Genomic DNA, 72,089 nt, shown 5'->3' with positions numbered 1-72,089 from the left:
TCAAACTAAAAACAAAGATAACTCTGATTAATTTCATAGATTATTTTGGCTAAAAAATGAAAATAAACGGATAAAAAATGCATAAAAAATAGGCGCAAAAATGCTCCAAAAAATAAACTGAATGCACCAAAATGATCAACGCGAAATAAACTTCTCGGAAACATACATGTTTTGATCAAATTTTGAAATAAAAATCGATCGGTTAAAAGGCTCGGGCTGATTGAAATACGACAAAAAAAGTATTCGAAAAAATAAAACAAGCACGTCAGGTTAAACTTCGTGAAACGTAGATTAAGAAAACTAACTTCTGAAAGTTCAATTTTGAAAATTTTCGCCCGTTAATTCAATGTACAATTGAGAAACGATTCGACCGGTCGGTCTGTAGATTCGCGCAAATATTCTGAGCGATATTTTAAGTGTTATGCGAAACAAAATACATGCTGTGATGAGTAGAAAATGCAGACGTCCTGTGAATGCACTAAAATGTTGACTGAATAACCGTTAATAGATAATCATATGCAAATGAATCCTTCCTGGACCATTTGCTTATGATTCTCTATCACACTTAAATTCTACAAAGATTCAGATGACAATAATACTCTTGATTGTCACCCTATGAACCTCTGAAAACATGATGCAATGGAAAGAACAATGCATTGATATTGAGAAATCAAATCTTTTGACTTATTAATCAACAGATGATTGAATGACTGTTATCAAGACCAGATAAAATGCCAGAACTCCTGACTTTTCATCTAAGCCCTGATGAAATGTTTTTTGACGAATGTAATGAATGATAAAAATGAAATAATTATGCTATCTGATGCAGGTGAAAAACTCAGGGTAAAATTTAGGGTATGACATCTGGGTGAAGATATTATTGTAAATTTAGCAAGAGTAGAATTTTCTCTTGAGTAAATCATTCTTCCTTAGGAAGTGATTATTTTGGTTGGAGGCTAAACCACTTTAAAAGCTCTTTGTTTGTCTTGGGGGGGGGGGGAGGGGTTAGAATAAGTCTTAGTTTGGTTCGTAAGCTCCACCATTGAAGAAAAGCCCTATTTTATGTTTGTGATGAATAACTAGTGAAAAATCTTCATAGTGATTATTGAACTCAACTCGATCAAAAGCTCCATTGGTTCAAGATCAGTCTGGTATAAATGATCACTCGGTTTCTGAGTTCATTATGTGTAAAAGCTCAATAGGTTTGAGATCATCCCGATAAAAATCTTGGTTCGGTTCTTGGTCAACCCATGTAAAACCTCGGTTCGCTTTAGAGGATAGCCAAAATAAGACTCCATATTGGTTTGATCCAACCTATGAAAAATATATGTTTGACTTATAACTAATCGCTTGAAGCTCTATTCATTGTTTAGTTTGAATATTATCTGCTTCACTCCTCAATTTGTTGTTTGGTTGGAAGTCAGCCTAAAACTTCATTTCCTTGTATAATGGGGCTCATGGGCTTAACCTTATAAAAGCTCTCAAGTAACAATGTATACTCTCATGATTAATTCTGGGGAAGAGGAGTATGTCACTTCTTTAAGATTGAACCTCTTTAAATTTCTGGTGTTATTCTCTTTTCCCTCATCTCTTTTGTTTTCAATTCATTTACTTTTACTTCGAATTTCCGTTGTTTATTCAAACTTTTTTATAAAATATTTTCAAACTCTGATTTTGAAAATCATTTTACTTTAAATCAACAATTTTTAAACCTCCACAATTCACCCCTTCTTGTTTATGGAGTCACATATTCAATAAAATCTCCATAAAAGGGAAGGTGGGCTCTAGTGAGTTTTATTGCATCAAAATTAAGATTATTCCACATCGAGGATTAAGGAGGCGAGTTGTTCCTTATGGGTGATGAATAATCACTTGCCTCATCTGCTTCATTGATCCGGATCACCTTACCTTTTAGAGCAAGGGAGGGAGCCATATCTTGCTTCTGGAATTTAGAGGTGCGAGGCTCCAAGAATGCCTCGCCTTCATTGTGCCTCTTGGTCCCTTTGGTATTCAAGTCGTTTGTGTGACTCTGAGGATTGCTTGTTCTTGGGTGCTTAGGTTTTTTCTTAGTCAGATGCTATTTCCTTTCGGCCAAAGAGATCTTCAACATTTTATCTGCAAAAAAGAGGAATGGTGAATATGAGCAATCTGACAAGCAAACCTCCTAAATAAAGGTCACCACAACATCAAACTTACTCAAACATTTTTTCGTATCCTTATCTTCCCCTAGGTGATCATGGTATGAGAACTCGTGAACTTAAATTCATCTAATAGTTATACCACATTCATCTAATCAACCATGAGGTAGTCAAATTCATACCTAATGATCTCCATCTGATTGTTTGTCCATACTATAGGGAAGAGAGAGGAACTATCCATCCTAGTAGTAACCATAGAGGATCCATCTCACCCTCTCAACCTCACAAACTTGTCCTTCTAATTCTTGTAGTGAGTGGAGTATGATCTCCTAGAAAAGACGCCCAGGGTCACCCAACCCCTCCAACGTTTGTCTTGGTGTTATAAAATTAGAAGAAGGTTAGGTCCCATAGGTCACGTATGACATGTAGGTAAAGGTAAAAGTAAGGGAATGTAAAATCCTCCAAATCGGCCATATTGGCCTTCTTTATTGAAGAACACGTCTCCAGAATTACTTTTTCCTCATCACTCGAAGAAGAAAGGTTGACATGTTGTTGAAAAGAGGTTATCCTTTCCTTAGTGATGTAATATGTCTCGATATTGTCGACGTCCCTGCACTCAATGTTAGAGGTGGTCTTTAGCTTTTTTGTTTCTTGAGAAAAAATCGGGGGAAATGGAGTCAATATCGCTACTATCGCTATAGGAGATAATGGAAATCTCACAACTACCGAGCATGCCCAATTCCACAACTTTATAGTGAACTGTCTCATCAAGAAGTTTTTTGTTTCTGATATGCGCTCATCATGAGTCAAAGGCTCTATAAGGTTGTCATTCTCATTTAAATCCCTAATTATTTCCATAAATGGATGGAGAAGAAAGGGTGTCGAATCTATACCAGTAAATAGGGGATTGAGCTTGAAACAATTGAAGGAATCCTGAAATATACAAATGATGCTTTCAAATAATTCGAGACTAAAGTGTGAAAAAAGGTGAAAGGGTTAGGATGAAACTCCTTTTATAGAGGTTTAAGGACTGTTATGAGTAATAAAAGGTCTCTTCCCTAAGGTTTCCATCAGACAGGGAAGGCTCTACGCATTTTTGAGACATGTGGGAGATTAAGGCCAATTTGGCATCCCAAGATCAAGTCATCATTTATTGCATTTAATGTCGCACATTCTTTTCCCCTTTAATAACATTTAGGATTTCCATCAATTTAAGTTGGGGGATTTCCTAAATTGACGTTTGAGGAATCACCTCATTGACACTTGGAAGTTTATCTCATGCTTAAGGGACCCGTCCTATATCTGAGGAACTCGTCCATGCTTGAAGGACTCGCCCCATGCTTGAAGGATTTTCCTCATGCTTGAAGGATTTGCCTCATGTTTGATGGATTCACCCCATATCTAAAGCATGCATCCCATGCTTGAAGGACTCACTTGAAACTTGAAAGATTCATCCCATGTTTGATGGACTCGCCTTATGCAAATCTAAGGGACTAGTCCAAATAAGGAAAGGAAAACAGATTAAATCACTTCTCCCTTTCCAACCCCTATTGTTTGAGAGAATGTGTATTAGTATATTTGTAAAAAAAACTACAAAGGGAGATGTTTTCTAGAATGAGCGCTCATCATTTGGTTATGAGGCTCATTCCTCAGATCACTCGCCTTCTTATGGAAACAAGGGGTGATGTGTCCCAGTTTGTAACAATATGGGAGAGGAAGTCAAAGGGAGGTAGTCACGTTCCCCAAAGAAATCGGGACGGGGGGGGGGATAATTACCCTCTTTTCATGATTCTTAGACTAAGGAGTACATAATCTATCTTCTCGGGATTCGATACCCATACGTACAAGATTCTTATAAATACCTTAATCCCGAGGTTGGAAGGGGATCCAATTTCATTACGAAAAAACATCACAATAGAGCTTCTTACCTCCCTACGTGAGCTAGCTCTAACACCACAATAACCCTAAAAACCTCTAACAACCCTACATATCAAGGGGTTGTCACTTATGATGCTTTTAGAAAGTACAAATATCAATAAGTTTTTGAGACACTTAATTACATGATATCATGCATCCCCAAGTGTCGCTACCGGGATTTCACGATAACGAAACCGGGACTAAAGAGATGCCAAAGTCAGAAGAGTCGCCACCAAATTTTATTTAGTTTACCTCTATCGAAGAGGAGAGGGGAAATAGTCGATAAAACCCTTGGAAAAGAGACGCGTACGGGAAGCACTAAAAGAGAATAAGGAATCGGTCTCGCGACCGAGATTTGGGTTCGGAAGTCGGTTACGTAAGGGGAAGGTATTAGCACCACTTACATCCATGGTACTCCATGGGAACCATTTGGGTTGTTTTACATACATGGGATTTATCTATTATTGTTTTATTTTCAAAAGAATGTGTGAAAAGAATGGGGTGTTTTTGTTATTATAGTGCTCGCCAAGGATTGGGGCCCTTGTGCCTACGTATCACTCATTCGGGGATGAGGAATCAAAGCTCTGTAGTTCGGAGTAGAAAATGTTTATGTGTTAGTTGATTTTACCTTTGAGAAAAGGGTTTTCAGGATGATGCCCTAAGGCGCAAAAATGAGTTTGATGAGTTGTATTGTTTTTACCTTGAATAAGGGTTTTATGAAAGAATGTTTGTGATTATATTGTACTAAAGTCTATGGGCGGAGGTGATTATTTTAGACAACAAGCCAAGCGTCTTACGTCCAAAATACTCAGAGTAAGGGTAGGAATGCTCCATTCTCACTCATTCTCCACCACTTAAGGCTCGTGGCGCACAATAACAATCGTGATTATTAAGTGTTTCGAACTTGATTATGAAAATGCCACTTGATGTTGAATCAAGGGTTTGTTTTATTTTGATTATGAAATTTGGCTTATGTAACATGAATGCAAAGTAACCAACAAGAAATTAAAGAGTCTCATTGTAAGGTAGCCCAAGAGAAAGCCTTTTGTGTGCAAAAGTGACCTAAGCTAAACAAAGGATAATGGTCTTCCAAACATGTCCCCCTAAGGTGGTGCCATGATGCCATTCTTGCAACATGCATGTAAGTTACGGATGAAAATCCCGGTGTTTACAAAGTATCACAAAGAGTAAAGGAAGGCTTCCAAGCAAAGGTCCTAAGATGACATCCTCTTAGTCCAAGTTGATTAAGAGTGGAGTGAATATTTTCGGTCTTACCATTTTATCATGTTTTTGTTATTTTTAATGTATGATGACAATAAAATAAATAACAAGTAAATAAACACTATGGCAAAAATGACTTTTAACAGCGCATCTTAGACAGCGCTTTTAAAAGAAAGCGCTGTCTAAGGTTAAAATTAAAATAAAGCGCTGAAAGTGTTCCAAGAAAATAATGAAAGCGCCGTCTAAGGGGGGGTCTTAGACAGCGCTTTTAAAAAGCGCTGTCTAAGACCCCCCCTTAGACAGCGCTTTTAGAAAGCGCTTTTAAATATAGACCTTAGACAGCGCTTTTGATAAAGCGCTGTCTAAAGTCTTTAAATTTTAAAAAAAAATTAAAACCAAAAGCGCTGTCTAAGGGGGGGTTTAGAAAGCGCTTTTGGAAAGCGCTGTCTAAGGCCCCCCTTAGAAAGCGCTTTCCACAAAAGCGCTGTCTAAGGTCTAATTAAAATAAAATTTCAGGATTGTATTTTCGTTCTCAGTACGTATTTTTGTTTTCCCTCTTCTTCACTCACCTCTCAGACACCCAAAACACATTTTTCCAGCGCAACGTTCGAAAACCCTATTCACCTCCGCCGTCACCCAAACAAGCGACCGCCACCGTTTCCGCCACCGTTTCCGCCACCGTTTCCGCCACCGTTTCCGCCACCGCACTCCTCATCTCAACAATCTCAACAATCTCAACAATCTAAACCCTATTTTGTGTGTACTGTATTCCATTGTTTTACACTGTTCCTGTTTTACCTGCAATGTTCCATTGTTTACTAATATCATTATATATCGTTCAGGCCAACGCATTTGGGTGTTTGACGAAACTGTTGAAGCACATACAAAACCGGGCAGAAATTCCAAGCAAACAGAACTGGTATGTTTCAAGATACTTCTTTTTATTTTTTATTGTTTTTCTTGTGTTTGTGTGTTTTTTCTGAGCATATAAAATGCATGTACTCAGGTGGCATATAAGATGTTTTTCTTTGTCTGTACTATATATATTTACTGTTTGCTCAGAATTGAATTTGTAAGAATATATTACTCTTTACAGGAAAAAATGACTCAAAAACACATGAATTTGTAAGAATATGTTACTGTTTGCTCAGAATTGTTGCATCATACTAGTAACTCTTGCACCCGTTCAAAACTTAGGGGATTTGTACCTATGTTCATGCATTATTAGAAGAGTTTGAGAGAGTAATAATAGCACCAAAAAATTCAACTAAAACAGACAAATTAATAGTTATAGTCTTAGGTTTTTGCTTGTAAATCATGATTTGTCGGTAATACACTCCAAAATATAATGGTTGTTTGTTGTTGCTCATGTGGGGGCAGGGACTAACTAGGGATTGTTCTGGGTAGAAGTAGTACTCCATGTGTCAAATATTAAATGATTTATTTATAAAGATTGAAAATATATGGAAATTTAGTTAAGAGTAAAGAAGATCAGTTAGTATTTTATTTTACAATAAAATATTTTTATAAGTAAGTTGCTTATTATTGAATGGACCTTGATTGACTGCAGTTAACAAAACAAAATATAACAGTCAAAAATAATAATTATTCAATTTAGATAAAATCTCTACTTTTGAATTATGTATTAAGTATTAAAGTTGGTATATTGGCGTATCGAATACGTTATTGAAGTTTATATTAACATTGGTTATGTATAGGTTTTTGAAGTTTAAAATGAATTAAAGCTTATAATTGTTAGGATATTCAAAGATACTACCTTAGCTTATAATTGTATGGATTAATTGTTTACTTTAATAAGTAGGAAAACCATGGATAAAACATGGATTTGTGCCGATCGAATGACCAAAGAGTACGAGAGTGGGGTTTTGGAATTCGTTAAGTATGCTGTTCAACACGCTGAAAACCCCAGACGAATGCATTGTCCTTGCTTGCGTTGTTGTTATATTGGTAAGGTTGACGCACATGGATTGAAATCGCATTTGCTGAGGCATGGAATTGATCAAAGTTATCAGTGTTGGATATTTCATGGTGAGAAAATTAACGAGAATGTTGAATCGAGTGGAAAAAGTAGTACGACCTATGCTTCATACGACAAAGACACGGAAACATACGATTGTGATCGAGTTGAAGAGATTGTAGAAGCACTGGAAGAAGATCTTCATGATTGTCCTGAAATGTTTGAGAGGATGGTAAGCGATGCTGAGAAACCGTTGTACAAAGGTTGCACTAAATTCTCAAGACTTTCTGCGGTATTAAAGTTGTACAACTTAAAGGCGGGCAATGGATGGTCGGATAAAAGTTTCACAGAGTTGTTGGCCCTTATGAGAGAAATGCTACCGGATGATAATGTTCTTCCTAATCGAACCTATGAGGCAAAAAAAATGTTGTGCTCTATTGGCATGAGCTATGATAAGATACATGCTTGTCCTAACGATTGCATTTTGTTTCGTAACGAATATGCAATGTTAACTGAGTGCCCTAAATGCGGTTTGTCTCGATATAAGAAAAGATTATCTCCCGCAAAAGTCTTATGGTATTTTCCGATAATTCTGAGATTTAGGCGCATGTTTCGTAGTGAAACCGATGCAAGACATCTTACTTGGCATGCAGATGAAAGAATTATTGATGGAATGTATCGGCATCCGGCTGATTCACCACAGTGGTCGAAGATTGATAATGATTATCCTGAGTTTGGATCAGAAGCAAGAAACCTTCGATTGGCATTATCTACTGATGGAATGAACCCACATGGTCTTCAAAGTATCTCACATACCACATGGCCTGTGATTCTTATGATTTATAACCTACCTCCGTGGCTATGTATGAAGCGTAAGTACATGATGTTATCTATGTTAATCTCTGGGCCTAAACAACCAGGGAATGACATAGACGTATACTTGACACCTCTGATCGAAGATTTAAAGATTTTGTGGGAGAACGGTGTGGAGGTTTATGATGGATATAGGAAAGAAAGTTTCAATTTGAGGGCGATGTTGTTTGGCACAATTAATGATTTTCCAGCATACGGGAATCTATCTGGGTATAGCATTAAAGGTCAACGTGCGTGTCCTGTTTGTGAAGACGGAACCGATACGATTCGATTGGAACTTTGCCAGAAGAATGTGTTTCTCGGTCATCGTAGATTCTTACATTCTAAACATCACTACCGTGGGTGGAGAAAAGCATTCAATGGAGACACCGAACATCGTAGAGCTCCACCCGCATTGTCAGGTGAACAAGTTTTAGAAAAGGTGAAAGAAGTGCGTACTGAGTTTGGCAAGCCTTTTGCACATAAGATTGTGAAAGGTGGGTGGAAGAAAAGGTCGATATTTTTTGAATTGCCATATTGGAAGTCTTTGTACGTGAGACATTTTCTCGATGTTATGCATATTGAAAAAAACGTATTTGAAAGTGTTATCGGTACATTACTCAATATAAAAGGCAAGTCTAAGGATGGCCTTAAAGCAAGGGAGGACATGTTAAAAATGGGAATGAGAACTGAATTAGCACCCGTGAAGAAAGGAAGACGAACATATCTACCACCTGCTGCTTTTACTTTATCTAGAAAGGAGAAAAAAATTTTGTGTAAGTCTCTGAGTGAAGTTAAGGTTCCAGAAGGATACTCATCTGATATCAGAAGACTTGTTTCTATGAAAGACCTCAAGTTGAAGAATTTGAAGACACATGATTGCCATGTTATAATGGAACATTTTCTACCGATAGCTATACGTTCTATTTTGCCAGAAAAAGTAAGAAGTGCCATAACTAAATTGTGTTTTTTCTTTAGGTCAATTTGTAGTAAGGTGATCGATCCCGAGATCTTACCAACACTACAAAAAGAGATTGTAATTACCTTGTGTGAGCTTGAAATGTATTTTCCTCCGTCTTTTTTTGACATAATGGTTCATTTAGTTGTTCATCTTGTGAAAGAGACACAGTTGTGTGGACCAGCTTATATGAGATGGATGTACCCTGCTGAACGGTATATGAAAATATTAAAAGGGTACGTGAAATCCCGAAGTCGACCAGAGGGTTGTATTGTTGAACGATACATTGTTGAAGAAGCTGTTGAGTTTTGTACTGAATATTTGTCTAACGTTCAATCGATTGGACTCCCCAGAGCTCAGATTTTCGACAAAATGGAAGGTAAAAAATTAATTGGGAATAAAATTGTGACAATATCAAGGGATGAACGGGATCAAGTTCATTTGTATGTTCTGCACAATAATAATGAGGTTGAGCCATATGTTGAAATGCACAAGGATGTACTCCGAAGGTTAAATCCGAACAGAAATGAAAATTGGATAGTTATAGAGCACAATCAAAGTTTCATACAATGGTTGAAGGATCATATTTATTTGAAGCGCTCTTCAGATCCTTCTTCGGTAACAGAAAGGTTGAGATGTTTGGCATATGGTCCAAGTTTGCATGTGTTTTCTCATAGCGCATATTCAATTAATGGATACACATTTTATACCAAAGAACAAGATGATAAGAGTACTATGCAAAATAGTGGTGTCACCGTGCTAGCTGAAGCAATGCATATATCAAGTATGAAGGACTTAAACCCCAAATATGCAAATTTGTCATATTTTGGAGTTATTGAGCACATTTGGGTGTTTGATTACGAGAAGTTTCAGATTCCCATCTTTGGTTGCAAGTGGGTGAATAGTAGTGGCATACGAATGGATAAGTCTGGATTTTTGCAAGTTGATCTTACTAGGGTGGGGTACAAAGATGAACCTTTTATTCTAGCATCTCAAGCTAAACAAGTGTTCTATGTGAATGACTCGAAGAGTACAAAATGGTCTATAGTGCTTTTCTCTAACAAAGTGACTGATGATAGCGGTGTCGATCAATGTGATATTGATGTTGAGAATGAGTCACGCATTAGACGGAATGAGTTGAATAGAAATGATGAAGTTGAGGATCTTATACCGGATGAGTCATATATAAGAAACGATCATAATGAGGGAATTTGGATCAATTCATCCGTACGCATTGCTAAGAAACAAGTGATTAATATTCCAACAAAGAAAAGAAAGAGATGTTAGTGACTTAGGTAAATTATCCATGGTTTCTTTATTTTTTGTTTTCATTTGTTTTGATTATAAGTTATATGTGGTAATGCATGATTTCATTATATTTTTGTATTCAATTGCTTTGATTATAAGTTATATCTGATAATGCATGATTTCTTTATTTTTTGTTTTCAATTGTTTTGATTATAAGTTATATTTGATATTTGATGGTTTCCTTGGTTTATTACAGGTTAGACATGGCTGATGACCAACATGAGGAGGTTAGTAAAGTATCCGCGGAAGAAGAAATTCGAAGAGGCATCACAGTAATGCGAAGGGTGGTCCAAGGAAGATCTCGAGGCATCATACTAGATGTCTCTTGGAACAACCAGGGACAACTTATAGAACCTAATGGGCATACCTTAACTAGTTTCATCGGTGCACTAGTAAGGAATGAAATTCCCATTACATGTGATGATTGGAGAAATAAAGAGTTGAAAGAGTCCAAAGAAAAAATTTGGAGTGAGATAAAGGTACAATCATTTGGCCCTTAATTATACGGTATCAATTATGTTTTTTCAATTACCGATACTAACTATCAATCTGTATGTTTTTCTTAGCGATGTTTTAACATCGAAGAAGAAAGAAGAGGGTTTTGTATGAAATTGGCCGGAAAGCTTCTTAGAGGGTTTCGGACATTTTTATCATCCAAGTTCCTTAAGGATGCGGATGGTAATTTTGTGGATGCGGAGCTTCCTAGAAAATATGAAAGTTTGATATCGGCTGAAGAATGGGAAGCTTTCAAATCCAAAAGACAAGACCCGACTTTTCAAAGAATAAGTGCTACAAATCGGGAAAGAGCATCAAGTCCCGCATATCCGTACCGAAAAGGACGTGTCGGATATGGACGCTTAGAACAATCCATGGTAAGTATTTATAAATTGCGAAAACAAATTTGTTCATCATATATTAGTTTTATCTGATCAAATTATATGACTTAATGTGTAGCTGCAGAAGGAGGAAAGTTCAGAAACATCTCTTCCTGCACATGTTTTGTGGAAGGAAGCCCGTGTGGGCAAATCTGGAGTTCCTCAAGAAGACGTTTTAAACGTATACCAGAAATGTGTAAGTATAACATTTTTTCATTAATTGAATAACATTTTTATACACAAATATTTGACAAGTATACGGTATTCATCTGATTTTTCAGGAGGAGCTATCTCAGACTCTATCTCCCGATGATACTAAGAACATACTTAGTCGGGCATTAGATGTCCCTGAGTATTCTGGTCGGGTGAGGGGTAAGGGATTTGGAGTCACTCCGACCTCCCTCAGTGTTAAAAAAGGAAAGGCTCCTAGTAATCGGGAGCTTCATGCAAGATTGGAAGCCATGCAAGCTGAGCTTGATGCATTGAGGAGAGAAAGAGAGGCTAGCGCCTTAACGGTATACAGAGATGCTTCGGACAAAAACAGTATCAACTGTACCTTTCAGCCGAACATTCCAGAGGTAATTACATATAATTGTCTTAAATTGAACTATTTGCTTAAATTATGTATTTGACATATATACACATTAACGATTTCTTGTTATTATTGGTTTTAGGGCATTTCCCATTGTCAGCTGTATTTGTCGTCACCATACTATCGGATGGTTGGCAAGGGAAAAGTGCATAACGTTAGCGGAGTATTACTCCACACTAGAGAGCTCCCTGCTGGATGTTTGAAGGTATCAGTTGATATTGCAGTTGACCCGAATGCAGCATTACCATATCCTAGCGATGATTCGGATGCAACAACGGTGCACGAAGCAGTAGGTTCGTTTGTTGCATGGCCGACAAACCTCATATGCGTAGGATATGAGGTATGCTTAAAACTTATGTTAACTTTAATGTGTATATTCAAAGTTTAAAATTTATGCTTAAAATTTTACTTACATATTTTCCTTGATTATGTTAAATAGACTCCCACAAAATCCAAATCAAGAAAAGAGGTAATATACAATTATATGACATATATTCATGGAAGTTGTTACATTCTTAATTTGATCTAACTATTTATATGACATGTAGGTTCAAGAAAATGAGGTTAGCAATGCCTCCGCACAACAAATAAAGGAGGTTAGGAACGCCTCCGCACGGGTAAAAAGTTCTGGTGCTAAGAAGACCGTAGCTAGGAAAAAACCTACCACCAAGTATAGGTCGTGCCTCAGGACATTTATAGAGATGACCGATATACCGACCGGAGGTGTTCGGACTATACATATGGAGGAAGGGATTTTCGGCTTTGCTCACGACCAAATGATTGGTAATGAAGACTTCATGCAAGTTTTTGGTCATGAAGAAATCGGCGTCAACGTTGTCAATACATATATTAGGTAAATCCGGTCTACTTTGTTTTATTAATTAAACAACTTATGTTAATGATGTTTACTTTATGTTAATCCGGTTTACTTTATGTTTCAAAAGAGGTGTTAATGATGTTTTTATATTAGGTTTTTGTATGACAAAATGATGCGCCCCAATGATTTGGACGAGTCATTCGGATTCTTAGCACCCGCGAGCATCAACTTAGGTTTAATCTTAAATAGACCGGATACCGTGACGGAGTACGTTCTTCGGATCCTCAATGACAATAAAGATGCGGAGAAGTTGTTTTTTATACCGTTTAATACCGGGTTAGCATTTCATTCTAAATTCATCTATTATAATTATTTTCCAAGTTACCATCTAACATTTGCCTAATCATTACAGTGGACATTGGTTGTTGCTCGCAATCAATCCTATCCGAGAAATTGTGTATTATCTTGACTCGTTAGGAAATGATTGGACAACATACCCGGATATGAAGTTCCTAATTGACACGTAAGTGAGAATGTTCAAAAATTTTCTTAGTTTATGTGAATTGTTCTAATTGCTTCATTTTTATTTTATTAGCATCCTACAAGCTTTTCGGGCCCAACGAGATATCCAAACCTCAAGGAGGGGCGCCAACCGCATTACATGGATTAAAGTGGCGGTATATTTTTAATTACCACATTTTTTATTATATTAGTGATGACACTTGATAAAACTTAGGATTTATAATCCATATTTTTTTTTCATGTAGTGTCCTCAACAACGTAATCAAATAGATTGCGGGTATTTCGTGTTGAGGTTTATGCGGGATACTCTTGCTTTGGGCCGATTAGTGATTCCCACCGATGTATGTATTTCTAACTTATGAGTTATTTTTATATTTACACATATCTCATATAATTAAATAGTTGGAATTAATTCAAAATATGTTATATTATTATGTAGTACTTTGAGGAATTCAAGTGTGCATTTTATACAAAGGATCAAGTGGACGAAATCAAAGAGGAGTGGTGTCAATTCATGATAGAGCTCAAAGTTTTTTCATAAATTTGTGTAATTTTGTAGTATATTTGTAGTATATGTAATGACTTGTAAATGTGTACATAAATTTGTAGTATATGTAATGACTTGTAAATGTGTACATAAATTTGTATATATTTTGATACATTTAAGGCAAAATTGGTTTGAATTGGTATATATATATTTGTTAGCCAAAAATTGGTAGAAAAAAGGCCAAAATGGCATGTATAAAATGTGATAACTGTCTGTCAAAATCTGGTTGAAAACAGGTAGAAATTCTGGTTTATAAACCTGGAAAAAATGTGGTTTAAAACAAAAGCTACAAAAATTTTCGTATACATTAGACAGCGCTTTTGGAAAAAACGCTGTCTAAGGGGGGCCTTAGAAAGCGCTTTAGGCCAAAGCGCTGTCTAAGGGGGGGGGCTTAGACAGCGCTTTATGAAAAGCGCTGTCTAAGCCCCCCCCCCCTTAGACAGCGCTTTTGCCTAAAGCGCTGTCTAAGGTATACCTAAAAAAATTAAAATAGGGGGGGCTTAGACAGCGCTTTAGGACAAAGCGCTGTCTAAGGGGGGGGGGGCCTTAGACAGCGCTTTTAAGATTTCAAAAAGTGCTGTCTAAACCTTTAGCAGCGGAGGTTTAGACAGCGCTTTAAAGCGCTGTCTAAGGCTAAAAAAAGCGCTGTCTAAGGTCTTGTTTGGCGTAGTGAAACATGCATGATGAGTTTGTACAATGATGATGATAATGAGTAGTTGAATGTAAACAAACAATAAAATAAATTGCAAGGAAGTAATGTGCAATAATATAAATGTTAGAAGTTAGTAGTTAATGGTTAGTGGTTAGTAGAATAACAATAAGCAAATAGAATAACAAGTTAATGTAAAGAGAGTGGTTTCATCTATGTATCAAATGACCCAAACATGGTTGAAATAGTGGCAACCTATCAATGCCTCAAAGTATCATGAAGGATCTATTGATAAATCATTAATAGGTTTGAAACATTGAAGGTTTTATCAACTCTAAACAACCATGGCCATGATCTAATAGATCTCATCAACCAAATAAATGTAACAACAAGTCAACAATAAATATTAAATGATAACAAGAAACAAAGTTTGATTGAAAGTGGTGGATAAAAAGTAGTAAGAGCAAAAAATCCCCAAAAGGGTGTAAACCCAACAAAACCCACTTGTCTCAAAGTTGACTCAAATATCTCTCAGAACACAACCCAAGAGTAAAAACCCATTTCCAAACACAAGACAAAACCAAAAAATGTCAAGGAGTTTAAGTCCAAAATATTACCAAGATTGTGATGTCAAAACTAGGTTGTTGTTGTGTTTGGGTTTGAGAATGAAGCAAAAAGCTTGGAAGAGGGTGGCTATGGTTATTATGGTAGAAAAATGGAAGGGAAGGAAGTTGTATGTTTATGTGGTGGTGGTGAATGATTATGTAAATGAAGGTCACAAGTTTGCTATTGTTTTTGTTGTGTGGAGATTGTTGATTTTTACATGGTGGTTGGGTGGTTCAAAGAAGAAAAAAGGGTTTGGGTGAGTTAGGGTTTAGGTTGAAAAGAGGGAGCTTGAATGTGATTTGGGCAGAGGTTTTGTGGCTTTCAAGCTTAAAAAATGAGTGGGGATATGGCTCTATTTATAGAGGAAGCAAAGGGGTTGAAGTGGGTGAAAGAAAATTACTTTGTGGTGAAAAATAGAGTTACTACTGCTGTCTGCGCAGGTGTAATCGATTTTACCATGATTAGGGTAATCGATTACACAGTCCAAAATGGCCTGGGAATCAATTTTTTGTCTGTGTAATCGATTACCTTGATTAGGGTAATCGATTACACAGTCCAAAATGGTCTGGAAATTAATTTTTGTCTGTGTAATGATTACCATGATTAGGGCAATCGATTACACAGTCCAAAAATTGATTTTTCCCTTATTTTGTTGGTTTTTTCCTCCATAACTTTAACCGAATAACCCCAGTTTTCCCCGGGTGTAAACACCATGCCTTGAGTCTGTGTAATATGTATTTGGTCATGAAATTTCAATGAAATTGTGATGATGAAATAATGAATGCATGCATGTGCAGTAGGGCCATGAATCAGATGAAAGTTATATCAGGGTAAGGTGAATTTTGGGGTATGACAACTGCCCCTATTTAATCTTCTCGAACCTGAATGTTTAGATAGCAATGGCTTCCACACATCCAAGGTAAGAGGGGATTAAATACAAAAATTATCCAAAAATTCTCCCTACTTAGAATGAATGAATGTGATATGAAGTGATGGGTACTTGTGAAGGTTGTTCATGGGATGGAAAATAAATTTGATATGAAATCATTTGTTGAGGATAGTCTATGGTATTATGTGGGGAGGACATGAGTCAACTGTATGATGGTTATGTCATGATGTGTATGACATGCAATGCATGTTATGGTGTGTAACATAAATATCTCTTCAAATGGAAAACAAAGAGAAAAGCTTCATGACAAAAGGTCAAGAAGAAAGATGAGAGGGAATATGACTTCTTTGGGGACAAGTTTCTTATGTAAAAGATAGTGAAAATCCCTAGCAACGACTGAGAAGATTTTAGTTCAGTGACGCTTCCTAGCAACAACTGGAATACCTGAAATCTAAAGGTGTAGATCCCCAGCCATGACTGGGGATATTTTAGTTTAGTGACACTTCCTAGCAACTGCTGGAATACCTGAAATCTAAAGGTGCAGATCCCTAGCAACGACTAGGGAGGTTTTAGTTCAGTGACGCTTCCTAGCAATAGCTGGAATACCTGAAATCTAAAGGTGTAGATCCCCAGCAACGACTGGGGAGGTTTTAGTTCAGTGACGCTTCCTAGCAATGACTAGAATACCTGAAATCTAAAGGTGTAGATCCCTAGCAACGACTAGGGAGGTTTTAGTTCAGTGACGCTTCCTAGCAATAGCTGGAATACCTGAAATCTAAAGATGTAAGTCCCTAGCAACGGTTGGGGAGATTTTAGTTTAGTGAAGCTTCCTAGAAATGGCTGGAATACCTGAAATCTAAAGATATAAGTCCCTAACAACAGTTGGGGAGATTTTAATTTTGAAAGTGTCAATCCCTAGCAACAGCTGGGAAGGTTTGAATTTGAAAAGTGTCAATCCCTAGCAATGGCTGGGAAGGTTTGGATTTGAAAAGTGTCAATCCCTAGCAACGGCTGGGAAGGTTTGGATTTGAAAAGTGTCAATCCCTAGCAACGGATGGGAAGGTTTGATTTTGAAAATGTGAATCCCAAGCAACGGCTGGGAAGGTTTGATTTTGAAAATGTCAATCCCGAGCAACGGCTGGGAAGGTTTGACTTTGAAAAGTGTCAATCCCTAGCAACGGCTGGGAAGGTTTGAATTTGAAAATGTCAATCCCGAGCAATGATTGGGAAGGTTTGAATTTGAAAAGTGTCAATCCCTAGCAACGGTTGGGAAGGTTTGAATTTGTAAAGTTTCAATCCCTAGCAACAACTGGGAAGGTTTGAATTTTGATGATGGCAATCCCTAGCAACATCTGGGAAAGTTTGAATTTTGAAATTGTCAATCCCTACCAACGGCTAGGAAGGTTTGAATTTTGAAAGTGTGCAAAAGGCACAGGGGTACTTGCAAAAGGCAGGTGAATAGATATGGTGGTTATCATACACAAGGTAGAGGAAAATTCACGGTAGGCACGAAAAACTCATTATATCCCTCAGGCATAACAGCGGGGCTGAAATTTTCGAAATATGGCTACCACTCGGGACTTTCCAAACCTACATCAGGTGTTTTAAGACAAACGATAAGAGAATAGGTCAATCGTTCAATCTCTCATTTTTTCTTAACATGCAAAGTTGATAAAGGTAAACTCTCTCGTGCAAAAGGCAACAAAGAGGCTTGCAAAAAGGCAAAACAGGGTTTTCCCTTGCAAAAAGCATAGGGGTCTTGCAAAAGGCGAGGTACTAACAAAGGGCCAACAAATATTTGCAAAAGGAAAATAAAAAGAGATACTTTGGGGAAACCTGTTGGGATTATTCACGGGGATCCTTTCACTTTCGAGAAAGGCTTGAATCCAACTTACGCTAAATATGTATGCTCTGTTATAAAGAGTATATTATGATGCAGTATTATGTATGCAATGTGTCGATGTATGCAGAATGCCGAAGTATGCTCGGGATGTTAGGGTTATGTAAATGCGTGGTATATGGATTGTGCCAAGTATGGTTGGGCTTAGGAACTTCCCGTTTCAGTGATAAAATTACGCATAAAGTGATGCGTGCAATGCGTGTGGGATTACGACTGGTTATTTGGATTTTTGTAGGGATTTATTTTTGTTTCCAATGATAGATTGTTGGTGAATATAATCATCAAAGGGTTGATGGAAAATGGTTTAGAACATCGTCATTAAAGGGTTGATGGAAAAGGGTGTCGTCATCAAAGGGTTGATGGAAAAGGGTGTCATCATCAAAGGGTTGATGAAAAAGGGTGGCATCATCAAAGGGTTGATGGAAAAGGGTATCGTCATCAAAGGGTTGATGGAAAAGGTTGTCATCATCAAAGGGTTGATGGAAAAGGGTGGCATCATCAAAGGGTTGATGGAAAAGGGTGTCGTCATCAAAGGGTTGATGGAAAAGGGTGTCATCATCAAAGGGTTGATGGAAAAGGGTGTCATCATCAAAGGGTTGATGGAAAAGGGTGTCATCATCAAAGGGTTGATGGAAAAGGGTGTCATCATCAAAGGGTTGATGGAAAAAGGGTGTCGTCATCAAAGGGTTGATGGAAAAAGGGTTTGGAACATCATCATCATCAGAGGGTTGATGGAAAGAAGTGTCATATATGGATTGTTCCAAATATGGTTCGGCTTTATGGTTAATGATAGAGATTTGTTTTGGGAGGTGCCAATAATGCTTGGGCTTTTGGATTTTGGTTTGGGCGGGATCAGGTTGGATCTGATGATGATTAGATTTTTTGGGTTTGCCAAGTAGGCTTTAATTTTAGAAGGTATCAAGTGAGGCTTGTCTTCATTATTCTTGTTGGGGAAGGGCTTCATGTTATGCATGATGCATGATATGTATGAGCGAAGCGACAAGGTTGGTGCATAGTGACTGATGCAATGGTTTTGGATAATTCAACAAATGTCCTTGGGGTGGGTCAAGAATGGTTGAAACTGGGAAATATATTTGCTTGGTTCAAGGCTCATTGTTGACAAACTATGGGATGATGTGTTTAGCATGACTTCCCGACATTTGCTTCGAACTTGGCTGACGTAGTGAGCTTGGTCTATATATTCTGATGCCCCATGCTTGATCTGAGAAAGAAAATCCAAAATATAAGGAAATGCTTCCTCTCCATGGCCAGTCCTTCCCCAATCTGTTAGGCATCTACATGGACTGCCCCAGTTACAAGTTATGAAGCAAACCATGGGTAGAGTAATCTTGATCTGATATTCCCCAACGTCTTGGGTCTGCCTACCCCTATTTATCCATCTCTTGGAGTGTTTTGACTTTCTCATGCTTTTGAGGTGGTCTGCCCTGATACGAACCTTGAAGGGATTTTTCCCCTGGCCAACTGCCTTTGGAGAGATTTGCCTAATCTCGACGTGGTTGTCCCAGACTGACCAAATCTTGAAGTGGCTTGCTCAACGGAGTTATCAGATGCCTTTCCCCCTGGTGAGATCAATCTAAGAGGATGACCTTTTCTCATCGGAGTCCTTAGGAAATTTGCCTCTTTTGGGTGACCAAAACTTCTCAAGTCATGTTCATTATGGAAACACTCTTGATGCCAATGCTCGTTCACAAGTAAAACTATTTATGCTAATGTTATGTTTATGTCAGTTTTAGAAATCCAAGTATGTCCATTGAAAATATGACATAGAGTGAATGGATCACTAGTTACAAAAGTCATACTGATACTTAGCAAAACAAATAGGAGTCAGTTTCGATACAAGCTCTAATGCAATATGCTTTCGAAATGGACCTTGCTTCAATTAGGTCTTTTGAGGGTTGTAACGTGGGATGGTTCACGGTTTGAGAAACAAAGGATTTATGGCTCAAAAATTTATCTAGTCCACCCATTCTTCTTGATACCCTTCAGTCCTACGTTCAACTAGTTTGACACAGACGTTCGTCTCTTAGAATGATGGGAGTGGTAGTAAGAGGACCCACAAGGTTTTGGGAGTGACAATCACTTGCCTTCCTATTTTTGTGTTTGCAGTCACACGACTTTGTTCTTGCTGAGGATTTTTGTTTTTGATTCCTCTTCTGCTTTTTGTTTTGTTTTTCGACTTCCCTAATTTTGCCTGGACTGGTTTTTTGCTTATAGTCCATCGGGATACCCTAATTTTTGCCTAAGCCACTTGTTTTCAAGTTTCGACTTAGCGGGCTTTTTCTCTCTCTCCTTTTTTTTTTAGAGTTTTTTTTTTGTGGAACAAATCGTGTGACATTTGTTAATTTTGTTTGAAGGGATTTAGGATTGTCTCACTTTTTTTGTTGGCGAGGGACAACCATTGGATTTGTGATTTCGACCTCTCGTGAGGGCAATGATGTGGTTGTCCTTTAGAAAAGACAATCCCTAGGATGTGGTTGATACTCAAATAGGACACTCCCTACTTTGTCTTTTAAGAATTGAACGCGTGGTCAAATTAGCTGAAGACTACCCTGCCCCGGGTTTAAGATGTGAGTTTTTTTTTTGCTTTGAAGAAAACTCCTACTTCTAGGCTCAAAGGGGTTGACTAGGGATTATCATCCTTATACCTCCAGTGTTTGGGTATTTGAAGCAATGCCTTACATCATCAGCGAGGTGTTTTTTTCAAAAGCATACATGCAATGAGCTATTGTACCTTATATTCATCATTCTCCTTCTAAGTTTCGTTTTTAAACAAAAGTAAGATAAGAGTGAACACGATTGGATTGACTTAAAACATGCATATTCATTTCATTGTTGCAAAAACAAGTTTTTAAGAGTGAATATTACAATGACAAGTAAGAAAGTCACACATGAAAACAAATGAATGATAACATAATTGCTGGCGTGATTAGCCTTGTTTCAACCGTAGATCGATGTCATAATGCTTGTAGGAACTTATGCATGATAGTCCCCAAGGAGGCTCTTATTAAGCTTCTTGTTCCTCATCCATTGGCACTGGTCGTGGCATTGCAGAAGTGCCTTCATGTGACATCATGAGGTTGCTCATTATATCCAGGCCGTTTGGTATGAATGCGATAGCCTTTGAATCAATCAGTTCCTGGACCTTGTATTTGAAGGCCTTACAACTCTTGATCGAGTGTCCGGGTTCTCCCTAGTGGAACTCACACCTAGCATTCATGTCGTAGTTCAAGGGAAGATGTGTTGGAGGAGGTCCTAGTACCCTTAACTTCACCAATGATCTGTTGAGAAAAAGAGGGAGAATTCAACCATACGACATGGGAATCAGGTCAAACTGTTTCTCCGACCTCTTTGATTTTTTCTGGCCTTTTTGAGCATAAGAGTTTTGCCTCCGACTTGAGTATCAATTCTGATTCCGCATTTGGTTCCTCGGAGCTAGCTGAGGAACGAACAATGGATGTTGATTAAGAAACCTCAGCAGTTTGGGTTAGGGACGGTATCCCCGATGCAACTCATGATGTAAGGTGGAGTCGGACAGAGGCATAGGGGAGACCATTTCTATCCTGGAGGTTGGTGTAGGATTTCCTTCCTTTTTCAACAGTGTTTGCAAGATTTCCATAACCAAGCTCATCTGAGTCTTTAGTTGGCTGATCTCTTCCTTCAATGCAGCTTGGCCTTGTTGGAGTTCTTCCACAGTGGCTTGAGACATGTTTCTAGTTCTAAGCGTACGTCGGGAAATCAGCTAGTGGGGTAGAAACAGAAGGTGGTATAAGGTTTTGCTTATGAGATGCAAATGATGCATGAATGCGATGTTTATTTATGAATGAATGGGTGAGGAGATTTTCACAGGTTTTTAGGCATGGGTTCATGGTTTTGGACCATTGTGACGAAGCATGGAGTTAATAATGACTGCTTAGTAAACCAAGGTTCTCGCTTTATGTGATCTAAGGCTTTTGAAAAATTGGGTGTAAGATACTGCCCATAGAGTCATGGACTTCCTTGACTGTCAGCCGCTTATGTCAATTTACTTGCCAGGCGACTGCTCCATCAAAGTCATCTACTCTAAGTGAGATCTTCGTATCGACCCTTACGAGGAAGGCACCTCGGTGGCCTATACTACACGACCATCGGTCTAGGCTAGCCATAATTTTAAAAGGTTCTAAAATGGGTCTTAGGGTCATTGACTCTAGTAAAAGAAAAGATGCTTACGTCGAAAGCACGACGGTCATCAATCCCCTTAAGAGAATCTACCACTAAGTGAGGTTCTCGTACGTCCCTAACGAGGAAGGCACCTCGCGGATCAATACTACTCAACCTCTCCTATCTCAAGTAAAACTCTCAGACTCGGGTGGGGAGTCTTTCACACAAGGTTTTTTTCATTGCAATCATTATTGCTCCCAAAAAAACTTCGTCACAGAACCAAAGTTTCAGACCAACAGGAAAACAAAGAAAATATGTATAGGTTAGCAACAAAAGAAATATATACAGAAAAAAGATAATAGATAAAATATCCACGTACGTAAAAGAGAAACAACCCAAATTAGGCTAGACTTGCTTAGGGAATTTTGGCGTCCCTAGCAGAGTCGCCAGCTGTCGCTACCGGGATTTCACGATAACGAAACCGGGACTAAAGAGATGCCAAAGAGAGGCAAAGTCAGAAGAGTCGCCACCGAATTTTATTTAGTTTACCTCTATCGGAGAGGAGAGGGGAAATAGTCGATAAAACCCTCAGAAAAGAGACGCGCACGGGAAGCGCTAAAAGAGAATAAGGAATCGGTCTCGCGACCGAGATTTGGGTTCGGAAGTCGGTTACATAAGGGGAAGGTATTAGCCCCCCTTACGTCCATGGTACTCCATGGGAACCATTTGGGTTGTTTTACATACATGGGATTTATCTATTATTGTTTTATTTTCAAAAGAATGTGTGAAAAGAAGGGGGTGTTTTTGTTATTACAGTGCTCGCCAAGGATTGGGGCCCTTGTGCCTACGTATCACTCATTCGGGGATGAGGAATCAGAGCTCCGCAGTTCGGAGTAGAAAATGTTTGAGTGTTGGTTGATTTTACCTTTGAGAAAAGGGTTTTCAAGATGATGCCCTAAGGCACAAAAATGAGTTTGATGAGTTGTATTATTTTTACCTTGAATAAGGGTTTTATGAAAGAATGTTTGTGATTATATTGTACTAAAGTCTATGGGCGGAGGTGATTATTCTAGACAACAAGCCAAGTGTCTTGCGTCCAAAATAATCAGAGTAAGGGTAGGAATTCTCCACTCTCACTCATTCTCCACCACTTAAGGCTCGTGGCGCACAATAGCAGTCGTGATTATTAAGTGTTTTGGACTTGATTATGAAAATGCCCCTTGACGTTGAATCAAGGGTTTGTTTTATTTTGATTATGAAATTTGGCTTATGTAACATGAATGCAAAGTAACCAACAAGAAATTAAAGAGTCTCATTGTAAGGTAGCCCAAGAGAAAGCCTTTTGTGTGCAAAAGTGACCTAATCTAAACAAAGGATATTGGTCTTACAAACGTGTCCCCCTAAGGTGGTTCCATGATACCATTCTTACAACATGCATGTAAGTTACGGATGAAAATCCAGGTGTTTACAAAGTATCACAAAGAGTAAAGGAAGGCTTCCAAGCAAAGGTCCTAAGATGAAATCCTCTTAGTCCAAGTTGATTAAGAGTGGAGTGAATATTTTTGGTCTTACCATTTTATCATGTTTTTGTTATTTTTAATGTATGATGACAATAAAATAAATAACAAGTAAATAAACATGCATGATGAGTTTGTACAATGATGATGATAATGAGTACTTGAATGTAAACAAACAATAAAATAAATTGCAAGGAAGTAAAGTGCAATAATATAAATGTTAGAAGTTAGTAGTCAATGGTTAGTGGTTAGTAGAATAACAATAAGCAAATAGAATAACAAGTTAATGTAAAGAGAATGGTTTCATCTATGTGTCAAATGACCCAAACATGGTTGAAATAGAGGCAACCTATCAATGCCTCAGAGTATCATGAAAGATCTATTGATCAATCATTAATCGGTTTGAAACATTGAAGGTTTTATCAACTCTAAACAACCATGGCCATGATCTAATAGTTCTCATCAACCAAATAAATGTAACAACAAGTCAACAATAAATATTAAATGATAACAAGAAACAAAGTTTGATTGAAAATGGTGGATAAAAAGTAGTAAGAGCAAAAAATCCCCAAAAGGGTGTAAACCCAACAAAACCCACTTGTCTCAAAGTTGACTTAAATATCTCTCAAAACACAACCCAGAAGTAAAAACCCATTTCCAAACACAAAACAAAACCAAAAAATGTCAAGGAGTTTGAGTCCAAAATATTACCAAGATTGTTGTGTCAAAACTAGGTTGTTATTGTGTTTGGGTTTGAGAATGAAGCAAAAAGCTTGGAAGAGGGTGGCTATGGTTGTTATGGTAGAAAAATGGAAGGGAAGGAAGTTGTATGTTTATGTGGTGGTGGTGAATGATTATGTAAGTGAAGGTCACAAGTTTGCTACTGTTTTTGTTGTGTGGAGATTGTTGATTTTTACATGGTGGTTGGGTGGTTCAAAGAAGAAAAGAGGGTTTGGGTGAGTTAGGGTTTAGGTTGAAAAGAGGGAGCTTGAATGTGATTTGGGCAGAGGTTTTATGGCTTTCAAGCTTCAAAAATGAGTGGGGACATGGCTCTATTTATAGAGGAAGCAAAGGGGTTGAAGTGGGTGAAAGAAAATTACTTTGTGGTGAAAAATAGAGTTATTACTGTTGTCTGCGCAGGTGTAATCGATTACCATGATTAGGGTAATCGATTACACAGTCCAAAATGGCATGGGAATCAATTTTTTGTCTGTGTAATCGATTACCATGATTAGGGTAATCGATTACACAGTCCAAAATGGCATGTTAATTAATTTTTGTCTGTGTAATCGATTACCATGATTAGGGTAATCGATTACACAGTCCAAAAATTGATTTTTCCCTTATTTTGTTGGTTTTTTCCTCCAGAACTTTAACCGGATAACCCCAGTTTTCCCAGGGTGTAAACAACATGCCTTGAGTCTGTGTAATATGTATTTGGTCATGAAATTTCAATGAAATTGTGATGATGAAATAATGAATGCATGCATGTGCAGTAGGGCCATGAATCAGATGAAAGTTGTATCAGGGTAAGGTGAATTTTAGGGTACGACACCAACTCCAACTATTGTCTAATGAAACACACCATAATTACATTAGTTTATGTGGTGGAGCAACTGACCACCTCCTAATGTGGTGGAAAAGGACATAGTTTTTAGAATTTCCACTATTTTATGAATGCTCATCTGATTGTTGTTGGCTTGAAGTCCTCTAAGATTATTGTGATAGTTTCTAGTACTATTGATGCAATTTACAAATCATTGATGCATATCTAAATTGTAGTCTTAACTTCGATAATGAAACTTCCACAATTGGAAAAAAAACCACCATAGTTGATCGACCGTGATAAGGTAGGGGTGGTAGTAAGTGTACTACATTCCGCCACGGGTTAAGGTTCGTTGTGAAAAAATGGATAACACGCTACATTTTACCATTGTTAGAAATTCCAACTATGGTGATATGTAGTCAGCCCACTTTTCACCACGATTCGAACTTCCAACCATGCTGAAATGTCAGTCAACCCACTTTTCACCACGGTTGGAAGTTCCAACCATGGTTAAATATCATTCAACCCACCTTTCACCACAGTTGGAAGTTCCATCCGTGGCAAAAAGTCAATCAACCCAATTTTTTATTTATTTTTGCCACATGTTTTGACTGACTACATTGAGATTTTTCATCATAATATATAATTCAAAATATTTCTAACACAAGAACAAGAACAACAAGAACAACAATAATAATAACAACAACAACAAGAGCAAGAACAAGAAAAAGCAAATGACAAGAACAATAAAAACAACAACAAAATAAAATCAATTGGATCATTAAACATTAAATCTCAACAACAACAACAACAACAAAACAAAATCAACACAATCGCTAAATATTAAATATCTACAACAACAACAATAATAAAAAAACAACAAAAGAAAAACAACAACAAAAAAAATAAAATCAATAAAATCATTAAACCACTACTACAAAAAAGTCATCTTACAGTAGATGTTACATCGGTTACACATACGAGGTAACTAAGGACGACATGAAAAGTTGTCACTTTACCCACCAATTTCTAAATAACCAAGGGGTAAAATGGCAATGTCATGTGATAGTTTCTAGTACTATTGATGCAATTTACAAATCATTGATGCATATCTAAATCGTAGTCTTAACTTCGATAATGGAACTTCCACAATTGAAAAAAAACCATCATAGTTAATCAACCGTGGTAAGGTAGGGGTGGTAGTAAATGTACTACATTCCACCACTGGTTAATGTTCGTTGTGAAAAAATGGATAACGCGCTACATTTTACCATAGTTAGAAATTCCAACTGTGGTGATATGTAGTCAACCCACTTTTCACCACGATTCGAACTTCCAACCATGGTGAAATGTCAGTCAACCCACTTTTCACCACGGTTGGAAGTTCCAACCATGGTGAAATATCATTCAACCCACTTTTCACCACGGTTGGAAGTTGCAGCCGTGGAAAAAAGTCAATCAACCCAATTTTTTATTTATTTTTGCCAAATGTTTTGACTGACTACATTGAGAACTTTCATCCTAATATATAATTCAAAATATTTCTAACACAAGAAGTAGAACAACAAGAACAACAACAATAATAACAACAACAACAAGAGCTAGAACAAGAAAAAGAAAATAACAAGAACAATAAAAACAACAACAAAATAAAATCAATTGGATCGTTAAACATTAAATCTCAACAACAACAACAACAACAACAAAACAAAATCAACACAATCTCTAAATACTAAATATCAAAAACAATAGCAAAAGAAAAAGAATAAAACAACAATAATAAAATCAATAAAATCATTAAACCACTACTACAAAAAAGACATCTTACGGTAGATGTTACATCGGTTGCACATACGAGGTAACTAAGGACGATATGAGAAATTGTCACTTTACCCACCGATATCTAAATAACCAATGGGTAAAGTGGCAATGTCATGTGATTGATCCCTAGTTAGATCCTTTAAGGAATATTAATTGCAAAAAAACTTATCCCCTCGTTTTGAAATATAACCGACAGGTAAAATAAGCTTGAGTTTATTATATCTACGGTGTATTGCTTGTATTTAGCCCTAGCTGAACTTATAACTTTTGAAATTAGATTATTGTGATAGTTGCTAGTACTATTGGTGCAATTTACAAATCATTGATGCATATCTAAGTCGTAGTCTTAACTCCGATAATGGAACTTCCACAATTAAAAAAAAACCATCATAGTTGATCAACCGTGGTAAGGTAGGGGTGGTAGTTAGTGTACTACATTCCACCAAGGGTTAAGGTTCGTTGTGAAAAAATGGATAACGCACTACATTTTACCATAGTTAGAAATTCCAACTTTGGTGATATGTAGTCAACCCACTTTTCACCACGATTCGAACTTTCAACCATGGTGAAATGTCAGTCAACCCACTTTTCACCACGGTTGGAAGTTCCAACCATGGTGAAATATCATTCAACCCACTTTTCACCACGGTTGGAATTCCAGCCGTGGAAAAAAGTCAATCAACCCAATTTTTTATTTATTTTTGCACATGTTTTGACTGACTACATTGAGAACTTTCATCATAATATATAATTCAAAATATTTCTAACACAAGAACAAGAACAACAAGAACAACAACAATAATAATAACAACAACAAGAGAAAGAAAAATAAAAATAAAATAACAAGAACAATAAAAACAACAACGAAATGAATTCAATTGGATCATTAAACATTAAATCTCAACAACAACAACACTAGCAAAACAAAATCAACACAATTGCTAAATATTAAATATCAACAACAACAACAATAAAAACAACAACAAAAGAAAAACAACAACAACAAAGTTAAAATCAATAAAATCATTAAAACACTACTACAAAAAAGACATCTTACAGTAGATGTTACATCGGTTACACATACGAGGTAACTAAGGACGATATGAAAAATTGTCACTTTACCCACCGATTTCTAAATAACCAAGGGGTAAATTGGCAATGTCATGTGATTGATCCCTAGTGATATCCTTTAAGGAATATTAATTGTGAAAAAACTTATCCCCTCGGTTTTGAAATATAACCGATGGGTAAAATAAGCTTGAGTTTATTATATCTACTATGGATTGCTTGTATTTAGCCCTAACTGAACATATAACTTTTCAAATTGGATTATTGTGATAGTTGCTAGTGCTATTGATGCAATTTACAAATCATTGATGAATAGGTAAATCATAGTCTTAACTTAGATAATGAAACTTGCACAATTGAAAAAAAACCATCATAGTTGATCAACCGTGGTAAGGTAGGGGTGGTAGTAAGTGTACTACATTCCACCACGGGTTAAGGTTCGTTATGAAAAAATGAATTGCGCCCTACATTTTACCATAGATAGAAATTCCAACTGTGGTGATATGTATTCAACCCACTTTCACCATGATTCGAACTTCCAACCATGGTGAAATCTCAGTCAACCCACTTTTCACCACGGTTGGAAGTTCCAGCCGTGGTAAAAAGTCAATCAACCCAAATTCTTATTTATTTTTGCCACATGTTTTGACTGACTACATTGAGAACTTTCATCATAATATATAATTCAAAATATTTCTAACACAAGAACAACAACAATAATAACAACAACAACAAGAGCAAGAACAAGAAAAAGAAAATAACACGAACAATAAAAACAACAACGAAATAAAATCAATTGGATCATTAAACATTAAATCTCAACAACATCAACAACAAAACAAAATCAACACAATTCCTAAATATTAAATATCAACAACAACAACAACAACAATAAAAACAACAACAAAAGAAAAACAACAACAACAAAAATAAAATTAATAAAATCATTAAACCACTACTACAAAAAAGACATCTTACAGTAGATGTTACATCGGTTACACATACGAGGTAACTAAGGACGATATGAAAAATTGTCACTTTACGCACCGATTTCTAAATAACCAAGGGGTAAAGTGTAAATGTCATGTGATTGATCCCTAGTGAGATCCCTTAAGGAATATTAATTGCGAAAAAACTTATCCCCTCGGTTTTGAAATATAACCGATGGGTAAAATAAGCTTGAGTTTTTTATATCTACTGTGGATTGCTTGTATTTAGCCTTAGCTGAACATATAACTTTTCAAATTGGATTATTGTGATAGTTGCTAATACTATTGATGCAATTTACAATTCATTGAGGCACATCTAAATCGTAGTCTTAACTTCGACAATGAAACTTCCACAATTGAAAAAAAAACATCATAGTTGATCAATCGTGGTAAGGTAGGGGTGGTAGTAAGTGTACTACATTCCACCACGAGTTAAGGTTCGTATTGAAAAAATGGATAACACGCTACATTTTACTATCGTTAGAAATTCCAACTGTGGTGATATGTAGTCAGCCCACTTTTCACCATGATTCTAACTTCCAACCATGGTGAAATGTCGGTCAACCAACTATTCACCACGGTTGAAAGTTCCAACCATGTTGAAATATCATTCTACCCAGTTTTCACCACGGTTGGAAGTTCCCGCCGTGGCAAAAAGTCAATCAACCCAATTGTTTTATTTATTTTTGCCACATGTTTTGACCGACTACATTGAGAACTTTCATCATAATATATAATTCAAAATATTTCTAACACAAGAACAACAACAATAATAACAACAACAACAAGAGCAAGAACAAGAAAAAGAAAAAGAAAATAACAAGAACAATAAAAACAACAACGAAATAAAATCAATTGGATCATTAAACATTAAATCTCAACAACAACAACAAAACAAAATCCACACAATTCCTAAATATTAAATATCAACAACAACAACAACAATAAAACCAACATCAAATGAAAAACAACAACAACAAAAATAAAATCAATAAAATCATTAAACCACTACTACAAAAAAGAAATCTTACAGTAGATGTTACATCGGTTACACATACGAGGTAACTAAGGACGATATGAAAAATTATCACTTTACCCACCGATTTCTAAATAACCAAGGGGTAAAGTGGAAATGTAATGTGATTGATCCCTAGTAAGATCCTTTAAGGAATATTAATTGTGAAAACACTTATCCCCTCGGTTTTGAAATATAACCGATGGGTAAAATAAGCTTGAGTTTATTATATCTACTTTGGATTGCTTGTATTTAGCCCTAGCTGAACATATAAATTTTCAAATTGGATTATTATGATAGTTGCTAGTTCTATTTATGCAATTTACAAATCATTGATGCAAATCTAAATCGTAGTCTTAACTTCGATAATGAAACTTCCACAATTGAAAAAAAAACATCATAGTTGATCAACCGTGGTAAGGTAGGGGTGGTAGTAAGTGTACTACATTCCACCACGGGTTAAGGTTCGTTGTGAAAAAATGGATAACGCGCTACATTTTACCATAGTTAGAAATTCCAACTGTGGTGATATGAAGTCAGCCCATTTTTCACCACGATTCGAACTTCCAACCATGGTGAAATATCAGTCAACCTACTTTTCACCACGGTTGGAAGGTCCAGCCGTGTCAAAAAGTCAATCAAACCAATTTTTTATTTATTTTTGCCGCATGTTTTGACTAACTACATTGAGAACTTTCATCACAATATATCATTCAAAATATTTCTAACACAAGAACAAGAACCACAAGAACAACAAGAACAACAACAATAATAACAACAACAACAAGAGCAAGAACAAGAAAAAGAAAATAACAAGAACAATAAAAACAACAACGAAACAAAATCAATTGGATCATTAAACATTAAATCTCAACAACAACAACAACAACAAAACAAAATCAACACAATTCTTAAATATTAAATATCAACAACAACAAGAGCAAGAACAAGAAAAAGAAAATAACAAGAACAATAAGAACAACAACGAAATAAAATCAATTGGATCATTAAACATTAAATCTCAACAACAACAACAACAAAACAAAATCAACACAATCGCTAAATATTAAATATCAACAACACCAACAACAATAAAAACAACATCAAATGAAAAACAACAACAACAAAAATAAAATTAATAAAATCATTAAACCACTACTACAAAAAAGACATCTTACAGTAGATGTTACATCGGTTACACATACGAGGTAACTAAGGACGATATGAAAAATTGTCACTTTACCCACCGATTTCTAAATAACCAAGGGGTAAAGTGTAAATGTCATGTGATTGATCCCTAGTGAGATCCTTTAAGGAATATTAATTGCGAAAAAACTTATCCCCTCGGTTTTGAAATATAACCGATGGGTAAAATAAGCTTGAGTTTATTATGTCTACTGTGGATTGCTTGTATTTAGCCTTAGCTGAACATATAACTTTTCAAATTGGATTATTGTGATAGTTGCTAGTACTATTGATGCAATTTACAAATCATTGATGCATATCTAAATCGTAGTCTTAACTTCGATAATGAAACTTCCACAATTGAAAAAAAACATCATAGTTGATCAACCGTGGTAAGGTAGGGGTGGCAGTAAGTGTACTACATTCCACCACGAGTTAAGGTTCGTTGTGAAAAAATGGATAACACACTACATTTTACCATAGTTAGAAATTCCAACTGTGGTGATATGTAGTTAGCCCACTTTTCACCACGATTCGTACTTCCAACCATGGTGAAATGTCGGTCAACCCACTTTTCACCACGGTTGGAAGTTCAACCATGTTGAAATATCATTCAACCCACTTTTCACCACGGTTGGAAGTTCCCGCCGTGGCAAAAAGTCAATCAACCCAATTTTTTTATTTATTTTTGCCACATGTTTTGACCGACTACATTGAGAACTTTCATCATAATATATAATTCAAAATATTTCTAACATAAGAACAAGAACAACAAGAACAACAACAATAATAACAACAACAACAAGAGCAAGAACAAGAAAAAGAAAATAACAAGAACAATAAGAACAACAACGAAATAAAATCAAATGGATCATTAAACATTAAATCTCAACAACAACAACAACAAAACAAAATCAACACAATTGCTAAATATTAAATATCAACAACAACAACAATAACAACAATAAAAACAACAACAAAATAAAAACAACAACAACAACAAAAATAAAATCAATAAAATCATTAAACCACTACTACAAAAAAGACATCTTACAGTAGATGTTACATCGGTTACACATACGAGGTAACTAAGGACGATATGAAAAATTGTCACTTTACCCACAGATTTCTAAATAACCAAGGGGTAAAGTGGAAATGTCATGTGATTGATCCCTAGTGAGATCCTTTAAGGAATATTAATTGTGAAAAAACTTATCCCCTCGGTTTTGAAATATAACCGATGGGTAAAATAAGCTTGAGTTTATTATATCTACTGTGGATTGCTTGTATTTAGCCCTAGCTGAACATATAACTTTTCAAATTGGATTATTGTGATAGTTGCTAGTTCTATTGATACAATTTAAAAATCATTGATGCAAATCTAAATCGTAGTCTTAACTAACGATAATGAAACTTCCACAATTGAAAAAAAAACATCATCGTTGATCAACCGTGGTAAGGTAGGGGTGGTAGTAAGTGTACTACATTCCACCAAGGGTTAAGGTTCGTCGTGAAAAAATGGATAACGCGCTACACTTTACCATAGTTAGAATTTCCAATTGTGGTGATATGTAGTCATCCCACTTTTCACCACGATTCGAACTTCCAACCATGGTGAAATGTCAGTCAACCCACTTTTCACCACGGTTGGAAGTTCCAACCATGGTGAAATATCATTCAACCCAATTTTCACCACGGTTGGAAGGTCCAGCCGTGGCAAAAAGTCAATCAAACCAATTTTTTATTTATTTTTGCCGCATGTTTTGACTGACTACATTGAGAACTTTCATCAAAATATATCATTCAAAATACTTCTAACACAAGAACAACAAGAACAACAACAATAATAACAACAACAACAAGAGCAAGAACAAGAAAAAGAAAATAACAAGAATAATAAAAACAACAACGAAATAAAATCAATTGGATCATTAAACATTAAATCTCAACAACAACAACAAAACAAAATCAACACAATCGCTAAATATTAAATATCAACAACACCAAAAACAATAAAAACAACATCAAATGAAAAACAACAACCACAAAAATAAAATTAATAAAATCATTAAACCACTACGACAAAAAAGACATCTTACAGTAGATGTTACATCGGTTACACATACGAGGTAACTAAGGACGATATGAAAAATTGTCACTTTACCCACGGATTTCTAAATAACCAAGGGGTAAAGAGTAAATGTCATGTGATTGATCCCTAGTGAGATCCTTTAAGGAATATTAATTGCGAAAAAACTTATCCCCTCGGTTTTGAAATGTAACCTATGGGTAAAATAAGCTTGAGTTTATTATATCTACTGTGGATTGCTTGTATTTAGCCTTAGCTGAACATATAACTTTTCAAATTGGATTATTGTGATAGTTGCTAGTACTATTGATGCAATTTACAAATCATTGATGCATATCTAAATTGTAGTCTTAACTTCGATAATGAAACTTCCACAATTGAAAAAAAAACACATCATAGTTGATCAACCGTGGTAAGGTAGGGGTGGCAGTAAGTGTACTACATTCCACGACGAGTTAAGGTTCGTTGTGAAAAAATGGATAACACGCTACATTTTACCATAGTTAGAAATTCCAACTGTGGTGATATGTAGTCAGACCACTTTTCACCACGATTCGAACTTCCAACCATGGTGAAATGTCGGTCAACCCACTTTTCACCACGGTTGGAAGTTCCAACCATGGTGAAATATCATTCAACCCAATTTTCACCACGGTTGGAAGGTCCAGCCGTGGCAAAAAGTCAATCAAACCAATTTTTTATTTATTTTTGCCGCATGTTTTGACTGACTACATTGAGAACTTTCATCAAAATATATCATTCAAAATACTTCTAACACAAGAACAAGAACAACAAGAACAACAACAATAATAACAACAACAACAAGAGCAAGAACAAGAAAAAGAAAATAACAAGAACAATAAAAACAACAACGAAATAAAATCAATTGGATCATTAAACATTAAATCTCAACAACAACAACAACAAAACAAAATCAACACAATCGCTAAATATTAAATATCAACAACACCAACAACAATAAAAACAACATCAAATGAAAAACAACAACCACAAAAATAAAATTAATAAAATCATTAAACCACTACTACAAAAAAGACATCTTACAGTAGATGTTACATCGGTTACACATACGAGGTAACTAAGGACGATATGAAAAATTGTCACTTTACCCACGGATTTCTAAATAACCAAGGGGTAAAGAGTAAATGTCATGTGATTGATCCCTAGTGAGATCCTTTAAGGAATATTAATTGCGAAAAAACTTATCCCCTCGGTTTTGAAATGTAACCTATGGGTAAAATAAGCTTGAGTTTATTATATCTACTGTGGTTTGCTTGTATTTAGCCTTAGCTGAACATATAACTTTTCAAATTGGATTATTGTGATAGTTGCTAGTACTATTGATGCAATTTACAAATCATTGATGCATATCTAAATTGTAGTCTTAACTTCGATAATGAAACTTCCACAATTGAAAAAAAAACATCATAGTTGATCAACCGTGGTAAGGTAGGGGTGGCAGTAAGTGTACTACATTCCACCACGAGTTAAGGTTCGTTGTGAAAAAATGGATAACACGCTCCATTTTACCATAGTTAGAAATTCCAACTGTGGTGATATGTAGTCAGACCACTTTTCACCACGATTCGAACTTCCAACCATGGTGAAATGTCGGTCAACCCACTTTTCACCACGGTTGGAAGTTCAACCATGATGAAATATCATTCAACCCACTTTTCACCACGGTTGGAAGTTCCCGCCGTGGCAAAAAGTCAATCAACCCAATTTTTTTATTTATTTTTGCCACATGTTTTGACCGACTACATTGAAAACTTTCATCATAATATATAATTCAAAATATATCTAACACAAGAACAAGAACAACAAGAACAACAGCAATAATAACAACAACAACAAGAGCAAAAACAAGAAAAAGAAAATAACAAGAACAATAAAAAAAACAACGAAATAAAATCAATTGGATCATTAAACATTATTTCTCAACAACAACAACAACAACAACAAAACAAAATCCACACAATCGCTAAATATTAAATATCAAGAACAACAACAATAACAACAATAAAAACAACAACAAAATAAAAACAACAACAACAAAAATAAAATCAATAAAATCTTTAAACCACTACTACAAAAAAGACATCTTACAGTAGATGTTACATCGGTTACACATACGAGGTAACTAAGGACGATATGAAAAATTGTCACTTTACCCACAGATTTCTAAACAACCAAGGGGTAAAGTGGAAATGTCATGTGATTGATCCCTAGTGAGATCCTTTAAGGAATATTAATTGTGAAAAAACTTATCCCCTCGGTTTTGAAATATAACCGATGGGTAAATAAAGCTTGAGTTTGTTATATCTATTGTGGATTGCTTGTATTTAGCCCTAGCTGAACATATAACTTTTCAAATTGGATTATTGTGATAGTTGCTAGTTCTATTGATGCAATTTACAAATCATTGATGCAAATCTAAATCGTAGTCTTAACTTAGATAATGAAACTTCCACAATTGAAAAAAAAACATCATCGTTGATCAACCGTGGTAAGGTAAGGGTGGTAGTAAGTGTACTACATTCCACCACGGGTTAAGGTTCCTTGTGAAAAAATGGATAACGCGCTATATTTTACCATAGTTAGAATTTCCAACTGTGGTGATATGTAGTCAGCCCACTTTTCACCACGATTCGAACTTCCAACCATGCTGAAATGTCAGTCAACCCACTTTTCACCACGGTTGGAAGGTCCAGCATAGCAAAAAGTCAATCAACCCAATTTTTTATTTATTTTTGCCGCATGTTTTGACTGACTACATTGAGAACTTTCATCAAAATATATCATTCAAAATATTTCTAACACAAGAACAAGAACAACAAGAACAACAAGAACAACAACAATAATAACAACAACAACAAGAGCAAGAACAAGAAAAAGAAAATAACAAGATAAATAAAAACAACAACGAAATAAAATCACTTGGATCATTAAACATTAAATCTCAACAACAACAACAACAACAAAACAAAATCAACACAATTGCTAAATATTAATTATCAACAACAACGACAACAATAATAAAAACAACAACAAAAGAAAAACAACAACAACAAAAATAAAATCAATAAAATCATTAAACCGCTACTACAAAAAAGACATCCTACAGTAGATGTTACATCGGTTACACATACGAGGTAACTAAGGACGATATGAAAAATTGTCACTTTACCCACCGATTTCTAAATAACCAAGGGGTAAAGTGGCAATGTCATGTGATTGATCCCTAGTGAGATCCTTCAAGGAATATTAATTCCGAAAAAACTTAACCCCTCGGTTTTGAAATATAACCGACGGGTAAAATAAGCTTGAGTTTATTATATCTACTGTGGATTTCTTGTATTTAGCCCTAGATAAACATATAACTTTTCAAATTGGATTATTGTGATAGTTGCTAGTACTATTGATGCAATTTACAAATTATTGATGCATATCTAAATCGCAGTCTTAACTTCGATAATGAAACTTCTACAATTGGAAAAAAACCATCATAGTTGATCAACCGTGGTAAGGTAGGGGTGGTAGTAAGTGTACTACATTCCACCACGAGTTAAGGTCCGTTGTGAAAAAATGGATAACGAACTACATTTTACCATAGTTAGAAATTCCAATTGTGGTGATATGTAGTCAGCCCACATTTCACCATGATTTGAACTTCCAACCATGGTGAAATTTCATCCAACCCACTTTTCACCACGGCTGGAAGTTCTAACAGTGGCAAAAAGTCAATCAACCCAATTTTTTTATTTATTTTTGCCACATGTTTTGACTGACTACATTGAGAACTTTCATCATAATATATAATTCAAAATATTTCTAACACAAGAACAAGAACAACCAGAACAACAACAATAATAACAGCAACAACAAGAGCAAGAATAAGAAAAAGAAAATAATAAGAACAATAAAAACAACAACGAAATAAAATCATTTGGATCATTAAACATTAAATCTCAACAACAACAACAACAACAAAACAAAATCAACACAATCGTTAAATATTAATTATCAACAACAACAACAATAATAAAAATAACAACAAAAGAAAAATAACAAGAACAAAAATAAAATCAATAAAATCATTAAACCACTACTACAAAAAAGACATCCTACAGTAGATGTTACATCGGTTACACATACGAGGTAACTAAGAACGATATGAAAAATTGTCACTTTACCCACCGATTTCTAAATAACCAAGGGGTAAAGTGGCAATGTCATGTGATTGATCCCTAGTGAGATCCTTCAAGGAATATTAATTGCGAAAAAACTTATCCCCTCGGTTTTGAAATATAACCGACGGGTAAAATAAGCTTGAGTTTATTATATCTACTGTGGATTACTTGTATTTAGCCCTAGCTGAACATATAACTTTTCAAATTAGTTTACAAAATAATCATTTGAAGAACAAATTGCACTAATTAATGATTTTCAAATATTTTGCAGCTCATTGTTCATCTCTTGTTCTTTAATGGTTAAAATATCTTCAATACTTCTAGTTTTCATTCAACTTTCTGCCAAACTTGTTCATTCAACAAATATGAAAAAAAGTTGAAGGAAAACTAAAAGTATTTAAGAGATTTTAACCATCAAACGACGTGAGATGAATGATGATTTGCAAAATGCCCGAAAAATATTGATTAGTGTAAGATGTTTTTCAAATAGAACATAATTATTCATATTATTATTTCCAAAAACAATTTAATAGATTATATGTTCAAAGAGGGATTAGTGAAACTAACAATCGACATTAGATATAATAAACTCAACTTTATTTTCTGTCACTATAATGTCTTTTTGACATGTTTAGTGGAACAAGATGAGAGCCGCACAAAGAATCACAGAAAAAAAATCTTAGTCTCCAAACTCAAACTCAATAACAATAACTAAACCCAAAACATATAGATTTTAAAACTTTACTAAATATACCAACTAGACAACAACAACAATAACATCAACAAATCAAACTCAATAATAAATAAAAACAACATTAACATTATCCCAATCTAAACAACAACTAACATTAAACAACAACTAAAAAACAATCTCTCAACAAAAATATAGCAACAACAATATACCTATAACATCAATCTCAATAAACCTATAAGATATTTATTTCAACCAAAACAACAACATATAACATCAATCTCAGTTTAATCAACAACAACAAGATTAAAACCTCTAAGATTTTGGGGTTCAAAAACAACAACAACAACATTAATGTAATATGAATAGTGATGTTAAACATATCATATATGTTAAGAAGAAGAAAAAGCGAAGAAGAGCCCTAAACACATGAAGTACAAACTTTATTGTGAAACAAAATAAATTAGGCAAGAATCAGCAAATAGCTCTCGACACTAATTCCCTTGTCTCCGAGTAATTGCATTTAGGAATGAACTTTATCCCTCCAAAGTATACATTTCTTAAATACTCTAAAAAAACATTGAAATGTAAAATAAAGTGGACGTTGAACTTCATGCCGTAGAACTTCATGAAAACAAAGTAAATAATGTAAGGATAATATTAAGATGGCCCTAAGAGCACAAACTAAAAGTTAAATGTAAAAAAATTCTTAAAAATTCTACATTAATTTTATAAAGAGTTGAAAACTGCGCAATGGAAAATGTACAATGAGCATGTTGAATAGTTACCGGTGTGCATGATATAGCGGCAATTTGGAAATTAGCGAGGGATAGGTGTGGCACTCTCTTTGAATATAAAGTGTATCAGACATTTTTACAGTTTGTTTTCTCAAAATAGACTGAGTAAAATCTGAACGAGATCATTCATTCTCGCTCTGAAGAACCTTACGGTGTCAGTTAGGGCCGTCTTAAGTGTTTAGAGATCTTCTTTCGGTTAGTTATGGTTCAACCATTACAAAATAAATATGTATCTGATTTTGTTATGGTTTAACATGACCGATCTATTATGAGACTCTATTTACTAATAATTTTATCTCGAGAAATTTGAGGTTTTGTGATGCAGTTCAACTTGCAGAACCTCAAAAAAGACGGCTCTAATATAATGGGAACTGGTGCTAATGCTATAATTGAATTTGGAATAGTCACCTTGAGCCAATGCTAATTGTCAATATCAATATTTTGCAATATTCATACTTTTAAGTTTTGACCCTCCCTTTCCTTTCCATCATTCATGTTACGCAATAGGCTAGAAAGTCTTTACTTGAAAATAAATGCATTAACATTTGGTCAACATACCAAGCTTCAAGTTGAGTAGACTATATCATACACCACATACTTGTTGATTTTGTTTGAAATTTGCATCGACTAGCTTGCACACAGGAAGATTTCGACGACTAAGCCTTGTCAATTCAATTTAAAATTTGATAAAATGAAAATGATCATGACAAACCAACACAAACACAATGGAGTACCATAATAAAGTGATACTTCTAATGGTGTGTACTTTCTTCTTTTGCTCTACGCCCACTTTCTCTAAACGTAACACCTTTACTACTATTGCTCCAAATCAATTCATCCAATACAGTGATACACTTGTTTCTGCAGCTCGAATATTCGAAGCAGGATTTTTCAACTTTGGAGATCCACAACGCCAATACTTTGGGATATGGTACAAGAGCATATCACCTAGGACTATTGTGTGGGTTGCCAATAGAGACACCCCTGTACATAACTCAACAGGATTGCTGAAACTCAATGATCAGGGAAATCTTGTTATTCTTGATGACTCGAAAGGCGTTGTCTGGTCCTCCAATTCATCGAGAATCGTGGTGAAACCACCTCTTGTGCAGTTGTTGGATTCTGGAAACCTTGTTGTGAAAGATGCAAACAGCACTGGGAACTTTTTTTGGGAAAGTTTTGATTATCCCGGTAACACTTTCCTTGCTGGAATGAAGCTGAAAAGTAATTTAGTTACTGGTCCATATAGATATCTCACATCTTGGAGAAGCCCTGAAGATCCTGCTGAAGGTGAGTGTTCATATAGGATAGACACACATGGTTTTCCTCAATTGGTTAATGCTAAGGGAGCAAGATTTCTGTATAGAGGAGGCTCATGGAATGGATTTCTCTTCACTGGTGTTTCTTGGCAAAGAATGCATAGAGTCTTGAATTTCTCAGTAGTGTTCACTGACAAAGAAATCTCTTATCAATATGAAACTTTGATCAGTTCAACTGTTACTAGATTGGTGCTAGATTCATATGGAAATTCACAGCGTCTTGTATGGTCAGACAGGACACAAATTTGGGAGGCTATATCTTCTCGTCCTATAGACCAGTGTGATGATTATGTCTTGTGTGGTATCAACTCTAACTGCAATATTAACGACTTTCCAATATGTGAATGCTTGGAAGGTTTCATGCCAAAATTTAAACCGAAGTGGGAGTCATCGGATTGGTCTGATGGGTGCGTAAGGAAAACAAATTTAAATTGTCTCCATGGAGATGGATTTTTTAAGTACACAAACATGAAGTTGCCGGATACGTCATCATCATGGTTCGACAAGAGCTTGAGCCTTGAGGAATGCAAGACAGTGTGTTTGAAAAACTGTTCTTGCACCGCGTATGCAAATTTGGATATCAGATATGGTGGTACTGGCTGCTTACTTTGGTTTGACAACATTGTGGACATGAGAAGACATCCAGACCAAGGACAAGATATTTACATACGACTGGCATCTTCAGAATTTGGTATTTTCATTCCCTCTATAGATGTCATTTTCCTTTGTTTGGTAAAGCTTATTTATATGCCTGTTTTTTTGACTGACATTTACTTCAATCCCAGATCAAATAAAGAATAAGAGGAACTTGAAGCGTGTTGGTACTCTTGCAGGAGTTATTGCATTCGTTATAGGACTTATCGTTATTATATGGGTCACATTAGCATCTAAAAAGAAGCTTGGTAAGCAAGGTGATAAAATTTTGATAAGTAAATGTTAAATGTTTATGATGTGCTTAAATAGTACTCAAATAGTTACAACTTAAAGTTTGATTGCTTTGTTATCGTTAAACCTCTTGAGTTGTTACTTCAGGAGTTATAAAAAAGTTATCACACAAGAAGGAGAAGGAGGATGGTGATTTGGCAACAATATTTGATTTTTCAACCATCACTAATGCAACAAATCACTTCTCTAACAGAAACAAGTTAGGAGAAGGTGGTTTTGGACCAGTGTACAAGGTAAAGTCTTGGTTACCAAGTTAATTTATCCCCTTATTTGGGAAAGTATTAGAAGTACTAAAATTTCTAGAAATAATACTAGGGCATATTGGTAGATGGCCAAGAGATTGCTGTTAAGAGGCTATCTGAAACATCAGGACAAGGAACTGAGGAGTTCAAAAATGAAGTGAAATTGATGGCAACACTTCAGCATCGAAATCTTGTAAAACTTCTCGGTTGTTCTATTCAACATGATGAAAAGTTGTTGATCTACGAGTTCATGCCCAACAGAAGCTTGGATTACTTTATTTTCGGTTCGAACTTTCACACCAACCAAATTTATTGCTCTAAGTTTTTCTCTTGCATAATGTAGTTTTCATCCTAACTTAAGAATGTGTCATTTGTTATAGATACTACGCGAAGCAAATTACTAAACTGGACAAAGCGCTTGGAGATTATTGACGGGATTGCTCGGGGGCTGCTGTATCTCCATCAGGATTCTACACTTAGAATCATACATAGAGATCTCAAGACAAGCAATATTCTTCTCGATATTGATATGATCCCAAAGATATCAGATTTTGGTTTAGCCAGATCATTTATGGGAGATCAAGCCGAGGCTAACACAAATAGAGTGATGGGAACATAGTAATTTCGAATAACTTATTTCTATTTATGGCTTAAGAACTCTCTAGTCTCTTTAGTTTACATCGATTTTGGTTTTAGTTTCTACGAGAAGTTATGTTACTAGTATTGTATGTTGCACGTAATGAAAAGTTATTTAAAACTTCAGTTCTGTTATGTGACAACTGACAACCCCTTTTAATATTTTTTTCTCTTCTTAACTTCACTGTATCTTTTTTTTGCAGTGGATATATGCCTCCAGAATATGCAGTGCATGGATCTTTTTCAATAAAATCTGATGTTTTTAGCTTTGGAGTTGTGGTACTTGAGATAATTAGCGGCAGGAAGAATCGCGGATTTTGTGACCCTCTACATCATCTAAACCTTCTTGGTCATGTAAGTTTTTAAATGTATATGATCCTCTATCTTGTGACAATATTTTTAGTTGCTTTCTTTATCTCCTTTTTGTTTGTATAAATCTTCTGTTGAGTAAAAAACTTAAAAATGAATACTAATTCATATGAGTAAGGATTGAACTCAATTACGCAACCTTGCTTTAACTTTGATTTCATTTTAGGCATGGAGGCTATGGATTGAAGGAAGGCCACACGAGTTAATGGATGAAGTATTATATGATGCGACCATTTGTTCAGAAATAATAAGATTTATTCCTGTGGGTCTATTGTGTGTACAACAGAAACCAGAAAACAGGCCTAACATGTCATCTGTGGTTTTTATGTTAAAGGGTGGAAAGTTACTCCCGAAACCAAGTAAACCCGGGTTCTATGCAGGAAGAGATTTTACAAGTAGCACTGAATCTTCTTCAAAGGAGGGCTCAATAAATGAAGCTTCAATCTCATTGTTAGAGGCTAGATAGAATGCCATTGTGCTTCAAAGGAGTATAAAGATAGATAGAGCATTTATTACTAATGCTAGTTATCTGGTTTTGTGATTTGTAGAGTATCTCTAATGTTTGTTGTGTGGGTTGTTTTCAAGATTCTCATGAACTTGTGTGATTGGATTTAGATGTAACTTGGAGAGGCCAAGAGTTTTTCAAATCTATGAATTTAGTATGACTCTAAAATTATTGTAATGTATGAATTTCAGTGATGCAGTAAATGTAAGAATAAACATGTTTATGTGTTTCTGACCTTTCCATGCATTTTGTTTCTCCTTTCATTCATGATTTCTAGCGCCGCAATTTCATTCATTTGCCTTCAAGTTTCCAAATCTTTTCCCAAATTTTAATATTCTGATACAAGTTGATTGAAATCCATGCCAAAATACAATTGAATTGTAAAGTCTGACTTTGGACCTCTTAATTTTAGTTTTAAAAAATGGATTTTTTCTTTTCTATTTTCAAAAATGGATTTTATAAAATGATTTTTAAAAATATTATAAATTTTTTTATATTGATTTTTTTTTTAAATTGAAAGACTAATTTTGAAATCATACAACATAAACATATTTACATATATTATTCAAGATCAAAATATAATCGAAATCAATTTTTTTTGAAATGTTGTATCTAAAAAATGATTTTTATGAAAAATTATTTGAAATAATTTCAAAATTAAGTGATTTTTTTAAAATTTTGATATCTAGATTTTTTTTAATAAAATAATAAAATATCTAAAATAACATTTTAACTATTTATATCGAATTTTTATTTGAAGTTTTTATAAAAAATATTTATGTAATTTTTTTTATACAAAACTATGTAATACTTTAAAAATCTTTTTTTTTTAAATCAAAACATCCTTTTTATTTAGGTTTGAATGGGTTTACAACTAACACATAACTACAAACAATAAAGAGATTTTTTTAAAAAAATAACCATATTTTTCAATTTAAATTCTAAAATAACATATTTTTTTAAAATAATTACGGAAATAACCAATTTTCATTACTTATGCGTCAGTTGAACTTGTGCATCTATTATCCAATCAACAAGAGGCACTCAAGCCATCAGCGCATGCATTGTGTCATGCATGTGAAGGCACCACATGCAATGGCGCATGCATGTGAAGACGCCACATGCATTGGCGCATGCATGTAACCATGTGAGTGTGCGCCAAAAGCATTGGCGCATACATGTAGCCATCTGTGTGTGCGTCCAAAGCAATGACGCATGCATGTGCACTCATCTATGTATACATAGCATTTCTCCCATAATTTTTCACATAACATCTTACCCTCCTTCCATTTTCCTTCCATTCCCTTCAATCTCCTTCAATTTTCTTTTCTTTAAAATGAGTGTATATTCATATATTCACAAGAGAAATGTCGATTTAATCTTTTCAGTAGTGTAGTCTCCGATAAAGATCCGACTTTGGAATATAGATACGTTCGAACGTCTTAACAGGACCTTAAACCGTTGTTTGTTAGATGGAGACATTGCAAATGGTGAAAGGATCGGAAGAATTCAATGGCTTGATACCACGTTCAAACAAAATGGAGAAGTTTGTTTATGGGTGGATATTAAGACTGACAGAGACGTTCACAGGATGATGTATACTCCTTACAAAATTGTTTTGATGGTTGTAATCGCATAGTTATGTTGTTGTAATCGCATAATTATGTTATTTATGTGTTGTATTTGTTAGTGATGATGTTTTATTTGTTGTAGTTTGTTGTGTTGTTGTTTATGTGTTGCTTATGTGTTGTATTTGTTTGTGATGGTATTTCCTCACAAAGTTATCATATGAAATGAATGTTGTTTTTAATATAAAGCAAAAGAGTTACAATTAAAATTATCTTGTTGTGCTTGTTCCAACACTGGGACAGTTAGTACGATTATGACCGGGCTGGCGACATGAACTACATAATCTGACCATTTTGTTCGCCGTATCCATTTCGGTTCGAATACGGGTGCTGTTTGGGCGACCCTTTTTCTTACTTCGTATTATTTCATTGTGCCAGAGAATGTCCCCTTGATATGCAGGCCAGTAATCCTCTTTTACTACCATTGAAAAGATAATTTTGTAAACATTGCAAAGACTTATGACTTTGTAGACGTTGGATAGTAAGTTGGATGGATCTTGTCGAACCTTTGAACATACCGCTACGACATGGAAGCAGGGCATACAAAAGGCTTGGAACTTTCCGCAGTCGCACCAACCTCTATCTAGTTCCACTCGATAATGTCCCCTCGACATGCCTTTATTGTGATCCATGGACTCAGCAACACTGTACCAACCTTTAGTACGGTCAAACATTGTGACCATGTGTCTATTAGCTTTGGTAGTTTCCCCTTTAATGAATTTCATTGAAGCATCACTGAACAACTACCCAGATTGTAACACTGAACTCCATTTGGAACGTCTAGTCTCAAACAACGCCCCTAGCCTGAAATATGTTGCTTGCACTAAAGCGGTTATAGGTAGGTTTCGGATGCCTTTGAAGACAGAGTTCATTGATTTCATAAGATTTGTTGTCATGTGACCCCAAAGCTGACCGTTGTCGTATGCCCTAGTCCACTTCTCCAATGGAATATTTTCGATCCATCTTACTACATCTGCGTTTGACAATCTGATGTCTTCACGGTAGTGTTTAAAAGAAGGTTTTGTTAATGCATACCCTGCGTTGACAACCTTCTTATGCAACATTTTGTCTTTGATCTCCCGCATAAAATTTTGAGTGATATGTCTAATGCAGTAGACATGCGTCGACGGAGGATCCTACCAGCCATTATCAATGTTTTTGTAGGCACTCACTATTGAAGGGTGTCAGTCTGAGATCAAACATAAGTTAGGCTGAGGAGCAACGTGCAATCAGAGATTTTTTAGAAAAAAACTTCATCCCCCAGTAGTCTCCCCTTCAACTAGGGCAAAGGCGATTGGAAAAATGTTGTTGTTGCCATCTTGTGCCACTGCCATCTGTAGCGTTCCTTTATATTTATCGTACAACCATGTACTATCAATTTGTATAATAGGTTTACAGAAAGAAAAACCTTTGATACATGGTTGATACGCCCAAAAGAGTCGGTGAAATATTCCATTACCAATGGCACAAGTCTCATATGGGGTATACGCCAACAACGTTTCCAAATTGACAATAGTCTCTGGAGCATAATATTAAACAGCCACCAAGTATTTTGGAATTTGTTTGTATGACTTCTCCCAATTGTCAAACACTTTTTCAACTTCCATAGTCCTAATTATCCATGTCTTCCTGTATGATGGAATATAGTTGTATTGTGTTACAATATGCGAGATTATTGTACTCACCTTTAACGACGGATTATCGCTAATGACTGACAAAATTTCATCACATATTAACTGAGAGTTGAGTTTACGATGGTCTTGCATTGGATTCGTGATTAAGCATGTGTGAACTTGACCCATAGAACCTATCTCCCAAGAGTCACTCCTCTTCCGGTAAGATGCTGACAACTGGAACAAGCATAACTCATTTCAATAATAAATCTTTACCTCGTTGCATTAGTTCGATCAACCCTATAATCAACTAATAATTTTGTGTGATACTTTTTAATGTCTCTAACACAATCTTCTTTTGTGCGAAATTTGTCTCCTTCTTTCAATGATCCTTGAATTTGCACATAAGGATTGTAAAATATATCTGACAAAGGTTCATCTACACCCAAATTCAAGCTTGTCATGTGTTAAGGTGGACAATATACAATATTAGCTGGTAATGGCTTTTCTTCTTCTTTATCATTCACCATTTCATTAACCAATAACTCGACTTCTTCTTCTTCTTCCTTGTCAACAACATCAACTTCAACTTGTTCGTCGTTATCAGTTTCACAAAACACTTGTGACGGATCAACGAACTGAGAAACTTGATTTTGTTGTGTTAATATATATAACTCTATATCATTGTATCCAAATTGTTCATGATTGAGAAAAATATGGTGAACATCGTCATCATCTCGAATCTTCAACTGATAAAACTTTACTTGGTTATCTGCAAAGAACACCGATTTTTGGTAGATGATTTGTCCCACCTGACTACACTGCAATTTATTTTCTATTATTTGTTTCAAATGTGAAAAATTTGATCGTCTATTTATTGTAAACTGAGTTACTTCGGTGTTGCGAAAACAAAAATCGAATAAGTGACACTCAAATATTTCACCTTTGGTATAGGCACTGATCATGTAATATGGTGATGCAGATATTTTTTAAGAGGTAAGTTTAGTTTTTGATGGTGAGTGCATTAATCACATATTAACATGCAGTTAAATAAGGTAGATGGTGAAGGCAACGCATGCAGAAGATAAGGCAAGTGCACTGATCACGTATCAACTTTTTTAAGAATCTTCCAGGATTCCATGCAGAGACAAAACAAGGCAAGCGCCCTTACCAATGGCGCCTGCAAAATTCTTCTGCCCTATTAAGCCAAGGCATGCGCCTGCATGATTCTCTGCAAAGATTCTTCTTCCCTAACAAGACAAGGCATGCGCCCTTATCAATGGTGTGTGATCACATGCATAAAGCAACTCATGCGCCCTCTTCAATGGTGCCTACTCACATGCATGCATAAACACAAGGCATGCACCCTTACCATTGGCGCATACTCACATGCATGCAAAAATACAAGGCATGCGCCCTTACCAATGGAGCCTTCACATATACATCACATGCAAAGTACACTTTCCCGTGAATGCAACTTATCATCAAACTTATTTTCTCATCTATAAATACTACAACACTCAACCTATCTCTGTAACACTCAACATCTCTGCAACACCCAACCTCTCTGCAGTACTCAACCATTCTGCAACACTCAACCTCTTTGTATGTTATTACTTAATCTATATTGTTTATTACTTATTCTTATTCTTATTTCTAAACAAAATGTCTCTATTGTTTATTACTTCTTCTTACTTATTTCTTACTTATGTTTTATTAGGATCCAAAGAGATTTCGATGTCGTGTACATGAATATGTACCACACGATCCTTTGATAGAACCATATATTTGAGGATGTGATTTTGATAATCTACTCAACATAGTCTCATACTCAGCTGACTACAAATTTATTTTTGCTTTGTTAGAAAGATGGAGACCCGAGACCCACACATTTCACCTTCCTTTCGGTGAGTGTACCGTCACACTTGAGGATGTCTACATGTTGTTAGGTCTACGTATCGATGGCAAGGTCATACATGGTTGAGTTAACCAAGATAACTCTATATGCGAAGAATTATTGGGTGCCCCTTTGTGTGAAGACACAACTACGAGAGAGTCTTATGGTCAACCTAGGGGCCATGGTATTAATTTAAAATATCTTAAACTATATTATTCAAGTATAACATTAAACGAAGAATCTAATGAGTATGAAAATATAATTAAAGCTCGGTGTTATATTATGGTTTTATTTGGTAATTTTTTATTTCTTGAAGGTATTGGTAATACGGTAAATATTATGTATTTTCTGTTGTTACGAAACATAAATAAGATAGGCACATATAGTTGGGGTTCGACTATTTTGCCCCATTTATATAGTTCGTTGTGTAAAAATGCCAAAAACATTACTTGTACGTTTTATTCTTGCGCCTATTTGCTACAAGCATGGGGCTGGTCAAGACTACCGTCACTCGCCCCAGTCAACGACAAGCCATTCACATTCCCCTGTGCAACAAAGTAAGTTTATATTTAATCTTCTAATTTATTAGACTTTATACTACAACTAACTATAACTAATATATTTTCAATCTTTTCGATCTAGGCGGTCAGTTAAAGGGATGAACTATAACAGGTGGCCCAAACACGTTGTAGTAGTCTATCACAATCTTTTAGACCATATTGGAGTAAACGATGTATTACTACTAAACAACTCTACATTTTTTTAAAAAAATTATCCAATTACATATCCTCTAATCATGTCATATTCTTATACAGTTTATCTAGAGGCCGTATCTGGGTCTTGATCATCAGGTTAACCATGATGATGCTGCAGTTTGGATAGCAAAAACACAAATTATTCGGTTCACTACTATGGAGATGCACCAGAGTGATTGTGTAAAACTGCAGTTCGGCATGCAACAACAAATTCCAGAAAATTCGACGTGTTTGGGAGATTGGCATCAACAAAGAGTTGATGGTCAATGGGATTATTCCGATTAGAGAGACTTCGCAAAAGAGATGTGTTATCATTGGAGTAATCGACGGCAACACATCTTAAATGAACCAGTCATACATGGTACTAGACCAACTCAACATTATATGGCATGGTTTAGGTCGGTTACAACTCCAAAATTTATGTCTAAGCCAATTTATTGGATTGATTCACGCCAACGAGCTTCGTCATCATACACCCAACAACAAATCCCCTCCCAAGAAAAATGTCAACTCACCCAAATCCAACGACCAACCTCACACTATCACCCTACCATATACACCCAACCACCAAATACCCAACCTCGCAACCAATTCATGTCACACACTCAAACTCAAAACCAGGAATCAAATCCTAACCACCAACAACCATACATAGCCATCATAACAGTCTATAGCCCAGATGATTCATACGATTTAACATCGTGCCATCGTAGCCCCCCACAAATAAACACCCAAATATCTCATCGCCATAACACCCAACCATTGTTTAATTTTAGTACACCACATGAACCATTTCTTCTTTTCCAAAATGACTCAATGTCCCAATTCGGGCAACCATACCGTCCACAATCCACCCAACTACAATGACCTAACTACGATAACATGGGCACTGAGCTCAATTACGGAAGCGCCGTTGGCGATAATCCCCTAGTTATTGGGGAGAAATGATGACAAATCTATCAAATACTGATGGACCTTCCACCAGACCTTCACACTAGCCACCATTGTATCATATCAGCACTCAAATACCCCAAACACCTAAGGGAAATCGTGGGAGACCTCGAAGACAGGCTAACACACTTGGATGTGGAATAGGGGGACATTTCAATTGGGTGGGTCAGTAATTTTCTTGTCAATTGTTATGTATTTTAACTTTATATTATAATATTATTTTTCATTTAAGTATTTAATTTAATTATTTATAAATATAAAATTAAAAATTAAAAAGAAACATAGATAATGCATGCACCACATGCATTGGCTCATACACTGATGTAGTGTATGCATGCGCCAATGCATATGGCTTCAAGGAATGCAAGCGCCTAACCAATTTACGCCTATGCTCATTTGAAATACATGCATGCGCCCTACCAAGTGGCTTCAAGGCATGCAAGAAAAATATTTTCTGCAAAGTTTCTCTCTGCCCACAACATGTGCAAAACTTCTTTATTCACTTTGCAACTGTAAAATTTTGTGAATACAATGTTATGAATACAACATTACAAGAATAAGGGTTAGTCCCTCTATTTATAGATTTATGTTAACTTACTTCCTAAGTCAAATCCCAAAATTATAAAAGCTCAAAATAGTTAACACTATTAAAAATAGGTCTAAGTCAAAATCTTGTGTGAAGCAACATGCTTCGACACTTCGAAACACTAATACAACTCAAGACACTAGGTGATTAGACACTTCATTACTTTAGTTGAGCAACTTGATTCGACACAAGGAATTACAATTCAACAAACACCCAAGATTGGACCACTAAGAGAATTCTAAAGTGGTCTCTTCTATGGGTGTTCACGGTGCGGTTTGGGTGATTTTGACGATAAAAATCACCTGAACCGCAAGAGTAAAAAACATGTGGTTTGGTTTGGTTCGGTTAGATTTTAGAAGTAAAACCAAACCAAACCAAACCAATGTGGTTTGGATTGGTTCGGTTGATTTGGTTTTTAACAATACTTTTTATTTAGTCATACATACACCTATAGATAACAACATAACTTTGTGTTTAGTCTTTCATACATTACTAAATAACATCAAAATTCACCATATTTAGACAAAAACTCCTCATTCAACATACACAAAATTATATTAGAAAAAAGTGAAATAAAAAACATATATAAAATACTAGCATAAAATAATATCAAAGACATTATAATAAAACAAAAAAAAACATATGAGATGAGAGATTTGAGAAGATGAAAAAAAGAACATAGGAGATGCGAGATTGAGAAGAAATGTGCGATAAAATGTAATTGGAAGAGAAAACAGTAATATAAAAGATGAAAAAGAAAGAACATAAGAGAGAGCATATTAGAGTAGAAAAGGTGAAATGTACATGGCAAAAAAGATGAGAAGAATGCACGGTACTACTAGGAGAAATTTAAGGTTGAAATCCTAAGTGCGAGTAAGAGAAAATCGTTTGTGATTGTAAGGTTAAGGCATACTAGGTTTGAGTTTTGGATTGGATGTGGGATAAGTGAAGTTTGAGTTGTAACATAATGTGGTTTGGTTTGGTTTAGTTCGGTTTTCCAAATACAAACCGCAAACCAAACCAAACCGTACGGTTTTGTTAAAAAATGACCCAAACGCATCCGAACCAAATGCAATTTTTTGCGGTTTTGGTTTGGTTTGGTTTTGAATACCCCTAATTTATCCTATATGTGTACCCCGAAAAGGAAAGTCACGATTTCAGCTTATTTGACACATAAGCAGTGAGGGAAGATTGTTAAAGATGACAAGTGTTAGTGTTGTCTCTATTTCGGAACACATGCTTCATATTATACTGCTACTGAGCTGCAATGGAGATCTCTCAATGAATATTGATGTTGTATTATATTATTAAGAGTTTTCGCATAGATGACTTGAACATATATTTATATAAGTGGAATTTTTTAATATTTATTGAATTTGTATATAATATAATAGGATATAAATATTCTAAGGAGTATAAGTAATTAAAGAAATTAATTAAATCTTAATTAAATTATATTTATAAGAAAAGAAATATACTATATAGTTGTATAAATAAGAATAAATATATTCATATAATACATATTAGCGTTCAAACGGGTACTTCGTATCCGTTTGTCTGTTTTTTTCATTGCGTTAACGCGTGAAAATATTAACAGCGTATTTTTTTATAAGTTTGATTTTAATATAAACTATTTACATGATGAAATATATGGTATTTATTCATATAAATATTAAGTTTTGTTTGCAATATGTAATATTCACGTATTAAAATTTGTTTGAATTGAGAAAACCGCATTGTGACGTGAGTTTATTCAACCGGTTTTTTCAAGAAAATCAATAGTGCGAGTGGAATAATTTGGTGGTTAAGAATACCGTCTTATTGAAAACCAAAATAGGTTACACCAAAATTAAATTTTATCTTTATATATTATTATAGATTGTTCAAAATCATAAGATTTAGATAAAATAAGAAAAAAAATATTTCTCACATTTTTTTAAGCAAATAAATATAAACATTAACAAACACGTTAAGTGACATTGTTGTTTAATACGAAGGTCAACCATGGAATTGAAATCAGAAATATCTCTCGTTTCACTACAAAACAAATGAAGTAAATTTTAGTAGTCAATAATATAGTGTAATCTAGTGAGTACACGTCAAGTGTGACATTGAAAAAGTATAGTTGAACTATTAAACATAATAGATAAATACCTGAGTTTGTGACAATAAAATTTCTTTAAAAACTATATTTTTGGTAAAATCCCCTTCTTCCCCCTCTACTTTTCCGTCTTTAATTAGCACTCTTGTTGCAGCCCACGAAACACCTCTTGATAAAGCAACATACAATTGTCCGTGACTGAAAATATGTCGTGGAAGATAAATTCTGACATTTAGAATTTTTTGTCCTTGTAATTTATTTATAGTGATTGAGCTTAGTTTGACAGGAAACTATTTTCTAATAAGCACAACAGGAAGTCCCGCCTTTAGTGGTTTTGAGCTTAATTCTTGGCAAGAAAGCTCTTTTTCCAGCGTTGTGGCCTGTAAGTATTTCAACATCAAGAAAATTCATAAAAACATCATAACATAACAACCTTGTCCCATTACACAATCCAAGTTTAGGGTCTATGTTTCACAACAACATCAGTGGAGCCCCTATTTTTATCTTTAAAACATGTGGTGGTAAAGTAACATGAGAAATTGTGTGTAAGTACTCCTGTTGATATAGATTATGAGTATCACCCTTAACCTCATCAAAAGATAACAAAATATCTTCATCTCCAGGGAACTTATTAATAATCATGTCATTCAACATATGTACATCACAATTTTTAGGAGTAAGCATGGCTCTCTCCACCATATATGAAGCATCCCATCCATGATTTTCTAATTGGGGAAATGTATGTTGTATAAGCTTTTTATAGAGCTTTCTCCTTCCCATGGTATTACAATTTCAGCAGAAATCCTGACCATGTCATCCTCTTTAACAGGTTCATTTCCATCTCCAATCCTCATCAGAAACTGTGCAAAGTCGTGGTCATGAATTGATCACATATTTTTGCTCAAATATGTGATATTTATGGTAGCCCATAATCGAGACCTAACAACACACGCTGAAATTATTTGTCGTCTACTTCCTTTTTCAATAACAGGAAGCACCTGGTGAAAATCTCCTCCCATGATCATTATTTTTCCACCAAATGGAGCATTGATATTCATAATATATTGCAGTGATCGATCTAATGCTTTCACACAATATCTATTTATCATGGGTGCTTCATCCTAAATGATTGCATTGGTTATTTTAATGAGTTTTGTAAGGTCACAATTCTTTGTTATTTTGCAAATAAAAAAGGGGCTCTATATCAATGGGGATCCCAAATCGAGAGCGTGCAGTTCTACCACCAGGTAATAATGTAACAGATATGCCTGAGGAAGCTGTTTCTAAGATAATTTCACTATTACATCTCAAAATTTACATTATAGTTTGATAAAGGAAAGTTTTACCTGTCCCTCTAGGACCATCAACAAAAAAAAATTGACTTTGATTTTGGTGGATGACGTTCATAATTGTATTGTAAGCACTCATCTGGTCATTATTCAACTTCTCAACAGATCGAATGTCTTCATTTGGAATTTGGACCGACAACTCTTCCTGAATAATTGTTCGCACTCCCCCGACTTCATTTGTTTTCATTGTCAACATTGGAAGATCATAGTTTTTGATTAGTTTTCCATGTAGCAGCAAAAGATCACTCAAATCCCTCAATACATATTTTCAAAGTTATCTCCCACAACAATATTTGTCATTTGGTAATCCTCCACCATGTAGGGATAAAACTCATTAAATATGCCTCTAACATCAGTTGGTTTAAAAAAAATTAATATAGTTACAAACAACCTTCGTAAAGCATATGGCATACACATTTTTAATGCTTCAAGCATACTTTCACGAAGACTATTGTCACTCTCTAATAACTCCCAATCATCAGCTGCTTTTTTGAACGTGAAAAAACATGCACCATTATGTGTAAGAAGGAATTCCCAACTTGTTGGACCTCTTAAATGAGACAACAAAACACGTAAATAAAATTTTTCACCTTCTGAAGGAGATATTGTATAAATTCGACCAATAACTTTTCATTTTGTTCATCTTCGCTACCATTTCTTGACCCATTTTAGCCAATAATAATGCTCTGGAATCTCTCTGTACAAATGATTCCTAGCATGTAGATCCATTTGGTTTAGTGCAAAGAATTCAGTGAGCATGATTACTGCATTTTGGTTGTCATTTAGTACATCTATGACTCTTTGATACTTATAGAACCACAATTGATGATGATTTGGCAAGTCGATTTGTAGTCTTTCAACAGAGAGATTATAACTTATAATTTAAATAATTTCCATAATGTCTCTGGAGCACAAATCCATCTTGCATTAACATATTGTTGAATCTCATTCATACTTGTACCTCTTTGAACTTCCATTGCAACTCGATCAGGACCTTTGTAAACATATTTATACAAATATTTAATGCTTTTGATGATGCTGCAAATATCAACATTGATGTGACAATTGTACTTCAACAATAACCATGGATTATAAGGAACCACCCATCTATTATCAACAGACTTATTTCTATTTAAAAAAATGGGATCACTAAACCTTCTTCTGTACTCAGGATATAAGTCATTTCCCTGACGCGTCTCTTCACAAAAGTCTTTTGGATATCTTTTTTTACAATGACCATTCTTCATACATGGGGAGTTTTGATTCAATACTCCACATGGGCCATGGATCCTGTGTTTTAACATAACTTCATACAATTCTGGTTCAGATTCATGTCGTGGTATTTCTGCTTTCACCACACTATCATACTCTTCAGTTTCCCATAACTTGTCATCAGTATCCAAGATGAGTAGCATATGCACATGTGATAGTCCATGTTTCTGAAATTTTGCTACATACATATAACTTTTAACTATCCCTAAGACTCCTTTGTTAATGACATAATCCTTCAACTGCTCAAGTTTTGATCGAAAAATTCTTATTAACAAATCAGGTCAGTCTTGTGGGGTTTGATGGAAGCCTAGTTAGGAAGTTATCGCAATCCAAGAAGGATTGCATGTCATTGTAAGGAATATATCTAGTTTACCATCGTTAAGAACAACAGACATGCCATCTTGGTATCTTTGTGTCATATCCCGCTTACTGCCAATAAATGACGATAGCAGTATTGTTCTTTGTCCAACATTATCTATAGAAATATATGAAAAGTATAAAAATTAAATGTGTCAATAGTTGTAAACATAAAGTAGATGTTCTTCATGTATAAATATAACATGTTATATTAAATATCTGTGTTATTCTCCCCATTGTGCAATGCATTTTGTAACCCCTGATATACCTCAGACCGAATATTATTTTAATTTCTTCGAATCCATCTCAACCCTCCTGTTTCAATCTTTACATAATTGTCTACAACATATTATTGTAAAAGTCGACCCGATTTTAACAATAAAAATTGATCATTATGAACAATCTACATTGAATAAAATAATCAATCATGAATTATTTTTTCACGCATTTAGAAGTAAATTTCTTTGAAAAATAGTCCAGCATGTACCTGAAGCACATAATTGTAGTACTCCCGGCATGTAACATCTTTTCCCACATTAGTTTTTTTTTCTATGTTCCGAACAACAACAATATAGGATACTGTAAAGGATCATAATACTCCATTGTTTCTTAAACCTTTGTTAGCTTTCCATCACAGGTGATGACATTTATATCTCTTCCACGTTCTATTGTATCTTCATCACCACCGCCAATAACAATTGTTGCGACTTGAGAAGCTGAAGGGAGACTATAGTATGGCTGATTTGACCGACGTTCTTTAATGAGTAACCTACATTCTTCAACATTTGGCTCTAGTGCAAGCTGCCTAAACACAATGACAAACGGATTGCATTGGTGGAGTATTTTTTTTCAATTTATAAATTACGGCTTGGTTAAGTATTGGGTTTTCCCTCATCCTATTTTGAAGCTCATGGTCGGTATCATAAATGTATAACTGCAAGTAATTTGGCCTTGAACCTTGATTCGGATGAAAACCTCCTATTTTGTGATAAATTGCGCCTTGAGCACGAAATGTGTAAATATCACGACTAGTTGCAACCAAACTTTCGTCGACATGAACACCAAGTGAAGTAAAGGACATTACATGGTTGTAACTTCTAATATGTTTTCTAAAATGTCTTCCTTCAGTAGAAGTGTCTAAAAATAACAGTAACAACTCGTCAGGAGCAGACACTTGTGAAATTGTTACCTTTCCACCTTTGCAACACATATCTTGAGATTCTATATGAAACAATTTTGCATTGCACCGTCTACACTCACTCGAAATAGGCAGTAGGGATTTGATTGTCATAACAGTATTTCGAAAATTTCTAGCAATGTTATGTCTTGCTCGAAAAATATATTGTGATTATGTATTTTATTACATACAAAGCATTCATTAAAAAAATATACCTATTATATACATGGTGACTAACATGAAATAATATTTAAATAAAAACATACAATATATGTTATGGATTAAAAATACATAATCGTACCTTGATCAAAAACTATTTCTGTTTCGTGAGTTTCAACAGGTGAATTCATATTTTGCGAATGTGATTCTATAAAAGAAAGTATTGACATCAATATAGAGTTATAATTGAAAAATAACAACAATGTATAAATCTAAATATGTGTTACTATCAATTTGAGTATTGACAGAATTATATTTACCACAATCATTGTGATCAATATTTCTTATAAATGGTCTTTCTTCATTATTATCAGTTTGTTGGAAAATCGGGTATGTAAAATTATTTTTGCATAATTAATTGATATTTTTTAAACATAAAATATTAAAATGTAATGTATAAAATAATTTAAAGTTTCTAACCCGGGGATGGAACGCGACTGACATATGTGGTACTCGGTCCAACTTCACTGTCATGTGCTCTTTGATAAAACCGAGAAGCAAGATTAACATATGTTAAGTCTTGAAATGACACCGTGGTTCTCATATCAGAAGGATCAGATGTTTGAACTTGATTTCCTTTATCTTTATTTTGTCTGTAATTCGAACGCCTTCTTGTTGTCTTTGCTCAACACTCATCAGTTGTCTTCGATCTCTTGCGTTTTGTGTTCGTCTTTCTCTTTGATGTTCTCTTGAATCTTGACTACGAATATTTTTCATTATGTCATTTTATCTGAAAAATTAAATGTAGTATTTAAAAAAACTATAATACAAAAATAGATGTGTCGTGTACATAATTATATGATTTTGTCTATGTATAATTAATGTGTTTGTTTATAGATACAACATGACAGTATCCCATCCAACATTTTAACTCTAATGATGCTATCAATGAATTAGAAAATGAATATGTCAATATACAACACATATTTTCGTACAATTATATATTAATAAACCTCTTAAATCAGGATACTCAAAATCCAATTTAAAATAAAACAATAACACATAGATAAAACCAAATAATAAGATCTCAATCAATATTTTAACTCTAAATTTATATAATTCTCAATTTAAAAAAAATACATCATTCCAAATTTGAATCATAACAACAAAATAAATTTAAGTACCAATCTTCATAAATTCAATCTCAGTAAAATAAAATAAAAACTTCTAACTTAAAATAAAAAATATAGCATTATTGTTATAAAACAAAGTAAATAATGTACCTTTTTGAACAATAAAGTGACTAAAATATGAGAAGATAACACCAACAACTAAAATGAAATGACAAAAGCATAATTATTGGTGCATGAGAAAAATAGCATGATGAAGAGACTGTAATCTGCGATTAAATTAGAAGTTAATAGAGAAAAAGACAATTAAAGAATAATAGAGGACAATATTTTTTGAAACTAAATCAAAATTCAGTAGCAATAGAGAAAGAAACAATTACCATATTGTGAGTGATGGTAGGGTGCATCCTAAATTTTAAAGTGGATTTGAATGTGTCATATTTGTATTTTGTCATACAATTAAATAAAAATCAATTATTATTTATTAATTTTGTTTTCTTCACTTTATTGTTTTTGCAATATTTTTTACAAATAAGTTATTATAAATACCGTTAAAATCTTTAATATTATATACGAAATATATATTATTTTTTATCACAAATCAATTGTTTTAATCTATATTGTTATTATAGAGTAAAGATGAAAAATATTAATAAACATGAAAATAACAGGATAAAAATAGATATGATTGAATTGTATTGTATTGCTATCTTCTAGAACTTATTAAAATCACAAAATTTGATGTGGGCTGACAAATAAAAAAATCTCAATTATCAAATGTGATACTAAAAATAAGGAAAAGAAATTGAAAGTTCATGTCCCTTGAATTCTTTCTAAAAGGGATTTTTATAATAAAATTCAAATATTTTCATGACTTCATAACTTGAAATCCTTGTATTTTTTGGGAATTAATCATCAATGACAAAGTTGAAGTATAAAGTAAGACCTTTAATATGATCATTGGAGCAAAGAAAATGGTGGCCTGGATCACAAGTTATGGCCTTGGAAAGATGGGTACTTGAACATGTATTTTTTCATAACTTAGAAAAATTTACAAAACTAAATCTTGCCCTTTTTACAAGTAACCTCAAATTTCTTGTTAACTCTTGATCAAATTCATCAATCAACCATATTTTCATGATCCTTTAGTTAAGAAGTCCATGGTTGACCAAAAATGTCATAATATTATCTTAGAGACTATCAACGAATTTTCTTTTTTTATCTATTAATCAATGTGTGATATTTTGAAGTCTAGAAATATCTCACAGTGATAATAAATAATTTGAGATATTAAATCATATGTGATCAGAAATATTATAACCAATCTTGGACAACTCATATGTGGTCAGGTACATATGATACTTTCCAAATGTGTTACATAAACAAAACAGTTTAATATCTTGAAAGGAGGGGCATGCTTTTAAGTGACACTCATGGATGCATGTCCACATGTATGTCACTGACTAACACGGCTTGACTGGATTGGGCTTATGAATTGAATCGATCTTTATAGGATGTTGATCTACTGGAACAGTTGTCTCCAAAACCTTGCTAACAATTTTGAAGCAAGGATTGTTGATGTAAAAATCAATGAGGCCACACGAAAAAAATCGTAACCATTCATTCAAACATGTCTAGTTGGACCTGTGACATGAGATAACAACAGTCGCAAGTAAAACTTATTTCCCTCTGAAGGTGATACCGTATAGATTATCCCGATAACTTTTCTTGTTGACCGCCTGCGATGTTATTCCATGTCCCGCTTGTTCCAACAATAATGCTCTGGAATCTCTCTATATAGACAATTCCTTACTTGTGGATCCCGTATATTCAATGCAAAGAATTATGTGAGCATTGTTTTGGAGTTGCGTTCATTACGTAACACATATGTAATTCGCTGATAGCTTCTAAATACACATATGATAGATGGAGAAATATTATGACATTTATCTAAATCTTGCGTTCATTATCACATTGTTTCAATAATGCCTCGGGAGACTCTTTTGAGAACCACACATTAAGTGACATGTGTTATTTGTGATCACATTAAGAAGTCCAAGATTCCTCAATTAGAATATTTTAATATTGCATGATTTTAAATTTTTTGTCAATTGAGTAAAAGCTACATTTATTTGACACAGAATGTTTATGAACATACCTTGAGGACGACATGATAATGCACCATTTTCTCTGGCGTCCATGTTAACATATGATATTACTACATCCTCCAAAGCTTCATCAACATCATATCATCTGATACAAAAATAATAATCAACATATATACATCTGTAAAAAATACTACTCGCATACTTAGAACTATATCCCTTATACCTGTATCGAATTGACTCATGTTGTTTCGTTGATTCGGTGATGTGCAATTACGATCTGCGGGTTTAAATACATAAAATGAGATATGACGAAAGCGAACAAAATTATACAATATAATATATAATGTATATATTGATCATCACCAACCAAGTGCAACATCAATGACAAAAGAACCCTTGTATGAAGAAATAAACACATGATTTCAATGAAAGATGTCTAATAATTCTAATATACTTGAAGGGATAATATAAATTTTTTTAAACTAACTTATATATATATATATATATATATAAATAATATTTTATCTCGGTTCTTATTTAAGTGTAATTTTTTTAAATTTTTTATCCATACTAAAAAAACTAATTAATAGTGTCACTTTTTAAATAATTTTTTATTTATAATATATTTAATTATTTATTACATTTATTTATTTATTTCTATTTTTATAATAAAGGATAATGCTAACTTGTGTCTTAAGGATACAAGATAAGAAACCTAACTATAGAAAATTTGTATTGAAAAAAATAATTAAAAAATAATTATACATATTTATTACAAACAACATATATTTTTAAAATAATATTTCTTCATTTAATTCTAAACTTGTGTTCTAGGGAGAAAAAGTTAGCATTATCTTATAACTAGCGTTCAGACGGGCCCACTTTTTTTAATGCGCACAGCAGAGAAAAATAAATGTCTGTTTTTTTTATGAGATTTCTATTGTACGTCATATTAAAAATAATATTATTACACTTTGAAAATGGTAAACAAAGATATTCAAAGATATATTGAAGCATGCAAAGTACTATTGATATTGTGTAATCAATGACGTTCTTTAAAAGGAATACTGAACATGAAATTTTTATTCGAAGTATTTTCTTTTTCATTGCAATTATTTTTCATAGTAAACAAAAAATGTAAGACTCTCAAATTAGAATTTTTTAGAGAAAAAGATAGTAAAATTAATAGTAAGTAGTGTAATATAGCTTTTTTTACCTTATAAAGACTAGCGTTCAGACTACCCGCTTTTTTTAATGCGCACAACAAAGAAAAATAAATGTTTTTTTATGAGATTTCTATTGTACGTCATATTAAAAATAATATTATTACACTTTGAAAATGGTAAACAAAGATATTCAAAGATATATTGAAGCATGCAAAGTACTATTGATATTGTGTAATCAATGACGTTCTTTAAAAGGAATGTCGAACATGAAATTTTTTTTCGAAGTATTTTCTTTTTCATTGCAATTATTTTCCATAGTAAACAAAAAATGTAAGACTCTCAAATTAGAATTTTTTAGAGAAAAAGATAGTAAAATTAATAGTAAGTAGTGTAATATAGCTTTTTTTACCTTATAAAGATTCAAATAAACTCTTCATACATTCTTTTGTTAATGCTCTCTTGAGATTTAAAAAATTACAAATACATGAAGAAATGTCATATCATCAAAGAATACATTCAAAATATATCTCAACTAATCAATGTGGGATCAAGAAAATCTAATTTGAGCCCGTTGCCATTTTCAAGTCTCCTTATTGCGCTACACCGAATTTTTGTTTTTACTCCCGTTCCCGTTTGTCCGCTTTTTTTATTGCACTTACGTGTGTATATCTTTTATGATGTTTTTCACATATGTCATGTTAAAAAGAATATTACTTGGACACATTTTCATTACCGATACTCAATTACTTATCATGAGTATCAAAGAATTTGTCATTATTTATTATCTCTCTTTTATTTCTTTCTGCTTAAAAAAAATTCTTGCATTAATATGTTTTAGTTTTTGTTTCTTTCCAATTTTTATGTTTTTTTTATGTATAAATTAATTTTGAATATTTATGAATTCATTTATTTTGAATATTAATTTTATTTATTTATTGTTTTTTAAAAGTTAGGTTATTCTCAACTACACCACTCATATATGAGATGTAAGGAGGGAGGGAGAGAGGGATAGGAAGAGGGAGGGAGGGAGAGAGAGAGGAAGAGGGAAAAGAAGATAGAGAGAGGGGGAAGAGGAGAGAGAGTTAATGTTAATGTTTATGTTTATTTGTTTAGTAAATTGAGCGATACAATTTTTAATTATTTAATCTATATATTTTTATAGGCTGAATAAGGCATTTTTGTTTACAACTTTAAAAATAACATATTTATTTTAATTTTCAAACATTGACATAATACTACATATTATAAATAAAATTTAATATACATTTGAATAAAAATCACATGTTTGATCATATAAATAATGTATATTAAAATATATTTTTTTTAAAAAGACATTGTTAATATTTTTACACATTTGCGCAATAAAAAATATAACAATGTCACTTAATGTCTCTGTTAATGTTTATATTTAATTATTTATTAAATACATTTTGTCTTATTTTATCTAAATCTTTTTATGATTTTCAACTATCTATAAAATTATATAAAGACAAAACTTAATTTTGGTGTAACGTATTTTCTTTTTTTCATAATATATGGTATTCCTAATCACCAAATTATTCCACTCACAACTGGTTGAACAAAGTCACGTCAAAATGCGGTTTTCTCAATTCAAACAAAATTTAATGCACGGATATTACATATTGCAAACAAAACTTAATATGTATCTGAATAAATACCAATATAAATCATCATATAAATAGTTTATATTAAAATCAAACATATAAAAAAAGACGCTATTAATATTTTCACGCGTTAGCGCAGTAAAAAAAACTGACAAACGGGCACTCCCGTGCCCGTCTGCCCGCTTTTTTTAATGCGCACAACAGAGAAAAATAAATATTTGTTTTTCTTTTTATGAGGTTTCTATTGTAGGTTGAATTAAAAATAATATTATTACATTTTGAAATGGTAAATAAAGATATTCAAAATTATATCGAAGCATGCAAAGTAATATTGATATTATGTAATCAATTATGTTCTTTAAGAGGAATGCCGAACATGAAATCTCTATTCGAAGTATTTTCTTTTTCCCTGCAACTGTTTTCCGTAGTAAAGAAAAAATGTAAGACTCTTAAATTAGAATTTTTTTAGAGAAAAAGATAGTAAAATTAATAGTAAGTAGTGTAATCAAGTATTTGCTTACCTTATAAAGATTCGAATCAATTCTTCGTACGTCCCTTTATCAATGCGCTCTTGAGATTTAAAAAACTACAAATACACGACGAAATGTCATATTATAAAAGAAATACATTCAGAACACTTTACTCGTTTGAATATAATATGGTTTATTGCGACACAAATAATACCTGGAGAATGGTGATACTTTGTTTTAGTCTAGATTTGGTAAAACAACAATTATGATTTGTTTCTGAATTACCTGGATTTCTGGAAAATAAGGAAAACAATGGACTTAGTAAATATATATGGTTTTATTTACATAAACCACAAATAGTAGTTAAATTAATGCATTCAAAAATAATCTAGAGTAAATATATTCTTAAATGAATTAAATAAAAATCTCTCCATCCTTTGAGATATTATTTATCTTTTCACCATTTTCCAAAGTTGTGTTTTATCACTGTGTAGCTCCAACCGATAGAGTAAATTTTCAAACATTTGACCTGTTTCAATGAGGATGATAAAAATGTTACTGAAAGAGTGATGAAAGTGCAAGAATTTTTTTATACGTATTACGGAAAAGATAAATACACCTTATTGTCGAGTTTGCCTATGGATGAAATACTTTGTTCATCCTTCCATGTGTTCCATTTATCTTCAAAGTTTGTTATCTAAAATTTATTGCATACGAATAGTGAGAATAACTATCACCCCATTTATATCTAACATAAAAGCATAAAATAAATGATTAAGTATAACTTATTTTCATGTCGAAGCAAGTTTCAACATTCTTTCGTCTCAACTCCTTACATAATTGAAAGATTTCACCATGTTCTAGTTTGGCTGTATATTAAAGCAAAAGAAAATTATATTTAGTTATTATCTATCTATGATATAAATAATACAATATAAGCTTGGTATGTCGTGTAACCAAAATGGGAATCAACATGTGAGCAATTTTTTCAATGTACTTAATAAATACCTGCGGGTGCAATAAAAGAATTTGTTTGTAGACTACATTTTTGCGTAGTCACCATCTTCTCCTTTCAATTTTCCTTCCCTGGTTAAAACTCTTGTTGTAGTCTGTGAAACACCCCTGGATAAAGCCACATATAACTGTCCATGACTAAAAACATGTCGTGGAAGATATATTCCAACATTTGGAATGGTTTGTCCTTGTGATTTATTTATTGTAATTGCAAAACTTAGTCGCACAGGAAACTGCTTTCTACTAAGGACAAAAGGCAGTCCATCACTTGCAGTTGTTTTTATTTTAATTCTAGGCAAAAAAGCACGTTTTCTTGCGTTGCTTCCTGTCAAGATTTCCACATCCAACATATTCATAAATAAACCACGACATAATAACCGAGTCCCATTACACAATCCATATCTAGGATCTAGATTTCGTAACAACATCAATGGTGCATCCTTTTTTATCTTTAGAATATGTGGTGGAAAACTACCTTGTGCAATTGAGTTTAAGAATTCTTGATGGTATAAATTATGATTATCTCGTTCAACCTTGTCAAACGATAACAAATTATGTTCTTCTCCTGGAAACTGATCGATAATCATATCATTCAATTTCTGGACATCATCATTTGTTGGTGTCAAAATAGTTCTTTGTACCATATATGGGGCATCCCAACCATGCAATTCTAAATTAGGAAAAATATGTTGGATAAGTACTTGTATGGAATGTTCACCTTCCCATGGGATTGCAATATGTAAAGGTAACCTCACCATGTCATCTGGTTTGGTAGGTTCAACACCACCACCAATGCGAATAAGAAATTCTGCAAACTCTTGATCATGCAATGATCACATATTTTGACGCAAACGCAAAATCTTGGTATGATTCCATAAATGAGACTGAACAATACACACTGAAATCATTTGTGCCTTAGTACCTTTTCTTACAACAGGAAGAACTTGACGAAAATCTCCCCCCATGATCAGAACTTTTCCACCAAATGGAGCACTGTTGCTACAAATGTCTTGTAATGATCGATCTAAGGCTTCCAAACAATTTTTGTTTGTCATTGGTGCTTCATCCCAAATTATTGTGGCAGCAACTCTAATGAGATTTGCAAGATCATTTTGCTTTGAATACCACAAATGAAACTCGGTTGAATATCAATAGGTATCTTAAATAGAGAGTGTGCAGTCCTACCACCGGGTAACAATGTTGCAGCTATACCAGATGATGCAGTTGCTAAAACAATTTCTCCTTTACTTCTTAAACTTGTCATTAATTTTCTATAAAGGAATGTTTTACCTGTTCCTCCTGGACCATCAACAAAAAATACCCCACTGTGTTTTTGAACAATTACATTCATAATGGTGTTGAATGCAATCATTTGATCATTATTTAACTTAGCAACAAATTCAATATCTTCATTGGGGATATTGATCGCTAACTCCTTGTGTATGATACTTGGAACTGCACCTCTGTCTATTGTATTAGGGGGGTAAAGATGAGAGATCATAATCTTCAATCTTTTTACCGTGCAGGTTTAAGAGTTCATTCAAGTCCTTCAACAACATATTAGTTAAGTCTGATTCCACAACATTGTTAGTTGTTTGATAATCCTCTACCATATGTGTAAAAAACTCATTCCAAAGGCCTCTAACGTCATTAGGTTCACAAAATATTAAAATCGTCACGAATAACATTCGTAAAGCATATGGCATTCGGAGACTCGGAGCCTCAACCAAACAATCACGAATACTATGATCAGTCTCTAGAAATCCCCTATCCTCGGCTGATTTTTTGAATGTACTGAAAGTCATGCCATTATTTGTAAGAAGATATTCCCAACTGGTTGGACCTGTGACATGAGATAACAACAGTCGCAAGTAAAACTTATCTCCCTCCGAAGATGATACCGTATAGATTCTCCCGATAACTTTTCTTGTTGATCGTCTATGATGTCATTCCATATCCCGCTTGTTCCAATAATAATGCTCTGGAATCTCTCTATACAGATACTTTCTTGCTTGTGGATCTCGTAGATTTAATGCAAAAAATTGTGTGAGCATTGTTTTGGAGTTGCGTTCACTGTTTAACACATCTGCAATTTGTTGATGATCATAAAAGCGCACTTGATGGCGGTTCGGCAAGTGGATATGCAATCTTTCAACCGAAGGATATAATCGGTAAAGAGTGAATCGAAATATTTTCCATAATGCCTCGGGAGCACAAATCCATCTTGCATCAACATATTGCTGAACTTCATCCATGTATGATCCTTTATGAACCTCCATAGCCACACGATCAGGGCCCTTGTACACATATTTGTATAGATACTTGATACTTTTAATGCTACTGCAAATCTCTACATTGATGTGACAATCATACTTTAACAATAACCAAGGGTTATAAGGAACCACCCATCTATTATCGACATACCTATCTTTACCTAACGATACAGACTCATCAAACCTTCTCCTATACTCGGGATATGAGTCAGTGCCTTGACGTGTTTCATCTAAGAATTGTTTGGGATACCTTTTTTTACAATGTCCGTCTTTCATACATGGAGACTTTCGATTGATTATGCCGCAAGGTCCGTGGATCATATGTCTTACAAAGTTTATGACCAAAAATATCATATCCTAAAGCAACTTTACCTTCAAAACTCACAAAAAGAGATACAAAGTTTAGTAATTAAACTGTTTTGTGTTGTTGTCTTATCGTATTTGGAGAATGCACAACCTTGAAGGAGGTTAATCAGTTCAATAACCACAAGAATCAAATAATAAACTTCACAAGGTATATACCAATTTCTTTTTCTATGTCCTTGTTTTTGTTGTGAATGTGTGGTTCTCGAAAGAGTCTCTAAGATAATATTATGTCATATTTTTCAAGATTAATAGATGTTTCAAGAAAATATTAATCTATTATGAAAACATCTGACAGTGATTTAATATGCGTTCATTATGTAATATTATGAAAAATATGTGGTCAGTTATTTCTGTAAACCATATTTCCTCTACTCCACCTAGATGTGCCTTATTGGCCTTCCATCTCCTTGCTAGTCTTCGATATGATGTTGGATTTATAAAATGTAAGGAAACCGAAACCAATTGTATTGCCGGTGTGCAAATTAAACTCTTTAAAGAATCTAAGATCAGAATAGTAAATTTTTTTGTAAAAAATAAAGTACTTGTAAAAGATGAAGGAAGGAACACGTGGAAAATAATCAAACATTCATTAAACAAAATTTTAATAAAATATTTTATGTTTGTTAAATGACAAATTTTAAGTATAAAATAGTGATATAGTTTAGATTGAGATAGATCTCAATTTCCATGGATATGATGGGTATATTACCTTTTTTTTCTTTCAAATTTGCTGCATGAAATTCAATTGTACGTGCAAGTTTTATTGGTAAAGTCATCTCCTCATTGATCGCTTCTATAGGAGATAAAAATGAAGGAAATCAAATGTAAATTAAGGAAGTTATTATGCACTCTTGATTCAGTTATATTATATTTTGTTATTTAAATATGAAAACTGTGGGAGAAATTACTTTTTGATTTAAATTGATGTAACCGGCTTCCACTTACTACAAATTATTATTATATATTTTGAATAAGCGAAATTGTAATTTTGAAATATGCAAAAATTAGAATTTCCTTTATATCTACTAGCGTCCAGACGAGCACACACTGTCTGCTTTTTTTAATGTACATCATTGAAAATATAAACGACATTTTTTATTTAAATATAATATAATTTTTTAAAAATACAACATGTGAAAGTTATTAATAGAAAGTTACGTGGAAATTAATAATAGTGGCTTTATTGAAAGTTATTAGGTAAATTATACAATAAAATAAGGGTAAAAATGATAGAAAAATAGGCTACACCAAAAGAAAGTATTCCTTTTATATATTGTTATTATAGATAACAATACATAAAAGGAAATTTTGGTTTTGGTGTAGCCTATTTTTCTACCAACTTTACCCTTAAATAACTTACATAATTACTTCTAATAGTTTCTATTGAAATCATTACTATTATGTTTCACATAACTTCCTACTATTAACTTCCTATATAATTTCCATATAAAATTAACATTAGATAAAACAATATCTTATATATTTTCACGTGTGTTAATTAAAAAACGGACAGATGGACACGGAGTACCCATCTGGACGCTAGTATATGTATAAATGCTACATTATGGTTACATAATCTCTCTCTTTTTAAATAAATAAAAAATCAACTTTTTTAAAAAAAAATCCAAAAATAAAATTGAGATGTGGTTATAACTCTATTTTTTAAAAGAGGTAGTTTGGAAGTTATTTTGGGATAGTTTTGAAAGGAAAAATATAGGCTACACCAAAATGGTGTTTTGCCTTTATATATTGGTATAGATAAAAAGTTGTATTGTTGTCTCTTATTAAAGGTTGCACCATTGCACCTTAATGGTTAGAGATCAGGAAGACATATTCTCAAGTTGGGTTATAAATGTTCGTTGTGCCTGATCCGCTGTTGCACACGGATCAAAAACGAGTTATTAAAAGGTAGTATAAGATAGTGACACTCAAGTCGTATCAGAAGATCTATTGATTATTTTAACCGACCGATTGAAATAAATGGGATTTTAGGTTTTCGATCAAGATTGTGATTAAAAGAATTTAATTACGAATAAGATTAACAAGTTAATCTACTGTTTCGATTTTCAACTTATCATCGATTATTATAATTCCAAAATTCTAAGCGGATTCTATTACCTTTTCGATTACATCATCAATCAAACAAGCTCTATTGATACTATTAGATTTATGCCATATTTTCTAAATTAAATAAACAATTAAAGATTTCATAACGGATAGACAGGAATATAGGTATAGATGCTACATTACGGTTACATAATCTCTCTTTTTAAATAAAAAAATAATTTTTTTATAAAAATTTCAAAAAATAAAATTGAGATGTGGTTATAATTCTATTTTTTAAGAAAATCAACAATGTGGGTGAGGTAGTTTGGAAGTTATTTTGGGGTAGTTTTGAAGAAAAAATAGGCTACACCAAAGTTGTGTTTTGCCTTTATATATTGGTATAGATAAAAAGTTGTATTGTTGTCTCTTATTAAAAGTTGCATAATTGCACCTTAATGGTTAGAGATCACTAACACATATTCTCAAAATGGGTTATAAATGTTCATTGTGCCTGATCCACTGTTGCACACAGATCAAAAACGAGTTACTAAAAGATTGTATAAGGCAGCGACACTCGAGTCATATCAGAAGAACTCTTGATTATTTTACTAAAAGATTGTATAAGGCAGCGACACTCGAGTCATATCAGAAGAACTCTTGATTATTTTAACCAACCGATTGAAATAAATGGGGTTTAGGTTTTTATTCAAGATTGTGATTAAAAGAATTTAATTACGAATAAGATTAACAAGCTAATTTACTGTTTAGGTTTTCAACTTATCATCGATTATTATAATTCCAAAATCCTAACTGGATTCTATTATCTTTTCGATTACATCATCTATCATACAAGCGTAATTGTTACTATATGATTTATGCCCCTATTTTCCGAATTAAACAAATAGTTAAAGATTTCATAGTTGAAGTCAAATCTTTTATCAAGAAGTTTTACAACAAGTGCATCTTCTAAAGAGAAAACGGGTTATCAAAAACTGAATTTATATTCACCATATGGATACCTGAATTACTTCTTTCATCTTGAATATTAACAAGATTGATAGCAAATATTTTTTTTTGCGGAGCAACAACTTGTCATTGATCCATCATCTTGTCGCAAAGAGAAATTGAAAAAATGGAAGATAGATGGTTCACGTTGATCTCGTGGTTTCTTTCCTCCATCATTCGTATCCATTATTTTAGATATTTGAGAGATTTAAAGGTATAGATTGCAATTGGTGATTTAGAAAAGTGTTCTTGGTCGCCCATGTGTCTTATATGTTCAGTCAAATCAAGAAGTTAAAGTGATTGTGTGAAACATAGGCGAGTTTGCTAAGTGCAGCGGTAAATTCGTGGCCATCAAGCTATGGATAAACTTAACGTCAGTAAAACCAGAGTTGTCACCGCGCTTTTATTGTTTCCAAAGGAAAAGGGAAAAGTACGAATAAACCCCAAAGATAAGAAGTTTTCAAATCAATATTAATAAAATGCCAGAGATTACAGGTAAGGGGGTTGGTTACACAGAGGGAGAGTGTTAGCACCCAAAGTGTCCTAGGTACTCCTAGGGAGCCCTTTTTGTGTGCATATGTTTTGGGTATATATGATGTTTGATAAAATATGGAGTGAGGGGATGGGAAAAGAATTCATTAATCATATTTTTGTGTTTGACAAGACCTTCGGTCTTATGCCTACGTACCAACATAAAAATGAGGGATCAAAATCCCGTAGTTCGTGGTAAAAATTTCAAAGAAGTTAGTGAATTGATTTTATCAAAAGTTTAACAAGAAAAGGGCACAAAAAGGACAAACATTTGAATGGGGTTGTTAGTTCTTTTTGTCTTTTTGAAATTAAAGTTAATATGGTTAAGTTTATTTACAAGTTTGATTTAAGAAAAAGTTTTAAAAAATTCAATGGCATAAGGCCAAAGTTTCTAATCATTAAAACATGTCTAAGTTTGAAATCACAAGTAAAGAAAGTTTTTGAAAAGAGGGAGAGATTTTGAAATTAAAGAAGTTGGAGGAGATGAAGAGACTACCCTAAGCAAAAAATAAAAGTTAAGAGTTGAAAAGATCTAACCAATGGGATGCAATCCAACAGACAAGAATGTCATATAGAAACTCATTTTCCTTTGGACTTTGACAAGCAATAAGCAATAAGAAATAAGCAATATCCAAGCATCATGTGAAGATCAAGGCATCAAATAAAGGTAGCCATAATATCAAAGCAAGCATTGCAATAGCTAGCAGTCTTCAATATCTTCCAATGTATCAGATGAAATATTCCTTGATTCACTCAGAACAAAACATCAGACATAGACATTAATGACAAAATAACAATTAAGCACAGAGACAGAGTAGCAGATGAACCAAAGGGATTCAAGGTCTTGCATCAGATGAAGGCATGGTCAAAAATAGCTCAGTCTCAGATGTTGGCATTGGCCAAGTCCTTTAGTATAGGGAATGTTACCTAGTTCTAAGTCCAGAAGTTCATATCAAATCCGAACAGTCCAACCAGGTGTTTTTTTAGGGTTTTTGTTGTTATTAGGCGTTTTAAGGTCCTAAGACCACAACCAAAACAAAATACAAACAAACAATATATACAATCACAAGATATGACTCAAATGAGCAAAGTGAAAAGGACTTGAAACATAAACAAGTTGCATGAAATGTAAATGGCAATGAATGATAAAGGTACTTGAAATTTAAATTGCATAAAGTAAATGACTTGAAAATAAAACAATATTAATAAAAATAATTAGTCAATGGTTAGTGGTGAGTTTTAATTGATTAAGTCATTCTTTGGAGAACACTCAACCATTCATTCACAAGTATGAATCCTTGAACCAAGACATCATCCATGAGAAGGGCTCCAACTTGGATAAATCAACAAGTATGCCACTAGCTCTCATGAATGGAAAAAAGTCAAGTTCCCACACAATGCCATGAAGAATGGGAGACTTACAATCTCACTTACTAGAATGTTATGCTTTGAGGGACAAATTTAGCTCTATGTTAAGCAATCGTAATTGAACTTATGTAGAAGTCACAACTATCCGAGGCCGGGCAATAAAAATATAGATGTTAATGCATGTTAGAATTTGGTAAAAAGAACCAAACTTCTAAAACTTACCATACACTAAAAGAAATGGGAAGACCTATCTCAGTCATACTTGTG

The 72,089-nt window shown here is 34.1% G+C and overlaps 2 protein-coding genes across 3 annotated transcripts; one reads left to right on the top strand and one right to left on the bottom strand.

The window, feature by feature from the left end:
• The first annotated feature begins 39,459 nt into the window (after positions 1-39,459).
• LOC127085749 (G-type lectin S-receptor-like serine/threonine-protein kinase At4g27290) lies at positions 39,460-43,104 on the top strand. Of its 2 annotated transcripts, none has more exons than XM_051026260.1 (7): positions 39,460-40,869; positions 40,964-41,089; positions 41,211-41,356; positions 41,439-41,649; positions 41,746-41,983; positions 42,205-42,355; positions 42,537-43,104. In XM_051026260.1, the coding sequence occupies exons 1-7, from the start codon at positions 39,585-39,587 to the stop codon at positions 42,834-42,836; spliced, it is 2,457 nt and encodes an 818-aa protein (XP_050882217.1). In that variant the 5' UTR covers positions 39,460-39,584; the 3' UTR covers positions 42,837-43,104. The 2 variants fall into 2 exon arrangements, with proteins under 2 accessions (XP_050882217.1, XP_050882218.1); XM_051026261.1 differs by having other exon boundaries at positions 39,461-40,869; positions 40,964-41,080.
• A 19,656-nt stretch (positions 43,105-62,760) lies between these two features.
• On the bottom strand, positions 62,761-65,288 carry LOC127081604 (uncharacterized). Its single transcript, XM_051021849.1, has 7 exons — positions 65,156-65,288; positions 64,280-65,050; positions 64,033-64,088; positions 63,822-63,916; positions 63,434-63,512; positions 63,271-63,335; positions 62,761-62,791 (listed from the first exon to the last, which is right to left on the bottom strand). The coding sequence occupies exons 1-7, from the start codon at positions 65,286-65,288 to the stop codon at positions 62,761-62,763; spliced, it is 1,230 nt and encodes a 409-aa protein (XP_050877806.1).
• Between the last annotated feature and the right edge of the window lie 6,801 nt (positions 65,289-72,089).

The sequence above is a fragment of the Lathyrus oleraceus genome, chromosome 5, assembly GCF_024323335.1.
Source record: "Lathyrus oleraceus cultivar Zhongwan6 chromosome 5, CAAS_Psat_ZW6_1.0, whole genome shotgun sequence".
In the NCBI taxonomy this organism is placed as follows: Eukaryota; Viridiplantae; Streptophyta; class Magnoliopsida; order Fabales; family Fabaceae; genus Lathyrus; species Lathyrus oleraceus.
The sequence above is the reverse complement of the archived record's forward strand: the minus strand, read 5'-3'. Positions and strand labels throughout refer to the sequence as shown.

What these genes read in the sequence shown, in the direction of transcription:
- LOC127081604 (XM_051021849.1), bottom strand. Translation starts at nt 65,288, where the DNA reads ATGACAAACAAAAATTGTTTGGAAGCCTTAGATCGATCATTACAAGAC. An exon ending in AGGAGTTGAGACGAAAGAAT is followed by an intron (nt 63,917 to 64,032) that starts GTTGAAACTTGC and finishes AATAAATTTTAG; the next exon opens with ATAACAAACTTTGAAGATAA. An exon ending in AAAGTATCACCATTCTCCAG is followed by an intron (nt 63,336 to 63,433) that starts GTATTATTTGTG and finishes GTGTATTTGTAG; the next exon opens with TTTTTTAAATCTCAAGAGCG.
- LOC127085749 (XM_051026260.1), top strand. Translation starts at nt 39,585, where the DNA reads ATGGAGTACCATAATAAAGTGATACTTCTAATGGTGTGTACTTTCTTC. An exon ending in GTTTTGGACCAGTGTACAAG is followed by an intron (nt 41,357 to 41,438) that starts GTAAAGTCTTGG and finishes AAATAATACTAG; the next exon opens with GGCATATTGGTAGATGGCCA. An exon ending in CTTGGATTACTTTATTTTCG is followed by an intron (nt 41,650 to 41,745) that starts GTTCGAACTTTC and finishes CATTTGTTATAG; the next exon opens with ATACTACGCGAAGCAAATTA.